The 71,236-nt window shown below is 48.8% G+C and overlaps 1 protein-coding gene across 1 annotated transcript; it reads left to right on the forward strand.

The window, feature by feature from the left end:
* Positions 1-2,949: 2,949 nt before the first annotated feature.
* On the forward strand, positions 2,950-48,440 carry NSG2 (neuronal vesicle trafficking associated 2). The gene is made up of 5 exons (XM_081035960.1): positions 2,950-3,212; positions 4,103-4,256; positions 17,503-17,586; positions 44,451-44,561; positions 46,721-48,440. The coding sequence occupies exons 2-5, from the start codon at positions 4,125-4,127 to the stop codon at positions 46,910-46,912; spliced, it is 519 nt and encodes a 172-aa protein (XP_080892086.1). The 5' UTR covers positions 2,950-3,212; positions 4,103-4,124; the 3' UTR covers positions 46,913-48,440.
* Positions 48,441-71,236: the final 22,796 nt, after the last annotated feature.

Raw genomic sequence — 71,236 nt, forward strand, 5'->3', positions numbered from 1 at the left:
CAAAACACTTAATGCTAAGATATAATGAAACCAATCACAAAAGCATCACAGAATCTTTGAAACTTAAGTATGTAAAATAATTATTTTCAGATAAAGCATCATTTGAGCCTTTGGAAAAAGACATTGTATTCACTTTTCTCCCACTTCCAGTTCTGACAAGTGTCTCAGGAAATGGAAATAAAATGGGAGAATGTGCATCAGTGAAAATAAAGACTAAGGTTTAACATCTGATAAAATGGGGAAAATGAGAAGCAGGAAGAGGAAGAGAAAGAAATGTGTGCCAATTATCTCATTTTACATTGGAGGAAAACAACAGTATTTGTTTTATTCTGGAAGCTGAGAGATGAATGTCGAGTCATATATATTTCTGATGTATTAATAAATAACCAAAGACAAAATTTTAAAACATATGTGTCCCTTCTAATAACTGGAGAAAAAAAGTTTATGTAGAAAAAACAATGAAGGAAATAACAAGGAACCATGAAAATTATGACAAGTATAAGACAATACAGGTCATTATAAGAGTTGATTGTAAAGAGTTAAATTCCCATATTAAAAAGGTTACTTAAAATGACCGAGAAATCAAATCCAATTATAAAAGGCAGGGAATAGAAACCATAGAAAGAAGGATTTCCAATTGTATTTTAGATCTAGAATTCAAATCACAAAACACTAAATGGGACTAATAGATCATTTTACATCCTAAAAGGAAAAGTCACGAGAAGATGTGACATCACGTGCCAAATAACTATGTGCCACACAACATAGCTTTAATCAAGGAGAAATATCACAACACCACTCTCTAATTTCTTGACAGATCAAGCAAGTAAAAAATAATGAAGGTGTAGAAGACTTAAATGACTTGAGTAACACACTTGATTTAATAGTTACGGGTAAAAATCTATATAGAATGTGACTTCTTTCTTTGTGCTCTGAGAATTTTAACAGAAATAATTCATATCTTGGGTCACAAAGAAAATGTAATACATTCCCCAACGCAGGAAATATACAGAAAAGGCCCTTGGACTACATGCAATAAAATTAGAAACTAGTTATAATATAACTAGTTAGATATAAATTAGCAACAATGAAAACCAGACATTTAGAAATTAAAATGAAACAAAACTATTTTAACAATCACTCTCGAGTCAGAGAAGCAAACCTTCAGTTACAGTGGTACCTCGGTTTTCAAACGTAATCCGTTCCGGAAGACCGTTCGAGTTTTGAAACGTTTGAAAACAGCCTACAGCTAGGCCTCAGGATCTTGCACTCAGCAGAAGCCCTGTGACATGTTCGACTTCCGAGACGTGTTCGAAAACTGAAGCATTTACTTCCCGGTTTATGGCATTCGTAAACCGACATGGTCATCAACAGAGATGTTCGAAAACCGAGGTACTACTGTATTAAATATTAAAATAGGTACTACATATTAAAATATGTAAGGAATGATAATGAAAAGGCAGCAGTATTTTAGAGGTCAGTTAAAGTAATAGCATTAATTTCTTTCATTATCAGACAGGGAGAAGGCAAATCAAGAAACTAGATATTTGTCCCAGGAAGTTCAAAAGAGAAAAATGAGAGAAACTTAAGGAAATGAGGAAGAAGAAAATGTTTAAAAAAGTATACATTAATAAATTAGAAAACTGAAAAATGTCATCAATGCATGAGCTGGTTTTAAAAACTGCTTATCTAATAGTCGAATAAGAAGAGTAGATACTTGTTTTGCATTTGTAGCACTTTACGTCTATTAACTAACATAATCCTTAAGCTGCGGTAGGTCTACTTTCCAATTACTAGAAGTAAGCATACAAGAGATATAATTAGTTATGACACCAGGACAGGCATACATGTCATAATCCTTATAACAATCCCGTGCAGTATTTGTACTACCCTCAAGTTCAACGAGGAAACTGAGGCACAGAGAGGCAAAGTAACTTACCCAAGATCATAAAGCTAGCAAGTGGCAGAGCTGGGATGTGACTCCAGATAGTCAGGCTCCAAAGGCTGTGCTTAATTCCCACGCTACACGCACTGTTTTTAAGGAAAATGGTTACAAACTCATAGAAAAAATAAAGAGCAATTCAATTTTTCTAGGTGAAAATGCGTAGGATATTATGCTAAAAACATGGATAAGTTTAAAATGTTCTTTATAAGTAATTTATAGTGAAAGCCACCTAGAATTATCAGAGGATGCTCAAAAGAACAAGTATTTATGTGTTTCATCCAGGTCAGTGCCAACCCGCGGCCTGAAGGGTGTTTTATTCAGCTGGGAGGAGGAGAGCTGGTGCACTGGCAGCAGTCGCGTGTGGGCCTGTGGTTTACAGATAGACACCTGGTGTTTGCAGCGCTCCACAGCACTCCTTTCCATTTTGGGAAATGATCCCTTCCTGTCTTCCAAGAAATGCTTTTGTCCACTTCAACCAGGTGGCGATGGCCCAGGGCTCAGATCCCACTTACTGGTGTTCTGCCAGCCCTGACCTTCTCTGACCTGTGTGATCCCAGTGGTGGTGTGAGAATCCTGGTCTGTGTTTACGTTGGGCTTGCTCTGGGCTAAATGCTTTGCCCATCTCCTTCACACCTCACACCCACCCCACCGTGAGTACTATTAGAAATCACATTTTGCAAATGAGGGAAATCGTCTGAAAGAGCCTGGAGGAGTGCCCACTGCCTGGGAGATTATCAAAAAATATTCGATCCCTTTTTCCCTTCCCACAGGGCAGAGCAGTCCAGGTCCTGAACCATTCCTTATTCCACAGTTTTGTTCTGGAAGATCTGAGGAAGTGGTGTCTTCTAATAAATGTGCTTTTCCAGTTTTTCTAAATGTGCAAGGATTGCTTACTTTATGGTGCATATTACATTTTACTGTTTTTTATTTTGTTTTGTGTTGTGGCCAGACTCCCTCCCACTTGCTTGAAACCATTTTGTCCCGTGCCGTGGTTGTGGCCCTGCAGAGACAGTAGGTGGTGCCAGATGACAGATGGTGTGGGAGCCCGTTCCCCGGTGGGAGGGGGCGCAAGCGAGCGAGCAGGCAGGCCGCTGCCAGGAGCTCTGCCCCGCTGCTCGCGCCTCGCTCTCAGAAGCTCCCAATCCAGACACACGCGAGGCGCTGTCCTTTCAGCACCACGAGCTCGGGCTCGGGAGGGAGGACTTCTGGCTGTCCTCCGCCTCTGCAAATTGGCTGGAATCTGCTGGGACCCCAAGAGCGCAGCATAGTAAGTACGCCTTTCAGATCGATTGTCTTTTTGCTATAACTACTCCCCAATAGCCTCCAACCCTCTCCCACCCCTTTCACCCCCCCGCCACAACCCTATTTTGTCTAATAATGTTCCATCAGCAGGATTGACATGAGAAATTCAGTTGTGCTGGTCTACTGGGGGTGGGGTGGGAGCAGCATTTATTCGACTTCCAACAGAGCTGGAGAGGGATAAATGTGATTTGTTTATTTAGTTGGCAATTTTGCCATACAGGGTTGTTAACTTTCCATGGAAGGAAAAAAAATGGCCCTTCACCGTTGAGGAAATGGAGGCATTCCATGGTGGAATAACAGGATTGAGTTTAAGCCAGTCCTTTTTTGTTTTAGGAAATTGTATCGCCTGTACAACCTACATGTTATGTAAAAGGGTATACTACACATAGGGACATTGAATGTATTTATTATGTTTTAGGGAGAGTGTTGCAGAAAAACCAGTATCATAAAACAGCGGCCAGGGTGGAAAGGTGAAATTTATCATACTGTAGGGTAATCTGAAATAGTAGGATTCGATTTTGTAGTAAGAATAAGCTTTTCACTGAGATTATATGCTTACGTTAGCTCTGGTGTCTTGGGTTTTTCTTTTTCAAGCTTGTATTTTTGTGTGTGTGAGTCTGGGATTTTTCTTGAGTTTCCCAAATTTGAGGGCTGTTGAGCCCTGTGGGCAGGTGGCATATTTTGATGATGAAAGTTTTCCTGGATCATGAGAAGCCTGTCAGGAAATGTAGGGGAAGATCAGTGACCCTGGTCTGTACACTGAAAACCGCCCAGGTGGAGCCGTTGAGGATCGCGTTGTTTTCTCTTTCCCGGCCTCACCTCCCACTGTAACGAGGATCGCCCTGCTTGCCTTAGGTCTGGGAAGAAAAGCCTAAGGATGGTGGTGAAGCTGAACAGTAACCCCGGCGAGAAAGGAACCAAACCGCCTTCCATTGAGGATGGCTTCCAGACTGTTCCTCTCATCACTCCCTTGGAGGTTAATCACTTGCAGCTGCCTGCTCCAGAAAAGGTAAAGCAGGTGCTCCTCTCATCACCCCCGTCCCCCTCCCCCCATCTCAGGAAATAAAGCAGCAAAAACGCCCATCCCCAAACCCTTCATTTCCTCATCAGCCTAATATGAACCCTTTCTTGTAAACTGGTTGTTGCTTCCAGGGACGTGCCATTTCTTGTGTGATTTCAGATTGGTGGTAAGTGTTTATTCATCTTCTTTTGGTTCACGTATACATACATGAGCACGAAAAGTAACCTTTCCTTTTTAAAGTTTGATCGTAGCAGATGAACACTAATAAGCTTCTAAATGGTGACAGAGAAAATGGGCTGGATTATTTGGGGGCGGTGTTTCCGAAACCAGCCGGTGTGGATTTGAGGACCGGGAATTAGATGCAGCCCAACAAGCATTTAGTTTGTACCGGCTAAAGCCTTGTGCCTGTGCTGGAGGTGGGTTATAAAAAGATGGATTACAAACCCCCATCCAGTCCAACACTTAATATATGCACCGTGGTAAACGTGCTTCCTGACCAAGCATGACAAAGATCGTGAAAGTACAGGGGTGGGAACAGCTAAATTCTCTTGTGGGGGGAGGGGCCTGGGAGGACAGGTGAGGTAAGCTGCAGAGAACATTTGAATTTGGCTAGTAAAGGTGAGTAAAACCCTTCCAGGTAGACCCCTGGAGCAGAGGTATTTAAGGCAAAGGGCACTCGTGTGCAAAGCATGGAGAGCTTTGGGGAAATAGCATGAGTGGAGCCGAGTGTCTTTGGTGGGAGGCGTGGCTGGAAATGAGTGACTGGCTGATGGCACATCTCCTGACGTGGGAGTAGTCCATGAAGAATGGAGGTGGGCATTTATACAAAGGTGTGTGTGTGTGTATGTGTGTGTGTGTGTGTGTGTGTGTGTGTGTGCGTGTGTATGGGGGGTTATCCCATGGACACGGGAGAGAAACATTATTGTTTAAGATCCATCAGCGAATACCTGGGGTTTTATAGTGTGAGCTCTTGCACACTGTAAGAGATAGCTGTAGAGGCAAGGGAGGGAGTTCCCTGGCTGAAGAGTGAACAGTGGATCATTCCATCTGTTTGATTTTCTCATTGGCGTCTCCGGGCTTTGTGTGTCTTAACCAATTGGCTCTACCCAATGAACAGAAGGGGAGCCAAAGCTAGATAATAGGGCCCTGGCGATTGGCTGGGGGTTGAGTCATCTGTTTTGAAAGTGCAGAGGTGGTCAATATGAGAACGTGCGTGAGGGTGTCAGAAATAAAGAAGCCTTGAGCCATCCTGAGAAACAGATCCGATCTTTAAACACAAAATTTGAACAGGCCGTTAGCACTAGAGGAATGTAAAGGGACAATGTTAATTGGGTATCTGCTGCGGGGATAGCAGAAGTTCTCAGGTTTTGACTGCATGTTAGGATCACCTGGGGAGCTTTTGGAACTCCTGGAATCTAGGCCACAGCCCAGAACAATTGTATCAGAATCTCTGGGGTGAGAGCCGGGCGTCAGTATTAATTAAATCTCTCCAGGTGACTCCTGTGTGCAGCCAACGTTGAGAACCACTGTGCTGGATGCATATTACCATGGGAGTCGGGCTTTTGCACTCATTTATGGGTGAAAAGAGGGCGGAGCAGAGAAATGTAGTTAGTTATAGTTATCTGAGCTCACAGAAGTAGTGCTGGAATTTGAGCCTAGATATAACGGAAATTGGGGAGGAGAAAGGGAGATATTCTCTTGAGGTTTTGTGAAGCTTCAGGAAAAATCTTTACTCTCGTAAAGATTTTGTCCCTGAGCTGTGTGCAAGGAGAGGGATTGCGGTGAGGTCACCTCCCCCTCGACCCCTTACATGCAGCCACAGGTCATCCAGAGATACGTGGTCTCTGTCGCCCCATATTCTCCCACCCGGCTCCATCCTCCTGCCTCCGGGGGCTTCCTTGTCTCCTTGAGAGAGGAAACAGCCTCTGAGTGCTCAGTCCAGATGGAGCACGCAGCTGTCCCAAAGCCTAAAGGAGAAAGGAACACTGTGGACCTGCAGAGAAAGGGAAGGCAGTGCACCCTGGAAGGTTCAGATCCCGCAGGGACACATCCCGGCAGGGGCACGTCACAGGCTCCTCTGATGTTCATGACGAAGTCTTCCCACCTGACGGGCCTCAGTTTCCTCCTCTGTGGAGTGGGGAGGATCCTATCTCCTTCACAGCGGTCAGAACACAGTTAGACGTGGCCTCCTATGGAAAGTGCCTGGCATGAAACTAACTATAAGAGAGTAGTAATGACCATTTGCAAGTGCTTCCTAAATGCTAGATGCTGTTTCAAGTCACATAGATACACACACACACACACAATTTACCTTTTCAGTAGTTAATAGGACCCAATAAGGAAGTTGCTACTTTAATTCAGTTTTCAAAGATGATGACACTCAGGCACCGAGTGGGAAAATCACTGCCCAAAGCACATGGTTGGCAAGCATCCTGGCCATGTCTGGAGGACCTAGGACCCAGGCAGTGCTGCTCCAGAAGCTTCCACCTCTGCAGGAACAAGGAGCCAGCTGGCCCAGGCGACTTGGGCTCGCGCTTGCGCTCACTTGCCAACCCACAGTGCGACGCATGTGCCGTCTCTCTCCTCACTCGGGCCTCTGTCTTCTCTTCTCTGAGGGGGAAATGGCATTAGCAGCCTCCTGTGCTGCTATTTGGCTTTTATAATCTTTACAAGAGCAAACAAGCTTTCCCCCTGACATGAGAACAGATGTATTAAAAGTGAATTCCACTCAAAAAGCCAGATGGGTCCTCCACATGCTCAATTACCAGCGTAGACTGCAGCGGCCTCCGTAGGTGGGTTTCCATGGGTTTCCGTGCCGGCTCACCACTTCCTAGCCTCGCTTGGCTGCTGGCAGGAAGCAGGTTCCTCCAACGGCCTCAGCCTTGGCTTCCTTGTGTGGACAGTGGAATGACAGTGTCGGGACCCAACCTAGGGAAGGCGAAGTGAGTCCTGACATGGTGGTCAGCTCTTTGATTCGTTTCCAGTCAGACGGTGCGTGTTGGAAGCTAAAATGAAGTCAGAAGGAAGTCTCTTTAACCCCAGTGTTCAACCACAGGTTTTCTTTTTGAAAATGTAAACTACAGAGTGTGCTTGGTGTGGAATCCTGACAAGCCCTGGCTGAGATGGGTGGGTGAGGGGAGCAGGGGGCAGATGTCAACGGAGCTGAGGTTCAGAAACCCTGCCTAGAGCTTGCCACACTCTCCAGGGTGCTGCATGCTCCCTCCTCCTCGCACAGGTCATTCCTTCTGCCCTCAATGCCCTTCTCACCCCTGTGCCTGTTCTATAAGCCAGTACTCGTCTCCCTAAACCCAGCTCCGATGGCAGCTCTCCTGGAGAGGGAATACCTTCCCTGACCCCATAATTGTAGCTGTGGTTATACGTTCCCCACTGGAAGGTATTCATTCACTCACGCATTCGTCCAGCACGTCTTGTCGGGCGCCCTGTATGGGACAGGCCTGTGCTGGGTGATGCTTATACAGCCAGGGAAAGCCAGACATGGCCCCTGCCTTCATGGGGCTTCCAGTCCAATGGGGAGGAGGGACTTCACACAAGCCGTCGCCCAGCTGCCAGCCCAGAGACGTGGGTGTGAGAAGGGCTTTTATGGAAAGAATACGGTGCTGTAATGTAAGAGAGGATAAGACTTCAGGGGACCTCACTGTGATGGACGACGGACGGTCAGGGGACGTCCTGAAGAAGAAGGCCTGGCTGAGATGGGGCGGTTAGGGATATAGGGGGCAAAGAGATGGGCACTGCGGGAGTTGAAGGGACAGGCAGGAGGCCAGGTTGGCCAGGCACACCGAGTGAGGGGAGGGATTTGGAAGGTGAGCTGAGGTGGGTGCCAGCTTATGTGGGCCTGCTGTGTTGTTTTGGGAGGGTTTTAAAACGGAAGAGTAACAGGATTAGATTTGTATTTTAGGAAGAATCCTCTGGCTGCTGTGGGCCACCCTAGAGACAGGGGACGCAGGCTTAGTCTCTAGCCTCTTCCTCTTGCCTCCCAATCCGTCCTCCTTGAAGCACTAGAGTTGTTTCCCCAAAACAGAGGGGACTGGGTTTCCTGCAGCACCCCAGCAGGAGTGGTAGAAGAGGAGAGAGAAGAGAGTGTATGGCAGGAGACCAGCCAGAAGGCCATTGCCACGTTCGTGAAGGCGATGGTGGGGGTGAGCCCTAGGGCGGTGGCATTGGAAAGGGGGAGGTGGGTGGATTTGTATTGACTGAGTGCTGGGTTGGCACTAGGCGGTTCGCTCGCCAGGCCTGAATGCCCTGACTCTGTCTCTCCTGGAGCCGTAGTCCTGCATAGAGTGGGCAGCGGGATGTGCTGGCGGAGTGAGGCTCCCGTCCCTTGTCTCGCTAAAGCTGGACTTAATCTCAGCGCTTGGCAGGTGCGGGAATAGACTTGAATCTGAGCAGTTGCGTGGCCTTCTCCAGGCCACGGGGGCAAGCTCCTGAGAAGCTGAAACATCAGTCTGCAGACACCAAATTTCGGGACATGCCTTTGGGGCCTCTCTGCCTTTGGTTTATCTAAGGGACCCCCCCAAACCCTCTGTGAGGTCACTATCATTATCCCCATTTTACAGATGTAGAAACAGGCTCAGCGAGAAACGCTGCCCTAGGACGCACCAAAAGAAACAGTGCAGCCGAGGCAGGTCTTGCTGGGAGCCACCAGCAGCAGCAAGTGGATGGTGGTTGTGCAGAAAGCAAGCCACAGACGGGCACGGCCCCGCCTTGGAGAAGCCCCAGGTGAATCTTGCATTTGGCAAGCAGCTGCCAGGCTCTGGGCAAACGTTCCTTTCCTTTCTACTGATTACTCTTTACACATCCTGGCTCACCTGCTTGGGGGAGGAAAGGACTGCAGACATTTAGAGGTCAGTTATTGATGCAGGGCATACTTCCTATTTTGTGTGGCAGACCACATGTGCTTTGAAGTCCTAGAGACTTGGGTTCCAATTCCAGCTAAGCTATTCACTTAGCTTAGGCTTTAGGCTGGTCACTTAGCATCTCTGGCTTTGGGTCTTTTCCCAGCTGTAAAGTGAGCAGAGTATCTACCTAACAGGGGTACTGTGAGGGAAAAACATGAAAGTTGTCTAAAGGCGCTCATTGATATAGTTTCTTTCCTTCCCTAGACATCAAGAAAATATCTCCTAAAGTTGACAGTTTGGGAAGCCAGTTGTAAAAGTGAAAGGTGCTGAGAAGGATGGGGCTTCAGGCGCGGGGACCTAGAGGCTGGTCGGGGTGGCCCTGGAGGGGTGCTGGGCAAAGGAGTTGCCGCTCTTATACGTAGCTGAGTCCTGTGTCCCTTCTCGGCCCTTCCCATGGCTTCACAGGAGGATTTCTTTTTCTCCCTGGGACACAGGATCAGAGGACATCAGCCTTTCCCCAGGGAGCAACAGAAATACTCCTCTCTGCAGGTTCCCGGCTCATAGAGCCCTCTTGTTCTGCTTTTCAGAGACCCTCAAGAGATGGATTATAAATCACCCTGAACTGGGGAAAAGGCTCTGACTAGACGATTCCAGTAAATAGATATAAAATGACCATTAAGCACATGGAAAATTTGTTATAATTTAAAAACATAATTTAAAAATATAGCTTTCTACCTATCAGATTGGCAAAACAAAAAACTCCCAAGCCCCCAAACCAACTGGTAACGCTTAGTGTTGCTAACACTAGCAGGTAGCAGCTCTCCTCAGTGTACTCTTTTTGGTTATATAATTGGGTGCAGTGTTTTCCAGAGGATGTTTTCCCATTGTTTATAAAATTTAAACTATGCCATTTACCGGTATGCTTTCTACTGGTAGGAAGTTATCCTATGGGCACAGTTTCTCAAGTATGCAAAGGCTTAAATATAAAAAAAGAAACTGGGAACAACTGGAATGTTCCATGAGAAGGATGGCTAAATACACTGGTTCATGGGTACCGAGTCCTAAGTGACTGTTAGAATGAAGCAGACTTGCTTGTACTAATGCAGTCCCTTTAAAACTAAAGAGCGTGGTGTGGAGTGATCCCACTTGTGGAAACGTGTGTATGTTTTATGCTTACAATTCGTAAAACAGTTTCAGAAAAACACACGAGAAAGCATTAAACATCTAAAGTGTAGGGATGGGGGTGGGTGGGGCCCTTTGAAGAATTTTATTCTATAATTTTTAATGTGTTTTTTACCATGAGCATGTGTCAAATTTTCTATTTAAAAAACATCCCGCCAGTTTCACAGATGGTGAGATAGTCTCGGAGAGCTTAGTGACTTGCTCACGTTCACACACGACAGGCCACTGTGGGGTGAGCCGGTGTCCGTGCAGAGGGAAGCATACGGCAGTGCCATCTGAATTCAAACCTCGACTCCACCACCTACTGGCTACGTGACCCTAGGGAGGTTTATTACCCACTCTGACCTCCCAGTGTTAAAATGGGAACAATAGTATCGTCCTCTGAGACTTGTTCAAAGGATGAAAAGAGCAGACACATGTCGAATGTTTCTCACAGGGTCTGGCGCAGCAGAAATGCTTGACGCGAGGTCGTTGCGATTATTGCTGCTGCTGCTGCTGTAGCTGTCATCGTCCTCGTCAGCTCAGGCCCAGGATCTTTGTTCTTGGAGAACACAGGGCTGGCCCCAGGCCACAGGGAGAGTTGAGCAGGGAAGTGGCCGGGCCTCCTGACCGTAGATGGTGGAGTCCATCACTGTGGACTTCCGCTGTGGTGGTTCCAGCCCAGGGAGTGAGCCTTTGCCCAGAGCAGAAGGAGCTGGAAGGCCTACGGACACCCGCTCGTCTTGCCCCATAGTTGGAGAGTCATAGTCTCAGGGATTCAGTCGTCCATTTGAGGCCATTTGAGGCCATACTGGCCAACCTTCCATTCTACCTCTGGAAAAGCAAAGGCCGGGCAAGGCAAAGAGACCTGATCCCACAGAAGGAACCTGGATTGGGAGTCAGCTTCTGGCCCAGTCTTGCTGTGCGGCTGTAGCCAATCCCTTCCCCCTCTGGGCTCCCAGCTCCCCATCTGTGAATTGATGGGACTGGACAACACCTCACTAACGTCCTTTTGCACTGACACTTTACCCTGTGTCCTGGGCCCAATACCAAGCTTGAAGGACCCAGGGAAAGACTCAGACCCAAAGAGACAGAGTCGGGGGTGAGGAGTGAGGGCTGCAAATGGGAGAAGGTTCCCACCGAAGTCCTCAGGCCCCATCTGGCAACTTCACCTTGTTTCTTTAGAGATAGGACTCGGTCCTTTGTTCCTTCATTCAGCGGTGTTTATGGAGCCCCTGCTGTGTGCCAGGTGCCACTGGGTCAGAGTGTGAGTGTAGTGATTCTTGAGTGGTGACCTTCCTACTGGGTGGCATTCGGATCTGAGCCAGCAGCCCAGGTTCAAGCCTCGGCTCTGCCTCTTGGTGGCTGTGTGAGGTTGTGAAGTCATTTCTGTCCTTCATCTGTAGAAAGGGGGGTAATCCCTCCACCTTCAAAGTGACTGATTGGGAGGATTTGCTGTGATACAGGAGGAAGGCTTTTGGCGCAGTGCCACGCACGTAGTGGTGTCTCCCCTTTTAAAAAACGTGATAGAGAGGAAGGAGCCTGGTAATCCTGAGTGTGAATATCTGATCAACCACTTACCAGTCATTTGATCATAGGCAAGTGCCTGAACCCTCTCTGGCTAAATTTCCTCCTCTGAAAAATGGGAATAATAATGATTTTAAAGCAGAGATGCGAGGGTTAGAGAGAATGGTGTGAGGCGAGTTATGGAGATGAGATGAGTGCACATCGATAGGGCTCCTAGCACAGTGCGTGGCACCAGTCGGTCCTCAGCCACCAGCCATTCACTGTCCTTCTCTGAGCTTCTCTTTCAGCTGCAGGGATAAGCCAAAGGCTGCAGCTTCCATCTATTTTTGGCCTTTGCAAGTCCAGCTCGTAAAAACACAATCTTGCTCCTTGTCAGCCCTTCCACACTTTTATTTATTGTTCCTGCCAATCCTTGGGCCTCTCCATGTGGGAACCTCTTCATTACTGATAATCCTGGAAAATAGTATTTTAAATTTTCATAATCTGTACTTTGCGCCATGTGAATCACCTTGTAGTATCTGGCCTTGCCAGCGAAGGGCTATAGATCCAGATGAGGGGTCCTTTCAGGATGAATAATTTATCCCATTTTCACAATGCCAATTATGTTAAATGGTGTTCTTCATATCAGTTGCCAACAGGACAATGGGGCTCATATATAAATATGAAAAGAAAACAAATTTACTTCTTTGCCCAAATCCACAATGATATTTGAAAATCTGGAAGTTCATTTTTTCAAATATTTGTAAACCCCACTCTGAATAATAAAAAGAGCAGAAAGAATGTTTCCTCTGCTGTCTCCATTTCACCCCACCCCTCACCCCATTTCTTTTATTCTTGAAGGAGCTCAGGGCTCTGTTGTGCTCCTTTTTTTTTTTTCCCAACTGCTGAGCATAGAGACTTTCTTTGCAAATTTGTTTGCTCTTCTCTTTCTTTGCTTATGCAAGTTGATTCCTCCAAGGTCCAATTAATAATGATTGCTTAACATTTCTTATGCTTTCCCCTTCATAGTACAGAAAAAAAGTGGCTGTTACTATGTCTCCTTTTAAGAAGGAGATGTTTCTGGGTCCACTCCCTCCCTGGGAACAGAACACCCACCTCCTGCCATGCCTAACAGCTGGTTGACTCCAGTAACTGTAGGGCTGGATTTTCCTGTTTTCTCCATCTCCACGGTGATCTCCACTATGGCAGATCCAGTACCTGTACCTGGAAAGCCGTTCTCTGGTTATAACCCTTCTTCCGCTCCTCGCTGCCCTCCAGTTAATGTTCAAGATGATGGGTGTAGCATTCAGAGCCTCAGACAGACCCTCACATCACCTGCCCTGTCCTCTGGACACTCAAAACCACTTCTGTAGTTTGCTCAGGTGCCAGCCTCCTGCCGTCTTCTGAATGTCTGCTGGTAGACGCTGCTCTCTCAGTCTTCAAAGCGTTTTCCTGAGTTTGGGGAGGGCAAGAATGGAAACCAGGAAGCTGGCCAGAGCAAACCTTCGTGGCGAGGTGATGATGCTCTGGGCTAGGTGGCAGCCGTGTGTCTGATCAAATGGGTCAACTCGAGCGACATTGTTGAGAAAGCAGGAGCTGGTGATGGAATGGATTTGGGGACTGAAGGGAAGGGAGGGACCATGGGAGATTCTTATGTAGGATTTGACATAAACGGTGGTGGATACTGTTGCTATTTTCTGAGCTGGGGATGACATGGGGAAGCAAATGCCGAGGGGCAGGTGAGTCGGGAAACCGAAGAGCTTTGCCGTGGATTCGGTAGGGTTAGGATACTGACCCAAAGGCAGAGGTCCAGTGGGGTCATCTGTGTGCTGGGTGAGGTCCCAACTGGAGATGGAAATGTGACGTATGAGGATAAAGAGGGACTTGGAAGTGACGGCGTGGGGACACTCTGCGGGAGGTGGGGGGGTCTTGTAGAAGGAGGGAGGAGTGCTCGTGACCTAGCCCTGACATTGAGAGGTCTGACACTGAGAGGTCAAGCGGAAGGGGGATGGGAGCCTGAAGAGGACACTGAGGCGGGCTGGTCAGCAAGTAGGGAGAGAAGCAAGGAGAGACTGCCAGGGACCCCAGGGAGGAGGGCGTTTCACGGAGGAGCGAGTGAATAAGCCTGTCAGAGGCCACTGAGAGGTCAAAGAGGATGAGGCCAGAGAACCAACCGTCCATTTGTTCCAGACAGCTGGGCAAAGACCTGCTTTTGACGTGGAGGTGGGGTTCTGACAAGCTAGCACTTTCATAGGGTAGAGGTAAAGTACTGTGTCAGAACCTGGGCTAATTTGGAGAAAACGTGGGACAGATGCCTGAGGACCAACACGGGGTGAGGTGCCCACCTGTCCCTTGGCCTGTGTGTGAACTTGGTGGTTTGAGGAAGGAGGCTGTGAGGCCAAAGGAACAGTTTTCATCAGAAAGTCACTCGGGACGTAAACAACAGCTTAGGGGGTGCAGGGCATGGGTTTGAAGGGGGCTAGGACCCCCAACTCTGCCTAGACTCTGCACCCCACCCCATTACTGTGAATGGCAAATGGGATACTTTTAAAAGAAATATCCTATGTCGATAAATATCACATATATTCTTTATATTTATAAACATATAAACAAATAATATATAAATATATTTTTTGAACTTGACATAAATGAAATTATACAGTATATAAGAAAAACCTTTTGTGTCAGATTTCTTTTGTTCAATGTGAAGTCTGTGAGATTGACCCGTGTGTGTGTGTGTGTGTGTGTGTGTGTGTGTGTGTGTGTGTGCAGTGTTGCTGGGTCACATTCCATTTTTATCAATAAACCACAGTTATCCGTCTTCCTGTTAATGGATGCCTGGGTTGTTCTCATTTTGGAACTATCATGAGAAAAGTGTCTGCATCCATTTTTGTGTATATCTTTAGGTGGACTCGTTGCATTTTGAGGTGACTTTTTTTCTGGAGCTAAGGACATTTATTGATTTTGTTATACTTATTTAGTACTTGGCCGTCGTAATGAATTCTAATAGCTTTTCAGTTCATTTTTCTTGGGACATATTTGTACCAGATATAAAGTGTTTACCTCAAGTAACAGAAAACCTAACCCAAACTGGATCAAGGAGCAAACAGTGTATATTTACCCCCATGATTGCGGAGTCCAGTTGGACCTGCCTTCAGGCAAGGTGTGACCCAGAGGGCAGGACGTCCTCCGGGCCCGTGTCCATTTCCTCTGTCCCTCTTGCCTCTGACCTCCTTTGTGAGCTGCCTCTGTCCTCATCCTGACTCCTCCGCATAGTGCAATGATTACTTCAGCAATTCCAGAGCTCAAGTCCTTACAACAGCCAGAGGGAGAGTATGCTCTTTGTGGAACACCTTTAAAGAGCAAGGAGGCTTCTTTCCCCAAGTCTCTAGTCAGCACTGCCTTGTATCTCATTGGTCCAAATTGGGTAACATGCCCACCTCTGAGCCTATCAAAATTTTGTAATCAATAGGATAGCATGCTCTGATTGGCTTAACCTAATTAGGGACCATCCCAGTCATCAAGGGAGGGCGGGATCCCACATAACCACATGGCTGCCACACAGTGGGGCAGGGGGGAGTTCCTAAAAAGAATAGGGGGGGAAGGCTTTTGATTGATGATGGAGATGGATGCTGGAGGAACAACCACACAATGTTTATTATGACAATTAGAATGATATTGCTTATAATGATTATTCATTGCCTCATTCTGACAGTCCTATATTTTTAGTTCTGTCTCCTGTCTCAACATGTCAGCTACAGCATAGGGCCTTTTACACTTACATGGAATGATGAAAATGGTTTTGAGCATTATGAGAAGCTTTGGGAAAGATATTTATAGAAGTAGAGGGGCAGAGAGAAGAACTAGGAAGCAAATGCTTTGCAACATTAGCTGTGTGGTATGTAGACGCTCAAGACCAGGGTGATGGTTAAGAATCGTGGAACAAAGAGCCCAAGCCAAGAGATGGATGATGCGGACTGGCAATGTGGGAAGCTCTGGTCGTTTTCTATTGCTGTGTAACAAATTACCAAAATTTAGTGTCTCAAAACAACACAAATGTATTATCTGACAGTTTTTGTAGGTCAGACGTCCAGGCGCAGATGCTGGGTTCTCTGCTTGGGGTCTCACAGGCCTGAAATTGAGGTGCTGGCTGGGCTGCATTCTCCTCTGGCGGTTGGGGTCCTCTCCAAGCTTATTCAGGTTGTTGACAGAATTCAGTGACTTGGTTACTTGTGGTTGTAGAATTGAAGTCCCATTTCCTTGAGTGACCCGTTGTTGGCTGAGGTCGCTTTCAGCTTCTAGAGGCTGCCCTAAGGTACTAGTTGCACGGCCCTCTCAGTATCTCAGCGGGAGACTCTCTCCAGTCTGCTCTGATGGAGTTTTACGTAGTGTAACGTAATCATGGGCGTGGCTGGGCCATCACATTCGCAGGGATGACATGAGACAGGACAGGCACACGGGGTGGGGGCTGGGGGCGGAAAGCTGGAGGGCCGGCGTAGAACGCTGCCTGCTGGACAAGGCAGAGGCGCTCATTGCCCCAAGGCCATGGCTCACAGGGCGCACAGCCTTGGTGAGTGGGGGCTGTATTATGATCATTCTCCATGTTTTGTAGGTGAGGCCCTGGGGCTCCCCCAGCTGCTGTGTTCCCCAGGACACTGTGGCACTCGGCACTAGTAGTCACGGATCACCTGTCAGTCTCCATTTGTCTCCCCGTTTTCCTACACAGTGGGAGGGAGTTCAATAAATGTCTTGGCAGGTTGGCAGCGTTTCTTGATAAAGTATTAATCACCTCTGAAAAATAGTCAGACTTGAGAAAACTAAGGTGATACAACAAATTCGATAAACCTTTATGTTGTCCTTTGTGGAAGTCCCTAAATCAAATCGGGAATAAGTATATGTGCAAAGGTTCAGCTAGGACGTTCCCCACAACTTGGTTATATAACCCGAACTCTGGAAACAACGGAACAATTCAACAGGAGAGGCTAATGAGGTTAGCTGGAGTATACGCGTGCTCTGAACATTATGCTGCGTCAAAAGGCAAAGTACAGGGGCCGGCCCGGTGGCTCAGGCGGAGCTCCGTGCTCCTAACTCCGAAGGCTGCCGGTTCGATTCCCACATGGGCCAGTGGGCTCTCAACCACAAGGCTGCCAGTTCGATTCCTCGACTCCCGCAAGGGATGGTGGGCTGCGCCCCCTGCAACTAGCAATGGCAACTGGACCTGGAGCTGAGCTGCGCCCTCCACAACTAAGACTGAAAGGACAACAATTTGACTTGGAAAAAAGTCCTGGAAGTACACACTGTTCCCCAATAAAGTCCTGTTCCCCTTCCCCAATAAAATCTTAAAAAATAAAAAAAGGCAAAATACAATCGTATATTTGTCTACGTGGAAAAAATGTTGGTATAATGCTGTGTGATAAAGGCAGGATATAATTTATAAAGTATAAACCCATCATAAAAAGAAAATACAGATTCTTATAAGTGGCAAATATAAAAACATCTAGAAATGTGTGACCCAAATGGTCACCTATGGTTGTCTCTGTTGGAATGGGGAGGTATTATGGGTAATTTGAATTTTCTTGTGTGTGTGTGAGAGGGAGGTTCTTTACTTCCTGATCTTTATGCACTGTGTGATGAATTTGAGTTAATAGCAGTGGAAAAGGGAAAGAAAGGGTTTCAGCTCCATGCATGCTAACACTGGTTGACTGTTTCAGGTGATTGTGAAGACAAGAACAGAGTATCAGCCCGAACAGAAGAACAAAGGGACGTTCCGGGTGCCGAAAATCGCTGAATTTACGGTCAGTTTCTCGATGGTATAACAGGAAGAGTAAAGGTAAGGCTGGCTTCAGCCAGCTCAGACACCTGGTGCTTTGGCGCAGGTGCCCTTGGACTGCAAACCGACGTGGGCTATTTCGGGAGGAGACCCTGAGGCCACTCTGTCTGGGGCACTGCATCTAATCCAATAACAAGAGCTCTGCCTCTTGAGGGTGACTCTCCCTCCTGCTCTGGCATGTTCAGATAATTTGATAAGCGATAAATGTGTCTCATTTCCTCTTCCTCCTGCCTCCATCTCTCTGCCTTTCCATCACAATCGCCAGGAAATGTGATGCAAATATGTAAAGAAACTCAGGTTTTAGTCGCTGGAGGGTTGCAACAAAATATGGTAAAAACAAAGGGAAAGAAAAGCTGACTTCTTAATGGTAAAGACCAGCCGTGTGACTTTCTGTTTCTTGGTGGAGGAGTCACCAGGACAGACAGCTATGTCCCTGGGATGAGTTGCTGGAGGAGCTGGGAAGCATGCATGTGAGGAAGTACGAGGAACCTCGGCGAAGGCCCTTAGGACTTAGTGGCTGAGGAGAGCATAGCTTGTGCAAAGGCCCTGAGGCTGGAGGGAGGCTGGTCCAACACTGAACAGGACTAGGGGAGGGGAGGCTGGGCTGTAGGAGGGGTGTGGGGAGGAGGCAGAGATGAGGCAGGAGAAGCAGGCAGAGGGCAGACAATTCCAGGCCTTGTAGAGTGGGGGAGTGTGGGTTTTATGTTAGAAGCATAAAGGGAGCCCCTGAAAGACTTTACAAAGGGGAGAGACACGATTGAATTCGGGTTTTGACCAAAGCACTGGCTTTTGTGTGGCTGATGGACTGTAGCAGGTAAGAGGGAGTGTGGGAAGACTATCAGCTGATTGGAGTCATGTAAGTGAAAAAGCAGTAGCGGCTCGGATAGGCTGGTGAGCAGATAGAGAGATGCGGGCCGACCTAACAGATATTTAGGAGGCAAAGTCAGCCCTGGGGACAGCAGAACTGTGGCTCTGTGGACGGATACTGGCGCCGCCTGGCAGGGTTTGAGCCCTGCTCCCACCTATGGCTGCCATGAGGCCACAGCAGGGCAGTACACCTCATTATCACATGGAGGTCATAGGAGGATTGCTGGGAGAGTAACATGCAGAATACATGCAAAGCACTTGTCTCTGTACATGGTAAGCACACTACTAATAGCAGCTATTTTGTGTCCACTGCGATTGGGGGCTTTGAAAGGGGAGCAGCCCTTGGTTGGTTATCTGGGAATTGGCACGTGTACGTGGACAAGCACACTGGTCTGTTTCTGTCCCTCACTTTGTCCTTGCTAAAGCAGTGAGCCTGAGAGAATGTGGCAGCTCTGTGGGCACCCCCCGAATGTGGGACTCCCCTGGACGCTGGTCCCCTCTTGGAGGGCAGGGGTGGCTCTTATTTTGGGCTTTAGTGTCTGGAACACAGGTGTGGGCCCAGTGAAGGTGGACTTGGCCTGGAGTGGCCGCAGGCACCTGCAAGGACCAGCAGGTAGCTGTGTGGGGAGGGCGGGGGTGTACCCTGGTGCATCACGTCCTGCATCACAAACCTGTCCCGGCAGCAGAGACCTTCAGAAACACGCCCAGGGTCACGCACAGGATTGTTTATTGCAGTATTATTTATAAAATCAAAGTATTGGCAACAACGCCAGACTTTCAACTCTCATGGTTCTGTAAATAAGACCACAGCAATAGGATGGACTATTTTTAACACTTTCCTAAGAAACTGTTGTTGTTGTTTTGTTTTGTTTTTCCAGAGAGTATTTAGTTTACTCTGAATTAGGGGCTTATGAGAGTTTTCCATCTTCTTTTTATTTTCCTGTGCTTTCCACAATTCATACGAGCATGTATTGTTTCAATAATCGGGGAAAAAAGAATTATTTTAAAAAGTTGCTCTTTTTACCAAATAAAGTATTACAAGTCTATGATGAAATTATTCCATATTTAGTAGTCATTTAAAATGATGGTTATGAAGACGTGATAATTCAGGCAAATACTTCACAGAGAAGGTAGAATGAAAAAAGCAGAGATTAAAATTGTATGTTTTCTGGGATAAAAAAAATCAGAAGTATAAAGAAGAAAAAGGACATGGAAGGAAACGTATCACTATGCCATTTGTTGCTATCTCATCAGCAGTGGGGTTGGACCATGGTTTTGTTTGTTTGTTTTCTCTTTGCTAACTTTTGGTCATGTGGTTCTTTTGTCATATTTAGTGGTCGTGAGCCTCTGAGAAACTGGTGTAAAGTGGGAACTATGGCTCAGGCCAGTGATCTGGCAAATGGCAGAGTCAGCGCTCAGAAGCAGGCCTGGGCGGCCCTTCTGCTCAGCCACGCTGCCTGCAGCTGGTAACTGCCAGTCAGAACAGAAGTGCGTCAGCTTGGAGGACCGGAGGGGCTGGCTCAGGGTCCAGTGCCTGCGGAAGGAAGTCCCCACGCAGCTCGACTCAGTTAGTCCTGGGGGCCAGAAGGGAAGGGCGTTGGGTTTGGGGGCAGCCCTTTGTCAGCACTGACTGTCAGGTGTGGGCGGACGGCCCTGCCACTTGGAACAAAATGAGAGGAATGGAGCAATTCCTTTGCTTATATAAAGCTGTGAGCTCTTCTGTGTTCTTAAGGAGAGCGCCCTCTGGGCCCTATGGAGGAGGCATCTGCTGGGGTGAGGGTAGACATTAGGGAGGAGACTGGTGGCAAGTAAGCAGAGCCCGGATTCTGAGCCATCAGCTGCAGTGGGGCTCGGTCCAGGTGGGCTGTTACGGAGGTGGGATTGACAGGACGTATTGGAGACGGGGGAGTCAGGGGGCTGCTCGGTGTGGGGCTTGGCTGACTGGGCCAGCAGGATGCCATCCACTGAAGTGGGAGCTGGGGGGCCTGGGCTGGGGGAGACGCATTGGGTGGGAGGAGCCTGGGGCCGTGGGGGCAGTGGTGGTCCACCCGGCCTTGGACATAACTCGTCTGGAGGCAGGATGGAGATTTGAGCTGGAGACCCAGGGCTGGAAGTCAGAGGTTCCAGTTGGTCTTAAAGAGCGTGGTGCTGGGCCCCCCTCCAGCCTATTGCTCACGGCAGAGGTAACCATGGGAGCAGCCAGGCTGCTGCGTCCCACATCTTAGTACCTTCACAGAGGAGGGACAGCTCGTGACTGCACATTGCAAAACCGACCTGGAGAGAGCAGCTCACAGCAATTATGCTGAGAGAGAATGAGAGGAGAGAACAGGGTGGGGAGGGGTGAACTGAGAAAGACTGGCTGAAGGAACCACCTGGAATTGTTGTCTTTTCTAAAACCAAGAGGGCTCTTGCAGTCATTGCAGAGGGCCACAGATGTGACAGATTGTCCATGCGCTGATCTGAGAAGAGGGGCGCATGCAGAGAGAAGCGCCTCCTTTCCGACTCCCAGGGCTGGGGTTCTTCTAATGCTGACTTCTCTGTGGAGGGTGCTGGTGGCATGGGGGGGGGGACTGGCGCATCTGGCCACGCTCAGACCTGGTTGTCCCCAGGCTGGTGTGGGAAGGAAGTGAGTGTTACATTTGGAGGCTGTTTGTGTTCAGCTGATGAGAGGTGTTCTGGGGGCACTCGTGGGCTCTGGGGCTGCACTCCCCTGGGCAGCTGACTATGTCCCTGTTCCCACTTAGCGTCACGATCTTAGGCAAGTCCCGTCACCTCTCTGAGCGCCTGGCTCCTCATCTGTAAGCCAGGACACAATCTTGACATAACAAATAGTGTAAGTCCTTGGACAACCATTTTATTACCTTCCTGTTCGGATCCCTGTCTTCCTCCTGGGTTCTTAGCTTCTTGACTAATTAGCCATATTTTGTCTGTTGGTTGAGACAGACCTCGGCCTCTCTTTCCTGGCTTTCCCCCAGGAACGTGGCTGGGAAAACCTGGAATTGTTCAAAGGGCAGCCAGTTCACTGTCGGGCCTCTGGCTCTCAACAGAGACCTCTGAAGCCGTTTCTTTGATTCCTGGGGAGTAGGCAGTAATTTTTGGTAGGTTATTTCTCAGCTGTAATACGTATAATCTAGAATCTGTTAAAAATCTTTTATATCGACGTGGTATCTTAGTACTATCCCCACTTTATAGGTAATGAAACTGATGCTCAGAGAAGTGACGTGGCTCCCAAAGCCACTGAGCCAGGACCTGTCAGAACAAAACAAGAACTCAGCTCTGTGCTCCCACCTCCCAGTCTCTTCGCCACACCTCAGTGCCATCCGGCCGTGTCCTCGCCACACTGTGGCCTGCCTGCCTGTTTGCCTCCCCTTTCTTCCTTGTCTGTCCTGCTCCTTGGGGTTCCCACACCTGCTCCCCGGTCCTCCATACCAGCACCGCGGTCACAGTGTCGGCATAGCTGAGTTACCTGCGGTGTCTCCCCCTGATCTGAGGCCAGGTTAGTGTCTTCTTCATCTTTGTCCCCCCAAGAGCCTCGCCAGTACCTGGCCACCAAAAGGTGTGTGTAATAACTGAGCAGAGGGGTGACTGAGCACACAGAAATGCCCCCAACTGACCGAGCAACTCCGCGGTCATAAACACCAGTGCTGTGGCTCCTCGTTTCAGTATCTCTGTTTAAAATTGGGACCCTCGCTTTGCTTCTCCGCCTCTAGAAGATGACACATCCTCATGAGCACCTTCTTCCCGATGCCTCTTTCCTAGGGAGGTGAGACCCTCATTTGTAGCTTTGCCCTTTGCTTCTGCCCGCCTTCCATCGGTGGGATTCTCGTATTTGCCCACGGCAGCACATGGAGATCAGAGATTTGATTTTACTATGTCTTTTCGTGGTTTTATTGCTCTCCTATTTTTTTAAAAAATTGAGGAACGTTTTTGGTAAGTTATTGAAAATAGTGCCCGCTGGGTTAGGAGCGGAGTCGTTGCGTAGTGCAGAAAGGATTTGCACGTGAGTAGCTGGCCCAGAAAGGCCGCTGTGGTGTTTGGTGTTCATTGTTGACGTGTGGCCAGGGTTTTCCTGAAAGTCAGAATAAAGATGCTGCCTGTGAACGTGGCTGGGTGCTTTCTCCTGGCCCGATGGAATTACACTGTTAGAGCGACTTTCCAGAATGTATATTGTGATTCATGGATCATCGAAAAGCAAATGGGGCTTAATTTTTTTTTTTTTTTTTAACGAAACCATTCATGGTGCTGTGTCAGGAGGGACGTGCTGGGCTTTGGACGAGGGGCTGGGTAATCCAGTGACCGCTCTACGGCCAAATGACGAGGCTGCTTCTATTGCCAGCTTCTTGTTCTCATGGAATCATTGGGAAGTAAATGCCGCAGTAAAGACAGTTACTTGGTAATGACTTTAGTTGGAGCCTTGTAGAGTTTAGGGAATGTTCGTGGTTCCTAGGGTCTCCGCAGGGGTGGGCTACAGCTGGTGCACACCCGCTCCCCAGAGCCAACGACTAAAAGTTTGTAAGCCAGTTGTTGAACTCTTGGAAGCTTGTAACCACCCGGTGGGAGTATTTACACGGTGGGAGTATTTACACCGTGGAAATGGGCAAACCCTACAAATCATGCTTTCCACCCCACGCCCGCCCCCGCGAGCTGGTTGCCCAGCGCACAACTGTGTGGCAGGCAGTACGGAGGGAGGGAGATGCTGTGTTGGGGTTTAGTACTGCAGGTCTGTGAGAACGAAGGCAAGTCCCCTCACTCTCTGAAGCGGTGTTTCCCAGTCTGTAAAATGGGGTGGTGACAGCTGCGTCGTAGGCCTGGTGTGAGGACCAAGTGAGGTAACAAATCAACACTGTTCCATGGTAGCTCCTTCGGCGAGAGCTTCCTCTTGTCATTACATGGCAGTTTCATTTCTGGGGAGCGGGTCATCTGACTGGACGGGAGGCTTCCACCCAGGCCGGGTCTCCAGAGGAGAGCTGTGCCTGGCTCTGTCTCCGTGGGCTGTCTGTCTCAACTGACGCTGCCCCGGCCTAGCTGTTCCTCCTGGCTCAGCCTTAACACGGTGCCAGCTTCTGACCCTTCGTCTCCATCCCACCCCCTGCCCTCCATCATGCTCCAAATCAGATGGGACCGTGAGATCTTGCCTGAGAAATCTTTGCTGCCCCCCCTTCCTCCAGCCCCAGTGTGAGGCCCCGACACTACGGGCTCTTGCAAAGAGGGTCCTTGTTGCCAGTGCCACGGCCTCTGCCACTGACTTCCTGTGCTGGCAATGCTCCTGCCTCTCGTGCTTCTGCCCAGCGGCCAGGCCTGGTCACACCTCCCAGTCCTTGTTTCCGCAGTTTCCTCCGCCTCTGTGGCCGTCCTGTGTTTCTGCCTTGTGACCCAGCCCAGAACTCACCTCCTCCAGCAACTGGTCCTCGATTGCCCGAGTCAGTTTCCCGTCTGGGAGTCCCACAGCCCAGTCTGTGTCTTGGCTCCTGCACCTGTCACTGCTCTGAGAGGGCCACTCACTTCCTGAGAGTTCTCCTGGTACCTGGCTGGAGGGCCGAAGGTAGTTCTGAAGGTAGAGCCTCATAAAGTTTTCTCAAATCCCACGTGGGGTCATAAAAGGAAGATGTTGATGGCAAGTAAAGCCATATTTTAGAAATTATTATTTGAAATTAATAACAATAACCTGCATTTTATTGAGCTCCTATTGTGTGCCAGGTAGTTAGCTAGTCATTTTCCATTTTTTCTTTACTATAACTCATGGAGGAGGCATTATTTTTGATGTACAGATGGGAAAAGCGAGGATCAGCCAGGTTAGTTAAGGTACTCGGGAACACACAGCCAATAAGGCAGTCAGGCTTTTCTGACCCAGAGGGTGTGTGTGTGTTGTGTGTATGTTCTTCTGTCTGTACCATCTTCCACATCGGGAAACCCTGCTCATTTGGGGAACAGGCTAAATTAAACTGAGAAGTGGTCACTAGAATACTAAAATTTTGCTGTCTATCCCTGCTATTTGCCAAGTACTTGGCTAATTTTGCTTTGGCTTTCCTTTCTTCTTTCTTCTCTTTGAATACACTTTTGGCCAAGTCCTGAAAGGCATCGATCCAAAAGATAAACAGAAGCCAACGTTTCCCAAGGGAGAAATGCCATTTCTTCACGGCTTGTCACGTGGCCAGCCTCACCGGTTCCATCACGCGGCAGGAGGTTTCATCTCCTGACTTTCTCATTCTCTGGGCTTCCGTGGCTGCAGTGTGTGATTATGTTAAATGTGGGGTTTTTATTTATTTATTTTTTTTTAACTTATGATGTTTAAGCGCCAGGAACTGTCAGAGGAAGACAGGTCCTAACAAAGTGACTGTATGTGCAGCTTGTCGTGTCACCGAAGTGTTCTATAATTATAAGAAAACTAGTTGTCATAGCAACTGCCATGTCGCTGTAGCCTCCTCCTGGAGATGCTGACAAGCTTCTCAGCTCTGTGATCTGAGCAGTTCGGAGGGAACTGGGTTCTCTGAGCAGGTTCCGCGCTCGCCGGGGTAATCGCCATGAACTCATCCTGATTCTCCACCACCCAAACGCAGCCGTGAGCCAATAGACCTGGGTTCGAATGCTGGTTCTTTGGCTGTGTGATCTCGGACAAGTTACCTCACCTCTGTGAGCCTCAGTTTCCTCTTTTGTAAAGTGGGGATGCCAGTGATCCCTTCAGAGGGCTTTTGTAACAACCATGTTTGTGAGGGGCCTCACAGAGGGCCGGGGACAGGACAGCCCCTATGTCAGACGTCTTCCCTGGAGATCTTCTCTATGAACGAAGGAAAAATGAAAAACGCTGAATCAGACTGGGCGAATGTGTCCATCATCTTTTTATGTTATTATTATTAATTTTGACAGCGTTTGTGGCTAGAAAACCAAGTTAGAAAATAGAAATTCTAAGATGAACCGTGCAGATCAGAGAGAGAGAGAATAAATGAATATTCGTCTAGATGAAACTAACTTGAATTAAAATCCCTCCAAGTTTTTTTTTCTTTTCTTGCATTTCTCTGAGGCTAAGAAAAGGATTTCTAATCTCTAAAAACAAATGTCTAAACGGTGTAAGGAAACCTGGTTTCTTGTCTCAGTCTCTGGGCCTGTTTTCCTACATGTGAAATGAGGAAACTGGGTGGGCTGGTCCTCAAGCCTCTTCTGTCTTTGAGGTTCGAAGATAGTGGTTCTCCACCAGGGATGATTTTGCTTCCCAGGGGACATTTGGCAATGTCTGGAGACATTTCTGGTTGTCAGAAATGGCGTGTGTGTGTGTGTGTGTGTGTGTGTGTGTGTGTGTTGTGTGTTGTGTGTTGCTCACTACTAGCGTTTAATGGGAAGAGACCAGAAATGCTGTTAAGCTTTGTAAGGGACCAGATGTCCCCACAACAAAGAACGATTCTGCCCCAAATGTCAATCGTGCGGAGGCTAAGAAACCTTGCTCTAGGATTTACCACAATGTTTATTGACGTAAGAAGAGAAATCATGCCACAGTCAACCTACGGAGACATATATGATTTGTTGGGTATTCAGTTTCTTATCCTACCCATCTCCTGGAGATTTGAAGCCCTAGAAGAATTAGTAACGGTAAAGACACATGACTTCTTCAACTCCTAGGGGGCTTACTAAAAAATGAGATGGCTGTGGAAGGTGGGAATAATACATTCCTTTGCATTTTCTTTCCTCTTGGTGCTGCATAACTCTAAACAGACCAAATGTGATTGTTTCGTGGACAAAGTAAAATGTATAGAATGCAATTTTGGATCCATAAATAGCTTTACTGTGATTTTTCCATAGAGGATAAAAATAAGTTTTGTATATATTTCAACTGCACCCTCGTTTCCAGCTTCAGTTTTTGATTTTGACATTCCAAGTCACAGCCAATGAGGGTCTTGTCTCAAAGCGTGATCACTTCTTCTGCTTAAAACCATTCTGGGGCTTGCCCTGGTCTTCAGGGAGGACTCTGAGCCCCTTAGTCCATAGTACCTGGTCCTCAGAGCCTATCTCTTGTTCATCTCTCAACCCGCTCTCCTACCCGCCTCCACATCTTCCTGCCAACCTAAGTTACTCTTGGAATCCTGGACATACTGCCCTCTCTTGCCCCCACCCCTCAGTTGAGCTCTTCCCCTGCTCTGAATGCATTTCTCTCCCTAATGTCTGGTGCACACCTATTCTTCTCATAGGCCTGGCGCAAACATCACCTGTCCAAACAGCTCCTCTCTCTCCCCCATTGTGGGATGTGGAAATGACTGGTTCCTCTTCTGGGACCTTCCTCCCTGGCGAGAGTTTGTCAACTTGACCTGCTTCGTGCACATATTTCCGTATCTGCGTTTTTCCATGGCCCCTATGAAAGCCTGGATTCAATTCTACATCCCCTCTGATTATGGACCCTGGGACCTTGAAAACAATAGGAGGAACTTTTCTTTCTAATAATAGCAGGAACTTTTCTTTCTAAATAAGAGTGACACATGTACAGCCGCAAAATTGCAACAGTATAGAAAGAAATAGTCTCTGTTTCTCTCCCTTCATAATCCTTCTCGCTGAAAATACCTATGTCTGTGCTGTCCACATGTGGCTACATACATGTAAAGTAATCAAAATGAAATAAAATTCAAAATTTCATTCCTCAGTCGCACAAGCCACGTTTCAGTCTGAGCCTAGCGGCTACCATATTGGACAGTTCAGATTTATAGGGCATTTCCATCATTGCAGAAAGCTCTATTGGACAGCCCAGCAATCATTTCTTACCTTCTCATCCAGAGGTATTTTCTGCATGTCTGTGTGCGTGTTTGTGTGTGTGTATGTGAGTGTGTGTGTGTCTGTATACATGTATTATATATATATCTCCCCATATATATGCATGTATACATTTGATATCCTTTTTTTATACATTTGATCTCCAATGGGAAAATGGGTCCATTTTGTACACATTCTTCTGTACCTGGCGTTTTTCCTTTAATAACACATCTCAGGTCATCCTGCATCAGCATACTGAGATCCCGTTTACTCTTGTTCATCGCTGCACAGTGAGGAGACTCAATCCTTCTCAATCAGTTTCCTGTTGTTCTAGCTTCCAGTCTTTTGCTTCAGTGAACTTCCTAGCTTCCTATTGTGTGTCTACACACACACACACACACACACACACACACACACTCACTCGTGCACGCGTGCGCACTTGTGCACACCTTTCATATGTTTCACAGGTGTACTTGGAGGGTACGAGAATCCTTATCTTAGAAGCCTGGCCAGAGAGATGTGAGTCTTCCATTTTAATAGATTTTGCCAGATTATCTTCCCCAAGGTTCCCGTCAATCTATACGTCCTCCACCGTGCCTACGAATGTGTTCTGCCCACACTGAGAGCTGTACCAATCTTTAAAAGTTTCACCAATGTGATAGATAGAAAATGACACCTCCGATTTGTGTAAATTTGTGTGTTTTTCGTTAGTGGTGAGATGGAGCCTCTTTCTCTGGACTAATTGACTGTTGCCCTTTGCTTCTTTCCTGGGAAACATCCTACGTGGTTGGATGCTGATTTGCACGGCCTCCTCCCAAAGCTAGAAACATATTCATCCTCACTTATTTGGTACTTTCTCAGTTGTGTTTTCTTTGCCTTTTGGTTTTGTTTATGGTGTGCCTTCTTTTTCAAGCCTGAGGGATTCCTTACTTTTGCTTTAACTCAAATTCATCACAAACTCCAGAAGTCATAAAGGAAAATATTGATATACTCGACTCTACCAAAATGAAGGCTTTCTCTCACCCTAAATTCATGTTTTGTTCTGGTACTTTCATGATTTTGTTTTTTATGTTAAAATTTGGATCAGTCTGGAATTTGTAGAGTCTGATGGGGGAATCCAAGTTTATTTCCTTGTGATTGGCCAGTTGCCAGTTAATTGGTCTACGCTCATTAGTTAATCCTTCCTCTCTGACTTGACAGTTCACCTTCTTTAGATACCGTATTCCCATATGTATTCGAGTTTACTTCTGTGTTCCCTTTTCTTCCATTGATCTTACAATTATTTGGTACTGAAAATTGAGGCAATACCAAATTGTCTCGATTACATAGTTTTATAATACATCTTAAAACTTGTGTAAACTGTCCTTCCCTCATTCCTTTTACTTTTCAGAAACTCTTTACCCATTCTTGCATGTTTGTTTCTTCAGAAAAATATTAATGTATTGTTTAGGTTCCAAAAAACTCATGCTAGTTTTTAATTTGGGTTCTGTGAATTTATAGATTAATTTGAGGAGAAGTTACATCCCTTAAAATATTGAGTCTATCTAGAGACAAGATTTAACTGCATCTATTGAAGTCTTCTTTCAAGGTTCTCAACTGAGTTTTAAAATCACTTTTACAGTTCTTGTTAAACTTATTTCAAAGTATTTTATCTATTTGTTGTTGACATTGTAAAGGGGACCTTTTCTTCCATTGTATTTTTTAACTGGTTATATTTATATTTAATAGAAATGCTTTGAATCTTGTACATTTGCCACCAGGCAGGTACTAACTTTTCTTATTGTTTCGAAAAATGTGTTTAATAATTCAATTCTTTGGATTTTCTACATATAAAATTGTATCATCTGTCCATAATGCTAATATTGCTTCCCTTTCTGGTGTTTAGTGTTCTTATGTTATTTTTTTCTTTCAACTTTCAGACTCTTAATATCATTTTCTTGTCTGATTGCATTGGTCAGAATTCTCAGATCTGTTTCTAGAGTTTTACCATTTACATTTTGATGGCTCTTGCCTCCGCCCCAGTGCCCTTTCTGCATTTGTGGACATGATCAGACTGTTTGGCTTCTTTAACCTAGTACTATGGTACATTATGCCAATAGATTTTTAAATATTAAGCCATTCTTACATGTCCTCATTTGGTCATGGTGTATAGAATTCTGTTTGCTAATATATCATTTAAAATTTTTGCGTTATTAATATTGTGAGGTTGTGTTGAGTTTTCTTTTTTGTGCTGTCTTTGTCAGGTATGGTATTAGTATTTTCCTGCCTTTGTAAAGAGAATGTACTTGCCTTTTCCTTTTTCCATGCTCTAGAAAATTTGAAAGAGAAATAATCTGTTTCTCTAGGTTTTCTTGTTTTGTTTTTTAAATAAATAAATAAAACAGAATTCGTAAAATCATCTGGCTTAGTGATATTTGGAAGAACGTGGGTAGTTTTCAGTAAATATGTGAAGAATTCATAAACAAATAAATTTCATTTGTATCCCGCTACCCCTCTAAAGCTTTGAAAGATGACGTTTTGAAGCGAAGCCATTGTCTTTCTCTTAATTCTAACTCCCTTCAGATATCTTTCTCAAGGTGGCCCCATTCAGTCAATAAGTATTTGCAGAGTAGTCACCGTGTCCCAGGCCTTGGGGTAGGTAGTGGGGGTGATTCCTGGAAGTACCAGGCATGGCCCACAATCCGATGTTCCCAGAATGCTGCCATGTAGCTGAAACCTAGTGAATTTGATTTTCAGCAGTGTCATTTATCATGGAATATTACTAGAGCTTGGGGCTCTGTATTTACAGTTACCCTTTAGGCTTCTGTCGGTCCTTCTTGGATCTAGAGCAAAACATCTCACTGCAGACAGTCCATACTGATGCAACACATCGTCTTTCCTTTTTATGCTGGAGCCTGCTGCTGTTTCCGACCCTGGTGTGCAGAGCAGGTCCCCGTGGGTCTGCAGGAGGTGGACCCGCCTACTCACTAGCTCCCTCTGGGACTCATTTCTCTTTACCTCGCTGAGCTTTAGGGTTTTCATCTAAATAGGGGATACTAATTTTGTTTTGTGATGCTTAGATGAGATAACACATATGAAGAAAGCACCGGAACACAGTTGGCACCCAGTAAACCTGTTTCTCTCCTCGGTTTGGTATCTCCCCAGATACCTAGCTCAGTACTGGGCTAGGAAGAAGACGATCATGGAATATTTGTTCAGGTCCAATTATTTTTCGAGCCCCTGATTACCTCATAGTTTCACCCCCTTCAATAGAATTTCCATCCAAACTGCCAAAGTAATTTTTGAAACTCAAATGCAGCCACTTCAGTGAACGCCAAACGTCAAACATCTGTTAGCTCCCTAGGACTCCCAATAAATTGTTCAGTCTGACACCCATGCCCCTTCTTCAGCTTGCCCCTTTTACCTTACAAGCTTCCTCTTTCACCATCATGTACCACCCACACCTCCATACCTTCGCAGAGGCTACTGTCTCTGCCTGGGTCACCCTCTCCCCTCCCCTTCCTGGCTTAGGAGCCCCCTTGCCTGGCGCTGTCTTGATCACAGTGCTTCTCACCTTGCCTTCTGAAGGTCTGTGCTGAGGGCAGAGATGTCACATATGTCACCTGGGTCCCATGTGCCTGGCCCTGGGCCAGCTACGGACTAGATGTGCCTCTGTTGTCTGTGTCAGGTACACAATTAAGTCTTTGGGTTACATGGTAAAATATGAATGAGATTTTCTCCATTTCAGTTCTCAGAGGAGCCCTGGGGAAATGGTTCTTTAAAACACAAAAAATGAGGCCAGGAAAATCAATTGCATTTCTCAGCTGCAGGAGATGAAGGAAAAGCGTGACTTTCTGAAGCCTCCCGAGGTACCACGATATAATGGGGCGTTGGAGGCACTTTTCATGTGAATGTGGATTTCACGCGGGGCCCAAGCGGAGTCACCAAACCATTCAGGCTCCCGCTCGCTTGTGAAATTCAGAGCAGGTGCTTGACAAGCCCCGAGCCACGTTGCATGGCCTCTTTCTTCTTTTTAAGTAACAGTGAGCTGACTGGGCAGCCTTGCCAATGATTTTACAGTTAAACACCCACACGCCAAGAAGCCTCGTTCCGTAAGTGGAGGGGCAAAGGCCAGAAATAACAGAGGAGGGTGAATATCGATGGAACACTTCCTGGGGTCCCAGCCCTGTGCTTGCTGCAGTCAGCCTTTCCTCTGACCTGCATGACTGCCTGGTCATGGGGACAGTGCTGTCCCCACTCCCTTTGTACAGAAGAAAACTCCGAGGGTGAGACAGAAGCGACTCCCCCAAGGCCCCACACATCAGATAGGAGCCGTTCATGCATCTTCTGAGCAGTCTGTTTGTATCTCCTAGACTCTGTGCACGTTTTAATGGATCCCGTGCATGTTTCCTGTCTTGCTCAGGCTTATAACGTGGGCACTGCTGTAAGTCCTGTCTCCAGTTCATGCCCATCCTTGATCCGTCCACTTACTTCGCTGCTATTTTCCTCATCTGTAGAATGGAGGTACAATAAAAATCCCTACCGCAGAGGATTGCTGTGGGGACACAGTGGGGACCCCGTGTCACGTGCTCAGGGCAGCACTCGGCACAGTGTGAGCACGCCGTGAGTGTCAGTGATTACTAAATCGTGGAGCCTGCAAGATGCCTTAAATCACTTCTGGGAGGAGAGAGAGGGTGTAATAAAAAGAAGATGAATGAAACCAGTTGGGTGGCATTGATTGACTTAGCACAGATTTAGAGAGCACCTTCCACAGCCAAGCCCCGGCCGACGCTCGGGCTAAGAGGCTTCCTCCAGGCGGGGCCCCAAGGAACAAAGAGGTCAGTCAGAACTCAGGACTTGCCCAGGCCAGTGCCAAATGGCCTTTCTCATCCGGCCTGTTGTGGTTTCCCTCCCTGGATCCCAGAGCTCAGAACATTCCATGCTCTCTGCTGTACGTTCCGTGTGAGGGAAGCAGCCCTGACCTGAACCCCCTGCTCTACACCCCTTACCCCCACGCCATGGTTTTCTGCAACCCTGCAAAGAGTAGCTGACTCTTTACTCTGGGTCCCAATGCCCAGCACGTCCTGCTAGGGCTGCTGGGAGGGAACGGCCGCAGGTCCCAGTTAAATAAGCACACAAACCGGGGCCCAGAGTGCAGGCGCTGTGGGAACTTGGTGGAGGGGAGGTGATTTCATTAGGTTCCAAGCCCTTGCCTTAGTGCTCTGTGGACAGGTTTCTGTGGCCTCACAGGCTGGCTGTGTGTGCAGCCCTGTGTCTGCTGGGTGATTTGCTTGTCTTTGTAGAGTCAGAACTGTTTATAAGGGACAGGCACTCCCATTGTTTGGAGCCGAGGAGAGTGGATGAAAGGTGAGGGTGGGATTCCTGCTCCAGGAAAGCCAGGGGAAAGTCCATCAAGGCTATGACTCAACAGATCATTTTGATGAAATTAAGAGGTCCTGCTGGGCATTCTGCTATTTTAGTGACAGGAAGTCAACAGTTGGCTCTCTAGGCAACTGCTTACAGAATGCGTTTCAATGACAATGACAGTAACGAGATCCTGTGTTGCTGGGAGCTTACATGCAGTGTCTCTGCGTCCTCCAGTGAGCTTGCTAGGTGGGTGTTATGAGTAATCCCATTTTTGCAGATAAGGCGACCGGGGCTCAGAGAGGTGGTGCCACTTACTTAAGGTCACACAGCCAGTAAAAGGTAAAGCAGACTGGATCCCAGGCCAGTCTGGTGCGAGAGCCCGGCTCCTTCTTCCACATTACACTGCTTCCATTTTAAACCCCTGCATCCCAGAATAGCCAAAAGTGAACTGCCACACCCCCTGTACCCCCAACCCTTGGAATTCTTTTATTTTCTTAGTAATAAGTTAATATCATAGCCAAGGCAGCAATAAATAAACTTCATGACCTCTTTGCTCAAAGTCTGCGTGTTGGGGCAGATTCGTGCCTCCAGTCACTCCCTGTGGACACAGCAAGGCTTGTGTCACATCTGAACTTCCCAGGTTTCACTTTGTGCAAAATCCTTGGTGAGATTTGTGAGGGCCTTCCTGTCTGGACCGTTTTTTACAAAATGCTGGTGATTGACAAGCTTGCAGTGGAAGCTCCAAGGCGTCTCCTTGCCCAGCAGCTCAGACAGGAGGAAGGCCCAGGTGTGCTGAGCAAACGTTAGAAAATAGAGGCTCAACCTGGCCGGGCTGTGTGACCCTGGGAAGTCCTTGCAGTAAGACAGGAAAAGCACATGTTCACCAGACGTGTGTGTGGGTTCAGCAAGGCAGTGCCTGGGAAGCCCAGTGCCTGGCGTGTAGCAGAAGCTCAGTCAACCCCTCCTCCTCCGGGGAGGCCGCCCGGCCTCTTCGGCGCTGTTTCATGCACACCTGCCCCTGACCCCTATAATCCCGACACTGCCCTGTACCGTAATCGGTCACGGGTGCTCATGATGCCACCTGGGAGCTGTCTGCCCAGCCCTAGACCAGTCACACGCCCTGATGTACCCTGGACCTTGTCACCTCCCTTCTACCAGACAGGGGACAGGTCCTGCTTTCAGCCTTTGCTGCTCTCTCATCTTGAGCCACCTGCTTTGTGGAACCTTATTTCCTATAAAACAGGATTGAACGGCTCATCTTTACAGGGTTGTTGAAAGGTTTAAAATAGAAGCATAGTTTGGTATCTGCTGCTCCCATTTAAAAATCGGAAAGTTTCACTTATATTTTAGGATCTCCGTCTCTTCTTGAAAAAGCACATCAGCCATGTTGGGGCCTCATTCCCATTCTTGACCACAATCATCTGGGGCTCAGCGGCTGTTGCCCCTGTAGACGGGCGTGCTCCCTCCAGTCCCCAGTGCACCCCACTTATCACACCTGGCCTCTTCCCTGGCTTCTGCTGCCTGTCTGCTCTGTGTACGCACACCCTCGGTGACCCGGAAAGGTTGGTGCCTTCCCGCCTGACAGCTTGTTCAGATGTCACTGCACGTTCAGGTCTCCGCTTTGCTTTCGCCTTTGATACATCTGCTTATAAAGACATCACCTTGTGAAGTAAGGCCTCGGCTTCTCCATCCTGTAAGAGGTTCACTGTCAAAGGTCTTAATATCCTCTGGTTCATGTTGACCGATGGTTTGAACTTTCCAAATGAAAAATACTTCAGAAGGCCAGCAATTTGTCTCCTTCAGAAGCCAGGCCCCCCCCGACCCTCATCTCTTCTTTCTAATGCTTATGCCAATAGCAAATTAAACCGGGCAATGACTTATTGCTTTGAAATGTTTCAGTTCAAATTGTGCTTTCTCTTTCAAGGGTTCCACACATATTAATGCATCGCAGACTTGGGCTGGAGTCACACGTACTTCTTACTGCTCCTCCTTCCTGTGGGGAGTTTCCCCTCTGGATTCTGAAAGACACGCTTACATTATTGCTCATAGAAAGTCTGAGGCCACAGATGTTTCTTTTTCCATTTCCTTTCAAAAGGCAATTTACTTAGCAGGCCCCAGAGAATGGGTTTCTTTAATGGGTTTTTAGGGGCTTCCACGGGGAGCTGACCCAACAGCGTGATAATGCAATCTTTCTGGTTTGGGGACGGAGGGCATCTCTGTATTCCAAACAGCCGCTCCAGGGGCGGCCATTCCAGAGGAAGTAGAATGAGGAGAAAGTGCACACAGCCTTTGGGATCACACCTGAGTTCAAATCCTGCTTCTCCATTCTGCCTTATTTGAGTTTCCTCAGGCAAGTGACTCAATGTCTTTGGGTCTTAGGTTCTTCATTTATAAAATGGGGAAAATGATACCTTATGGGGCTGGTTTTAAAAAGGATTAGTGAGAAATAGTGTTAAAATAACCACACCATGCTTGCTAATCCCTAATGTCCATTGTAAACCTTTCCCAGGAGGTCATCTTGGATGTGGGAACGTGGCCCACAAGCCAAGCTAACTTCCTCTCCGGGGAATGACCCCACCTGAGGAATTAAACAGTGCGTGGCAGTGAACACAATAGGTGTTCACTCTCCAGACCTACCCTGCCATTTCAGGGTCGGCTTTTCTACCCAAGAGATAAGACCGTGGCAGAAATTGTTCTGGTACATTCCCTCACCAGACATGCTTCAGACCAAAGCCAGGCAGGTGGTCTGTGTGTTCTCGCATCACCTTTTAGTGCTTCTGGGAGCCAGGAGTCATTGTAATTCCCAGGTGATAGATGAAGAAACCAAAGCTTGGAGGTGTCACAGAGCTTGTCCAAAGTCAGCAGAAAGTGGGGGGAGGAACTTAAAATGGAGAGCTGTCTGTACTCTCTGGAGCTCTGGCCAGTAGTAATGGCCACTTCAGCCTCGTCCCAAGATTTCACAAGACCCCAAGGAAACTATTTCTTTTCTTCTGAGTAGGCCAAACAGACCAACAAAAGCCTCCCGGGTCCTTGTTTTGGTCCCTCTGGTTAACTCCCATGCGTAGGTGTATGGGGGTCCCACGGCTCCCATGAGTCTGCAGAATCCAAAATAAGAGAATGAATTTCTTAGTATTTAATGGATAAAATTATTCCAAACATGGAGCCGTGGGACATGCAGAGGGAGTATGATTTTAAATCCTGTGGCGTGTTTGCTCTTCCCAAGTGCTTGGTAAGAATGAAGAATAGGTGACCATCTCGGCACCAGCTGTGTGCCAGGCGCTGTGCTCTGTGTCGCCACACAGTGACCCCATTTCCAGATGAGAAAGCTGAGGCCCAGAAAACGGTCTAAGCGACCCAAGAGGTGGGGGGCTGGAATCCAAACAAGGCTCTCTGGTTCTTACCCTGTTTTACTCCCTTTATTGGGACAGAACAGACTGACAGAAAGTGTTCCACCCGAGTCCACACTGAAACATACATGTGTAGCAGACCCGAGACCACTGCCGCTTGGTGGCCAAACTCGGCTTCTAGGTGTTACTTAGAGGTGAAAAGCACCTTCACTGGACCCAGTGGCTGTGGAATCAGGCCACTCACCCACGCCTGTGGGTTGACCAGGGCTTGGAAAGGTGTGGGCTGCCAGAATCCTCCTGCGGCCCCCTGCCACGGAGGTCTGTACGTAAGGACAGATCCCACCTAGCAGACAAAGCACTGGCAAGCATCCATACGAGCCACCTTCTCCCAGGAGCAAAGCTGGGCACGAGGCTCGGGATGGGAGGCCTAAGTGGGTGTCCAGCTTCTCGTCCTGGTTTGCCCACCCTCACTCCGGGGAGGGGTCTTCTACTGCAGGCCAAGCAATGAGCAGTCCAATGAGCACTCATCATCAGCGGAGGGCGAAACGTGTGGCAGAAAGTGGGAGAGTTTGTTCTCAGTGCCTCCCTCAGGCCCCCCCAGCAATAACATCGGGGTCACGATGCCTCTGGGGCACAGAGGGATGGACCAGAAAAGAGATGGCCCATGCTCCTCCTGTGCGGGGACAGTGACATCCCTACCCTCGTTCCGACCCAAGAGGCAAGAAGACAATGAAGAGCTGTTCATGGGTCCTGGGCTCTGGGCGGCCAGAAGGGAGAAGTTAAAGGGTGGAAGCCGGTGCCAGGGCCTGGGTGAGAGTGAAGAAGGCGTGGCACTGCATGCCAGGCTCTGTAAAATAAGATCCGCAATGCCTGCCGTTTAGGGGAATCAAGAAGGGGAACAGCAAGGGGAGCGGTGTCGGATGGCGCCCAGGTGGACTCTCGGACTCAGCAGATAGCTGTACTCAGGGCTGTGACTTATTACAGCAGAAGGACAGCAGGTACAGTCAGCAAAGGGAGGAGTGTGAGGTGAAGTCCAGAGGGAGCCAGGCCCAAGCTTCCCGTCCTCTCCCAGTGCAGTCACACAGCACACGTTTAACTACCCCTGTGATGAGTTGTGACAACACGTGTGAAATATCCACCAGGGAACCAGGAGAGCCTCAGGGCCCTGGGCTTTTGCTGGGGGCTGGTCATGTAGGCACGCCCGCCCGGTGCCCGACTTTGTACCCAAGTGCCAGACTCCGAGAAGGAGGGCAGCTGCCCGGCACAAGTGAGCACAGCGAGCTGCTCTTACTCTTCTGGGAATGGTGGGGACACCCCTGGGAGCCCAGCTCCAGACGGCCGCCAGGGGCCACGCTGGCAGCAGATCTTTGCACACCTGGCAGCGTCAGACCTGCTCCTTTTTCTCTGTTCTGTGAAAATGCCTCCAAGACTCCTCCCAGGTGGGGAGTGTGTGTGTGTGTCTGTGTGTGTCTGTGTGTGAGTGTCTGTTTCTGTGTGTGTGTCTGTATGTGTCTGTGTGACTGTGTGTGTGTGTGTGTGTGTGTAGGGTCGGAGCGGTAAGGAGGTAGCCGACTGTTGGAGGACAAGGTCCCCTCCTCCTGGACAAAGGGAGACATTGGCAGAGGGGCGCATATTCTGCCTCCCCCAGCATGGCTGTCTGTGCAGAGGGCCGCGCTGCGGGTGCTGTCGTGGTGCTGACAGGCGCTATTTCTCAGCCTTGCATGAATTACGGGAAAGCGTGGAGCAGCTTCTCTGGCTCAGAAACCCCCACTGGCATGCCCAGCAGTGTCACACATTAGAACTGGGAGAAGATGATTTCTAATTTTCCAAACCAATTTTGCTGACCTGATTTTTTTTTTTTATCAGCTGTTCTGCCAAGAAAGGGGATTGAGGAATGAAAGTAGCTTAATGGGATGGGCTATTTGGGCTGCAGGGCTGGCGTCTCCATGGAGATGGAGATGCAGGCTACATGTAGACATGGGTGGGCTGGGATTCAGGGAGACGGCTGTGAGCCTGTGACTGAGGCCGGGACGTGTATGGACAGCCCTGCTCTGCGGCCTGGCTCTGGGCTTGGGGAAGCGATGGATGTGAATCCGCCAGAGCTCACGCACATGCTCTTTGTGGCAGAGGTGGGCAGGAGGTCAGCAGGCCCCATCCCTGCCCTCGGGAAGTGAAGTCTGGTGGGGCGGGTCCGTGGGTGAAGAAGTCATGATAACAGAGTGACACGTGACCGTGACCAGGACAATTGCTTGGGAGCCACAGAGAGGCCTTGCTCGTGAGGCAAAAGTCTGGGAAGGCTTCCTGGTGTGTGTGTGTGTGTGTGTGTGTGTGTGTGTGTGTGTGTGTTCCTAGGGCAGTGGCAATTGGTGACATGGGACAGATAAGCAGAGGCCACATGGTGAAGTCAGTGTAGTACCAAGGAAAAACGTGTTTTGGACCCAGACAGACCTGGCTTCTAGGTTGTGCTCCACTACTGATGGGCTAGAAAATCCCACCACTTTCCTCTGCAGTCCTCAGGTTCCTCATTGGAAAAGTAGGACTATCAGCAGTCTCCACTGTGTGGGTAGGTCCTGGGTAGGGCTGAGGAGATCATGTGTGTGCAGCCCTGATAGCCAAGGGATGTGAGTGTCTTGCCCTCCTCTCTCCAGAAGCCAGACAAAGGATTGAGACCTTTGTCTTGCTCTAACTGCAGGCTCCAGGTCATGTGCATGCAAATTTCCTGGACTTGTGTGGAAATGCTGTTTCTGGCTGTGGTGGCCGACGAGGGGGTCAGAATCTCTGGGTGTGGTGCCCGGGACTGCATCTGCTCTGTCTCCTGAGATGCTCCGAGGCTCAGTGAAGTCGTAGACCCACTGTGTCAGGGCAGGAAGTCAGCCCACCTTGAAATGGTCAGAGAAGTAATTTTGGAAGATCCCTTCAGGAGCAGCAGGGACGATGGATTGGGAGGGGAGGCAGGGCAGACCAGGGAAGAGACAGCCCATGTCAGAGGTGCTTTTCTGCGCCATCAACACAAATCACCAGCAAAACCTTTAAATAGTAGGACCCGCAGGCCCTCGGAAGCCCAGAAACAGAGCACAGCCTGTGTGTGTGTGGGGGGGGGGTTGGCTGTCGGTCGGGGAGGACAGGTCACAGCTGGTGGCAGCACAGTGTAACATCCAGTGGTTCTCTGCGGAGGTAACACCTGAACCAAATTCAGCTCTCAGGGTGCACAATGGTAACGGTCCCGTGGGGCCGCAGGAAGCAGGAGTTTGTCACTTTGGCATTTACACAGCACTGCTGTTTGCATTGTTCGTCTTGGCTGTAGCTCGTGACAGAGTTAGCGTAATGATGTAGAGGCACTTTGCAGATGGAGAAGCTGGGGTGGTCCGGCCAGGTGTGTGAGAGTGCTCTGTGTGATCCACAGGGGGCGGGCCACATGGGTAAAATGGGAAGGAGCAGGAAGGGATGGAGCTTTCCGCAGGGACGCACGTGGGCAGGAACCAACAGCAAACGCGTGAAAGTGGACTTGAGGTGATGGCAAGATCGTAGTGGGTGTTTTTCCTCTTAGATTTCCAATATTGTTCTTCTAACAAGGGTGCAATGCATTTTTAATAAAATAATGACCTCTAACGTAGTTTTAGATTCATCAGCGGTGTAAGATAGGGTTAGGCACCTGGAATGCAGACCTCAGTCCAAATCCTCGCTCCGCCCTCAGATGCATAAAGTCTCTCCGTCAGCCTCTGAAAGACCGTCTGTAAAATGGGCACATTGATAGTACCTCCGCGCAGTGTTTTGAGGACGTGTGTCTGTGCTGCATGGATGCTAACTGAGGTCGTTATGAATGCGAGGCCTATCCTGGGCTCCACATTCTGCCTTACAACAGTCAGTGTGAGGCAGCCATCCGTGTCACCCCCATTCTAGACAGAAGCAAGTGGAGGATTCCCAAGGGCAAGCAACTAGCCCAGGGTCACATACAAGTAAGTGCAAAACTGGGCTTTCAGTCTAGACAGCCTGGCTCCGAAGTCTCTCCTCCATTCAGTGGTGGGTGCCAGGCAGAGGGCCAGGAAACCAGGGTGTCACTGGGGCAGAATTTATGGAGGCTGTGATCCTCTCACATCCTCCACTCAGACCCCCTTATCAGGATCTTTGAGGCTGAGCCAGGAGCAAGGCGCTGGGTGGCCTGATTCTGTCTCTGGGGGTTCCTGTTGTCACAGACACAAGATGAATGTCTGTGGGGCAGCTCGGTTTTTATCTCCCCACACAGTTTAATTTCCCTGAAGTGAGTAGTTCTATTGCGTTGAGGTTTTCAGGGTTTGCATTCTTCATAAAAGAAGGGGGCGCTTTCGGGTATTGTGGTGCCACTGTGTTGCGGGACGTGAAAGGCAGTGAAGCCCCCATCTCCTGCCGCCGGGGCGGGCCTGGATCTGCATCCTGGCCTGGCCGACAGCGGGACGGTTTGGTTTCGCTCCTCTCCCTTCCTAACTCCTGGAACTTCCACATCTGTGGTGCCATATCCTCCAAGAAGAAGTGTGCAGTACACCGTGTCTTGCTTCATTGCACGAATGCGGCAAATGCAGCTGTGGACCCAGGAGATATGGATCAAAAGGACGGTTAGAAGGGGTTAGGACCGAGGGCCTCGGAATCAGACATTCCGGAATCCCAGTCAGGCCTGCTGCTTCAGGCCTCAGACAAGGGCCTCCGCACCTCTCTTTGCACAGCCGTAAAATACGGGTAACACTTGGCTATAGAGGACCTGAGCTCCGGGATCGTGGCATACGCTGCACGAGTGGTTCTGAGGCTGTGCAGCCAGCTGGAGGACCACTCTTACATAGTGAGAGGGGGTCCTCACCGCTGGCTGCATGTTGTACCCACCCAGAAAGCTTACAAAGAGATGCGCGCCCTGGACCCAAGAGTGCTGGGCCTCTGGGCATCAGCGTTGACCCCTTTGGGCTCCTCCCTCCCTCCATCCATCCTTCCCTGTCTTTTTCCAAGACCATCTGCAGTACTCCCTGGTGGAGCTCTGGGAGAACTGTGGTGATCAGACCCTGCCCCTCCCAAGTGGCGCTTTTATCAATGAAAGACGGAGTAAGGGAACCTGTCCCATCGCCAGGCCTGCTGGGCCCTGCTCCATCTCCCAGCCAGCTGCTGACCGGGCAGAGGGGAGTGTCCAGCCCGGCCTGGGGATGCCGTGCTGGGAGGTCTTGTCCTGCTCCTGAGTCTGCCAAGAGTCGGGGCCTCTGCTCAGTCAGCGGTTGCCCTTGCACATGGCCATTAGGTTGGGAGGCTTTCTGGGGTTACCCCAGCCCAGCATCAGGCTGGTGGCAGGCGGTGGCAGGTGGGAGGCTGCTGTCCCTCGCTCCGGTGCACGTGCGGGGTCTGCGCCTGCACCTTTGCCCAGTAGGCACGTCTGTGTCCCAGCCTGGGGGCAGCTCTGGTGAGGTGATGCTAGCAGGAGTTCAAGGTCCCTTTGACAGAAAGAACCTACCTGGGCTCTGAGCATTTCTTTTTTTTAATTGAGGTAAAACTCGCATCACACAAATTTACTTTAGAGTGAACAATTAGGTGGCATTTAGCACATTCACCGTGTTGTGAAACCATCACCTCCATGTGGTTCCCCAACATTTCCATGCCCCCAGATGGAAACTATTCACATACGCAGTGCCACCCCCACCGCACCCTCCAGCCCCCAGCAACCACCGGTCTGCATTCTGTTCCTGGGGGATTTCGTGTAAGTGCAGCCTTCTGTGTCTGGCTTCTGCCACGGAGCATGATGTTTTCGAGGTCTGTCCACATTTGTAACATCTCCCAGTCCTTCACTCCTTTGTGTGGCCGAGCCACATTCTGTCACCTGACAAGATCACAATGTACTTATCTGATTCGTCAGTTGATGGACATTTGGGCTGTTTCCACCTCTTGACCATTGGGAAGTCTGGGCATTGAAAATTCTTTACATCTGTACTCCAAACATCTCTTTCTCGGTCCTCAGCATTGCGTACTAGTCTTGGGAGTCCCCCTTCCCTGTGCTAATCAAATCCTATCTTCAGGGCTCTCCGGGGGTACAGGTTCCAGCCTCACTGACCTCTCTGTCTCTCTCTCAATCTCTCTCCACATCGTGTGGGTGACTCCAGCCTGATCTCTGTACCACGTCAACTCACACTGTGACCACCCCACGCCCGAGCAGGAGGCTGATGAGATTGCAACAGGCTGCGTCTGAGGGTTCACGGTACAAACGGAGGGGTGGACAATGCACAGTGTCAACAGTAGCTTAGAACTGGACTTGACACGTCACCATCTAAAAGGAAAAAAGCACTTTTTCTCTATACTCTCACAACACTTCTGACCCCACACATGGGGGGGTGGGGTTTCCACACTACGCAATTGTCTACTTCTCGGTGGACGTTGACTGGAAGTCCTACAATTTAACTCAGCTCTGACCCTAACTGCCCGGAGTTCGCACAGACCCACAGGAGAAGAGCTCAGTCCCACGAGGCTGTCCCTACTTCCGGTGTGAGTCAAATCCCAGGCTGTCAGTCTGTGCTTCTGACTGGCTATAAACCTCTTCTCAGGTTCAGTGATTTGCTAGAATGGCTACCAGGGCTCAGGAAAGTGCTTCACTTCTTGCAAAGGCTATTACAGGACAGACAGATGAGGAGATGCACGGGGAGGTCTGGAAGGGTCCCGAGCACAGGAGCTGCTGTCCCGGCTGGGGCTATACCACCCTCTAGTGCACGCTCTCGTACCTCTTCAGCCAGCGAGTCTGGCAGCTTCATTACACAGGCGTGATTGATTAAACCATCGGCCACTGAACTCAGTCTCCCTGAGGTCGGGGGCGCGAGGCTGATGTCCAACCCTCTCAACACATGGTTGGTTCCCTGGCAACCTGCCCCCCTCCTTCAGGACTTTCTGAAAATCACCTCATTAACATAAACTCAGCTGCGGTTGAATAATAAAATACACTCTTTTCACCTGTAGGGATCTGAGCTATTTCAGGAACTGGGGTCAAAAACCAAATACTATAACAAGAAATATTCCTGGTGCTCTTACCACTTAAGACGCTACAGGGTTTTAGGAGCTCTGTGCCGGGAAGTGGGAACAAGGACCAAATGTATACATTTCTTATTAGATCACAACAGCACACTGTCCTAAGGTCTCATGCTCACAGACAGTGCCTGCCTGGGGATTTGGACAGACGCCTTCCCCGCATCCTTCTCCCTCTTTTCCTTTTTAGAATTCCCCCATCCCATATTTAAAGCTGGCAACAAACCACTCTGTGTGTTTGGACCAACATAGCCTCCCATACCTTTCTGTCTGTAATACCGCACCCTGGGTGGGGAGGAGCTAGGGTGGGGACCCCCAAAGTTGGGTTTTGTTTTGTTTTCTGAATCAAAAGAAACCTTGTCTCCATAAGAGGAATTCTGCCATATTTCTAGGCCAATGGACTCAAAAGGCACCAGCTTTCTAAAATAACATGAAAAAAACCACAATACTGGTTATATAACAATAGATATACAATGTCGTGGGAGTTAGTTCCCTACCACTTTGTACACAGGCGATGGATGGGCCAGAGCAAGCCACGGGGTACCGACGGAGTCAGCCATTTACTCCTTTCTGACAAATCCTCATGGTTGCCCCAGGTTTGTTTGGTGCTGTATTATTATTATTATTATTATTATTATTATTATTATTTGAAAGCTTGTGTGTAGGTCATGGTTAGGAGCTGGGTTTTCACTGAGCAATTTGAAGACCATTCGATGCTTTGGAGCAGAGGTGTGCCGTGCCTTGACTTAGGTTTTGAAAGGACGTCTCTGGCCGCTGTGTGTGAGTACACCGTAGGGGTCAGGCAGGCCGCAGTTGGAAGGCTGCTGCGAAAGTGCAGGTGAGGTGATGATTGCCAGGGTGGGGGTGACTGAGGTGGGAAGAATCGGTCAGAGCGTGAATGTATCTGAAGGCAGAGATGACAGCTGCTGCGGGTCGATTAGATGTAGGATGTCAGAGAAAGAGAGAGTCAAGGACGAGATCTGGGCCTGCGTGACTGCAAAGGCGGGATTGACATTTCCTGAGATGTGGATCAGTGCAGGGGGATGAGGGCTCGGGGGAGGAGAGCGGTTTGGGTTGGGAATGTGTCTAAGGTGCCAGTGGGACGGCCAAATGGAGGGAAAATGAGCAGTTGATATCTGAGATTGGAATTCGGTGCTGGCATCGGGTGGTGGTGATGGAAGGCAGGAGTTCCGGAAGTGCCGTTCTGATGGGCTTACTGATCACCTCCCCTCCTGACCCCCCCACCACACACACACAGTTAACAGGAAAAGTAAACGAGGGGAAAATCACACTTTGGGCCAAAAAGGCGCCTCAGAAAGTATCTGGCCAAAAGAATACAGGTGGTTTGCTCCAGGTCACAGTGCACGTGATGACAGAGCTGAGACAGGTCAGTTTTTGGGCCCCCGGTACCCCCACTCTCTCTGACACACCAGACTGCCTGCTGGCTCCGGATTCGAGGCTGCGCGTGTGGACCGAGGCAGGAAGCTGAGTCCGGGTGACTCTCAGTTCTGTTTTCCTCCAGGTCACCATCCTCGTCAGCCTGGCCCTTGCTTTCCTCGCCTGCATCGTGTTCCTGGTGGTTTACAAAGCCTTCACCTACGACCACAGCTGCCCAGAGGGCTTTGTTTATAAGGTAAGGGCCTTCTGGCCGGTGAGTGGCCCCAGGTAACTGTCACCATCAATTAGAGAGTTTATCAATGTCTTCTTCTCATTGGCGTCCAAATTCTGGGTATGGCAGCCTCGCTGCAGACTGTTTAATATGTAATATGTGCCTGGCCCGGGCTTTTCAAGATTTCATGAAGGAGTCAGTCTCCAGGGTGGCACTCACCAGAGGGACTGCACGTCCGCAGTGAGGGACAGTCACCCTCTTTCGAGACATGCTGCTCCATCTTCAGAAAGCTCTGCCCTGCATGGTGGGGAAGACAGGGAACAGATGCTTCTGAGCTGGTCTCCCCCAGTCCTGACTCTCCCTCTGACTGCTCCATCCTTTGAAGAACTGAAATGTCTGCATGTCTCTCCCCTCCAAGCCTCAGTTTTCTCACCTGCAGAATGAGTGCTGAGAATGTGCACCCCACAGGTTTTTGTGGGACCTTACGGAGAGAATTTAAGTAGAATCAGTCAGCAAAGGACCTTTTAGAGAATGGTCTCTCAGCAGATGTTAGAATTTGCTTCAGAGCTAAAGCGGGTGACATTAATATGTATAAATCACCCTTTACTGAGAACCTTTCAGATGCCATAACCCTTTGTAAGACATTTTCATAGCCATTGCCTCAAGGGAGCTGCATGCCCATTCTGAAAACTCCATTTCCTTTCTCCCACTTTACAGCTGAGGCAATGGAGATGGAAAGTGTTTGGTTAAGACATCAAGTAACCTTCCAAAGGGAGGGTATCAAATGTAGAATACCCCCATTGAAAACACATGACCTTCCGGTCTGCTATGTGACTTCCTAAGATGCTGTTCTTAGTATGACTCTGAGGTTCTGGAAGGTTGCTGACAACTACCGTAGAGGACAGTTGAATAAACAGTGACGTATCCACACACTGGACTCCATGCAACTGTGAAAATAAGGGATGAAGGTGTCCAGACACGGACGTGCAATATCTACTGTCAGGATAAAACCGAGGGAAACAGGCACTGCCTGTGTGTGAGGACGAGGGGTGAGGGGTACAGCACAGTCAATTATATTTTCAGAAAGAAGTTCCGGAAGGAACAATTAAACAGTGAAGAGAAGTGGTTCCTGGGGTGGGGGGAAGGGAGGGAGCAGAGTCAAGGGGACAGCTGAGGAACTGGGCTCCCCAGCATGTCTTGTTGTATATATTTGTCCTTGACCTTTGTAAACATTTGATACACCTTAAATAAGGCAAAGTAATTCCTGAACATTAAAAACAAATGAACCAAAGAACCTAGCCCTATATCAAGCTGGGGGACATAAACTTACAAAGAATTAAATGTTTCAAACCACTGCAGAACAGGACCTTGACAGTACGCCCTCAGCAGAACGTATTCGAAGGCCACAGAAAGCTGTGCAGAGAATTTCAAGTTCACTAGTTAGCTAGTTAGTCCATCAGTTATGATATTGGTGTTATTTTGTGACCCTTGTATATGTATATAGTGTAGGATAGAGCAATATGCAGTTATGTCAATATTGTGAGGGACCAAGGCTTTTTTGTTGTTGTCGTTATATGTATTTTTCTTTTTTTTTAAATTAGTTTCAGGTGCACAAGACAAAGTAATACTTAGACGTTTACCATTTATATCCCTCACACTGTATGAACCCCCTCCCCCATCCACTACCCCTCTGACATCGCACACAGCCATTTCATTTCCACTGTCTCTATTCCTAATGCTGTACTCCGCTTCTTGTAAGTATATGCATACATATATATGTATATATAGGTAAAATTATAGTTGGCATTCATAAAATCAAGGCAATAAGATAAACCGTTTCTGGCTGTCGACCATGGCCCAGGGAAGCAGTGGGGGGGGGGGGTCAACCAGGTGAGGAGCAGCCTGTGGGCCACCAACAGTGTCCAGTGTGGCCACACAGACAGGAAGCGCTGGTGGTTGCCCTTGAATGACTGTCGCGTCAGGTTTATTTCTCCGGCGAGTCTCGTGGACCTGTCAGCCTTGGTGACGGTGACAGTGGTGATGCTTGAGAGCCCTCCTGAGTGCCAGGCCCAGGCCAGGCTGTCACTTGCCTTCTGGCCGTGGCCCCTGATGGGGTGGCCGTGTCCCAGGGCAGGGTGGAAGCAGTCTGTGAGCCACCCCTGACTTGTGCCTCTCTTCCCCAGCACAAACGCTGTATCCCGGCCTCCCTGGATGCTTACTACTCGTCCCAGGACCCCAGCTCCAGGAGCCGCTTCTACACGGTCATCAGCCACTACAGTGTGGCCAAGCAGAGCACGGCCCGGGCCATCGGGCCCTGGCTGTCGGCGGCCGCCGTCATCCATGAGCCCAAGCCGCCCAAGAGCCAGGGCCACTAGAGGCACACCCACCGCCAGAGGAGGGGGGAGAGGGGGGCCCGTTGGCTAAGCCGAGCTCCAGTGACAGACAACGCTGTGCTCCTGGGTGTGGGCGCGGGGCGGGCGGGCGGGTGGGCGGGGGTCTCACCTAAACTGTTGTGCACTGGAGTTGTCTGAATCGGTATTTCTTTTTGTCTTTGATATTGTTGATTCGTCCCCGAGTCAGGCTCATGTACAAAGGCATGTTTCGTGTTGACTGTTCCCATGTAAAATATTTTCAAAGCCGCTGCTTATTATTTGTTAGGAAAAGTTAAGAACAGAAAAGGAAAGAAACAGAGAATACCAACAACAACAACAACAACAAAAAGGATTAAACTGGCTGCATCTGGAAGACACTGAAGGGCAGTGAAGACCCTCTGGGCTTCTTAGATGAGAAACTACCTTCAGCAAGGGCTTCCGAAGGTACAGGATACCTGACGATGTGGGGCTGGGGGCGGGGCTGGGGTGGGGGTGCTGTTTAGTTGGAGAGGAACACGGGGAGGTCAGAGGGCCGAGGTGGAGAGAAGGACTGATTGTGACAGTGCAAGCCCACGAAGCAGACAAGCCAAGTGTGTTTTTGCACGGGTGGCTCACGTTTGTATGGACGGCCTCCCAGCTGACCCACGTGGCCTGCGGATATGAGTGGTGTAAGCCAGCACTGAGAAGTGGGCAGGCTTTTTTGTCTTTTTTGTGTTTCCAGGTGTACACCTGGATACTGCCCATGTGTGTGAGAGGGCAGGGGTGGGAGGGAAGAGATGGACAGGACAGGCGTGCGACCTTGGGCCAAGCTCTAAGCACAGGCACCCAAGTTTTACATTTTTGTTCGGTTGTTTGTTTTCCCCAAGTGCTAATAACACTGAGCAGAACAATAAAGGTCATTACCAGGAACCTCAGGTGACAGGCAGGGAAGCTGAGATGGGGCTGCAACAAAGCCAGAGCATTTCTGGAGGAGGCTTTTGCCCGCTCCGATGAGTTGACAGGGGACATCTACCCAAACTGTCTGGTCTGGTTCTGGAAGCTGCTGACAGGGAGGCAGCATCCGGCACTCCAGCCCTGGGGTCACATCAGGGCCTCCCGGGTCTACTCTGGGGGTGTCGGCTCCAGGCCCAACAGGGCCAGGACTGGCTGGCAGAGTTGGTTATTTGAGATGTGCTCCTGTTTCCCACGAAGCTCTGACGGGCCATTTAAAGGGCATTGTGTGTGTGTGTGTGGCTTGCTGTGTTTCCGAACTCGTCAGACACTATGGCTGGGTGATAAGACTAGCACAGCTCGAACTATCCTGCCAACACTGTCACCTGACTTTTCCTCCCCCCAACCTTCCCATCACCCCAAGTCACCTGTAAATTCATTTGTTATCCGAAGCAGAATAACAAATTGTCCCTGGCCAACCCGCTGAGCGCTTTATAATTTTGTGGTGTATTTTGTCAGTAGATAGCAGAGGCTGAAGTATTTTTGGTGTAATTTTTGAATTTTTCTGACAGGAAACAAATAAAGATAGATGTGTCTGAGAGTCGTGACCGTCCTTTTATGACTTTCTTTATCTTCTGCTCAGTGAGCCCGTCGGGAGGAGGCTGGGGGCAGAGTATCCTGTTAAGCTGGGGCTGGCAGTGGGCTGTGAGGGAGCCTCCGTCCATCCTCAGGTAGCGGCACCGGAAATGGTGCTGAGGTGAGAAGCAAGGACCCAGAAACGCCCCTGGGTGCTCGTCCCGCAGCCTAACGTCCTGCAGTGAGCACCGGCTGAGGCCCGGGCGGTGCTGAGCACGGGCATTCAGCAACGAGTGCTGCACATGCACTGTCCTGAAGTCCAGAGGGGAGTCCAGCGGAAACAGACATGCAAAAGGGCAGCCAGGGTGCCGCTGCCACAATACGATCGGCCATTAGCCACCAGCCGGAGGAGGAAGATGATGGGCAGTGAGTGGGGCCCTTTTCATGATCAGCTCATTTAAGGTCTCTTATCACCTTGGAGGGTAGGGATTATTCACCCCCATGTGACAGCTGAAGAAACACACATGCACGGAGGAAGATGTGGCCCAGGGCTGTAGCAGATGACCTGGGGTTCGAACCCAGCTGTGTGTGGCTCCTTTGCCCCGCAGACTGCTTCTGTAAAACCCCGAGCAATGCTCTCGAGGTTGTAGTTCATTTCCCAGAAACTCAAGTGACAGTTATCACGAAAGCCACGTAGCTTATTCTCAGCTGGGACTCAATACCCGCGGTTCATAGCCAACCCGTAAATGCCCCTTGCCCGTGCCACGTGCTAAGTGCTGTGTGTGTCTTAGTTCAGATGCCTTCCGGGAGGCAGGTACCCCCGTCGTCACTGTCACTGTCATCGTGTCCTCACCATCGCCGAGGTTTGAAGAGGAAGGAATGGACACCACGCCGAGCAGCCGCTGGAGACCACTCCCGTGTCTGGGAAGCAGCCGAGCTGGGACTCCAACCCACAGGTTTTGGTAGCAGCGTCTCCACCACAGTGCCATTCAGCACTAACTGCTCATCTCTGCAGCCTGCTTGGTAGCTGACAGTTTGTGTTCACAGCTCTTCTCAGACCCAGATGGCAGGCCCTTCAAGGGAGAGACCAGGGCTGGCGTGGCTGAGGCTCCAAGCTCACTGCTGCTCAGGGTTGTGACTGGACGCGCATGGCGGGCAGGAAGGAGAAGGAAGAGAGCATGGCTCCTGCCCTTTGGGCGGAGCAGGGGCCTGAGCCAGCTGTCCCACGCCCATAACGCACTGCCTCTCTCTTCAGGGCCCGGGCAGGGGTCTGCCTGGCATTCCACTCGCAGAGGAGGCTGATCGCTGTGGCCAGCGTGTAAACACCACTATTTTTTTCAATTATACAAAGTCAACTAAAGACTTAATGAGCTCATGTTCAGACATTCTGTCACAGATGGATTTGCCGCTCCATTGCCTCAAAACATAAACCCAAACCTATATTTTCTCTGGAATGAACAGGTCCTGGGTGTGTGACCAAGAGGAAGAGAGAATGTCAGGGATAGGAGAAGGACTGTTTTAAGTGGGACCCTGGGCCCATGTGCTATTCCTAGCAGAGTCAGAACTATCTCCTCTCAAAGAAGGAGGCCACCTAACCTTTGCCATGAATACCCCAGGAGTGGGAGATAAGTTCTAGAAGAGTTTAAGCAGAGGCGGTTTGGTCAGGGAAAGCTCTGGTTTTGGAGGATGGAGTTACACAGAGCATCGCTGGCTGACCGAGGGTCGGGAGAAGCAGGACAGCGTGGAGAACACAGCTCCTTGGTTCACAGAGCAAGCTCTGTTTGTAGCATTTGCGCTTTTTAATCTACTCGCCCACACTGGGAACCTCATGCGAGGTGTGCAGGGGACGTGGTGGGGCAGGAGTTCTGAGGAGGGTGGGGTGTGTCGTGGGTGTCAGCCAGGGGTCCCTGGAGGGCTGGCCTTGGACCTGTGCGGGAGGACTTCAGGAGGGTGGAGAGAAGACGGACAGCACCATCGACGTGGGCGTCAGACAGCCCAGGGCTGCTCCTCACAAATGCTCCTGTGATGCCTGCTGTGTGCCTTGCTGGGCACAAAGATTAAACAGGCACAGGAAGGGGCTACACTCCCCGGGCGCTCACGGTCAAGGCTGGGCGGGAGAAGGAGGGACACGAGTAACCAGACAATTGGGAAGAAGCAGCCATGGCACCAAGGGTAATCCCAGCACTGATCAGGTCGGAAGATATTTAGGAAGACATACATTTTTCTGGAAAATTGAAAGACCGCCTGTCAGAACTGCAATCAATCAATTTATCCCTGCCCCCACCTCTGTGACGTGCTCTAATCTGATTGGGAAGTCACGTAAAAGAAGAAGAAACAAATCCCCAATAATTTTTTCCAAGAAGCACACACCACCATCTCTTACAAAAAGAAAAACAGTATTCGGGAACAGTTGAGGGAAAAGGGCTGGTTTCCATGGCAACATTCCCTGCAAATAAATCAGTCTCAGACTGGCACAGCAGGGTTTGTATCTGCCTCTGCCCTTTTCTCAGAAATGATCTGTTTTTGAGCACCCAGGCCCAGAGGTAAATAGTTGAAGTTGCCCCAAAGATGGCCACCCCTCTCGGGACGCCCTCTGCCTCTCTCCTGCCTCAGTCTCTCTTGATCTGTCTTCGTCTTTGTCTCTGCCATTCTGTCTCCTATCAAGGGGATGGTGACTAGAGGCTGTGGGCTGACTCGACGTAATTTCTCTTTCAGCTTGAGGTCCCTGATGGGCACTGCGCTGTGTGTGTGTGTGTGGGGGGGGTTAGCACGGGTGGGGGAGCACTAATAATTGTACCTATGTTGTTTTGCAAGAATTCAGTGAAATAATATTTAAAGACTTCCCTGTCGCAACAAATTGTAGCTACTGTATCTTGAATAAGTCTCTTACTCTGCCTCAGTTTTCTCATTTATAAGTTGGAATTATTTAACCACTGCCCCTCCTGGGGTTGCTATAGCTTAAAATAAGGCCGTGGCCATGAAGTCCCCAGAACATGGAACCACCCACCTTGCCCTGCTCTGAGGAAGCTCATGGCAGCGCCCCTTCCCTTCCAGAGCTCTCGTGTCATCTCCACGGAGCCCCTAACACAAAGCCACATGCACTCCGTTTTCCTCAGACCTACCCTCGGGTTTTGATTGCTATATGTAGTTACACAAATGTACCATTTTTAATGATAACATTAAACTATTGCTTTGAGGTCTCTGGCACATTTCCTGAAATAATTTTTAATGCATCAAACGACATGCATTAAAAAAATAATAACCTACAGACTTTATTCAGATTTCCCCGGCTTTCCACTATAAGTCCTTTTACTGTCCCAGGGTCCCACATTACATTTAGTTGTCTCCTTAGTCTCCTCCGATTTGTGACAGTTTTTCAGTCTTTCCGTGTCTTCCTCGTTCTTGACACTTTTGCAGAGCGCCAGCCAGGTGTGGTGGAGACTGTCCCTCCGTTTGTGTATGTCTGATGTTTTCCTTCAGTCACACTGAGGATGTTGGTTCTGGGGAAGGTGGCACAGAGGCAACATACCCTTCTCAGAGCATCACAGCAGGGCTGCAGGATATTGACTTGTGTTATTCTGGGGGTATTCACCTGGACGTTACTGTTTTTCCCCTTTGTAATTAGTACACATTTGGGGGCAGGTACTTAGAGCATATGCAAATCCCTGTTTCTCCTTAAACTCACACACACTAACTTCAGCGTTTCTCAGTGGGTCTCGCCTGCAGCATTTCTACTGCAGTGTTCCAACAGTCATTTTCTATTTCCCCCATTTTTTTCTACATTTATTCACTGGAATTCTTTTGTAAGGAAGCATTGTCCCTTTTCCCTATTTATTTCCTTATTGAATCATTTCTTTATAGTAGTATGGACTCATGGATATTTACTTATTCTTGGGTTATAGTCAAATACTATTATTATTTCGTTGCTCAAATAGTTGCATCTTTTGTCATTGGGGGCACTTTCAAGTTAGCTCCTGTGTTCTTTTGACACTTTCTACCTTTTATTCTTTTACTTTTGGGGGAGGGGGGTACTGCCTACTTTGTAGTAGCACAAGATGCTCCAGGCTCATTTTGCACTTTCCCTTTCCCAGTCCTAGAAACAACCAAACCACATCTCCACGGAGCCCTGGTTCTTTTTATTGAGGAGTGAGTGGTTTTTAGAAACCAAGACCTGGGTGCTAGGTGTGCTCTTTGCTACCAGACTGTCCTTGTTTCCAGGCCTCTCAGGGAGCAAAGCTAGAAAATGGTGGATGTAAGCTAGACCACGATACACCTCCCTCTCTCCTATCATCTGTCATCTATCTGTTATCCATCTACCTAATCTATCTATCAAAATCAAACACAAGGTAGGGTTCATTCCAGCATTCCCTCTTTGCTTGCTTGTAACTTCTGTTTCTGACAATGGAAAATATGAGTCTCTTTACCATATGTGTATTTATTCATTCATTTCTTATTCGTTCATAGGCATGTACAGTCATTCAGATAACAGGCATATGACTTGGTTTGTAGTTGTTTATACACTCAGTAGAATATGTGGTAGGTATCATCATTTTGATTTCTGTTTATAGATGATGAAATGGAGACTCAGAGAGGAAAAATGCTGGGGTTCCAACCGGCCTTGCTGCTCCAGTGTCCAGGCAGGGAGGGGCCCCTGGAGTCCGTTTGGGCCCACCCTCATGCTCTTCCATCCTCCTCGCAGCCCCCCCCCCCAGCCATCTGGCTTCGAGGCCCCCAGCCCCCTCTCCTGCAAGACCATAGCGTCTCCACTGGGCTGGCTTTCCCCCTGCAGCTTTAAACAAACACATTTGATTAAGAGGATGTGCCTCTTAAGTTGGCAATTTATTCCCTTCTATCCCAATTGTCCAACTAATTAGAAAAGGGGAGACAAAAACCACGATTCCGATCAGTGAGCTCGTGAAAGAGAACATGAAAGAGCTGTCAGCAGGTCAGTGCTGTCCAAAGAGTCCCGGGCTTGGAGCTGGACAGACGTGGGTCTGAATCCCAACCCTGCCTGTGGGACTCCAGGCAGCTCACACCACCTCTCAAAGCCTCCCTTTTCTCATCTGTCAAGAGAAGACGCTAATCCCTGCCTCACAGGGCTGCTGGGAAGGCCATCTGAGAAAGCATCCAGGTCTGTTAGATTCTGTTGTGATTGAAACATGTCCCCTAAGAAAAGTTGGGCTGAAGTAGAAACCCCACTACCTCAGCATGTGACCTTATTAGGAAATAGGGTCTTTACAGAGGTGATCAAGTTAAAACGAGGTCATTACAGTGCACCCCAATCCAGTGTGACTAGTGTCCTAAAAAGGACAAACAGAGATACAAGGTGAAGACAGAAGTTCTGCGTGCTGCATCTAGAAACCAAAGCATGCAAAGACTGCCAGAAAACCACCAGAAGCTGGAGAGAGTCCCGGAACAGAGTCCCCTCCCAGCCATCAGGAGGCACCAGCCCCCCAACGCCGTGCTCTCTGACTCCTAGCCCCCACAGTTATGGGACAGTACACTTCTACGTTAAGCCACTCAGTTTGTTGTGCTTTTTATGACAGAGCTAAGAGACTGACAGACCTCTGTGCAGTTATTATTATAAATAGGTGCCAGGTGGAGTGAATCCACCCAAGTCAGGCTTCACGGGCCAGACCTCTGCTTGGAACTGGGGAGCCAGTGAGGATGACAGTGCCGACCCCACCTTCCAGGCAATAGTGACAGATGTCAAACACGTACAGCTGGTAAGTGTTGCTTTACATTCTTTGAAATGTCCCACACCGAGTCTTCCTGGATCAGGGGCTGGAGACTGACAGAGGGGAGGACCTGGCCCGACCCTTCCAGAGCTCCCTCCTGACCCTTAGGAGACAGGAGTCACAGGGGCTGTGGGAAGGAAGTGTGCCAAGGCCTCTGGGGCCAGGGCCTTCACAGTGTGGTGACAGGGAGCACCGTCCCCAGATAATAACCACCGGTGTCCTCCCAACGGTGACACCCACAACACAGCACAACCCTGAGCTGGGCGGGAGAAACAAGTAGGACAGAGTTTTCATTTGGACTAGATGAGCTGGAAAAGCAACTCTCTCCCCCACACATTTGCTGTTGGCTTTCCAGTGCCCTTGTAATCATGAGTTAGATAAAATAGCATCAGCCATTTGGGCTTGAAATCAGCAAAGGTAGTTGGCATCTAATTGCATTTGGAAAGAAAACAGGAAAATCTTCTCAAGTCATTATCGTTTTTTCTCCAGCATGAGAAGTATTGTTTTAATTAGTTGTTCCTTAGCCCTTTGCTCAGTAACACAGATGAAACCTGGCTGAGCTGGTCTCAGGCCAGCCCCGCAGCCAGTCCACTCTCTCGCCATGCGCCCTAAGCACGTGGGTGGGGTGGCTGCTGATGTGGACGTCCCCACATAGGATGGAGTGCCACCCTCGAATGAAGGTGGCGAAGGGGCTGCAGACTCAGCGTTGCTGCAAAATACCCAGCACAGCATTGGGCTGGGGCATCAGTGTGCCACCCCTTCTCGCAGCTCTGGGAAGAAAGCCTCTTTCAACGAGGCCTGGGAAATGTGGGTGAAAAGAGATGGTGTTCCTTTCTGATACATCTCTCTTTCATCCAGGCCCATCAGACAGCTTTATTGTGGCAGATCGAATCCTTTGCCAATAAATTTCCTTTCCCCAAAGCAAAAGGACAGCTTTATTATTCTGGGCCCTTCATGCAATGACATGGGCAGAATTCAATTCACCAGGTTTCCCCCTTCACCAGAAGAAGCACTTTGAGAAGCTAAGTTTGGATGAAGTGCGGTGTCCAAAAGCAGGGGTCTTTCAACATTTTTACTCAAAGTCCCCCTAACACAACACTAATTTATTTTAAAAGCTTTGTTTTCCCTTGCACATTTTTAGGTTGGTACATTGATTCTTTTAAATCATAAGGTTAAACAGTTGTAAAAGATGGAACTTATTGTTTCTTGTATGTTAAGTATTTGCTTGAAACTTACCTTTTTGAAACCTTGAAGCTGCACATTTAGCGCTTTCAGTTTTGAAAACTGCCCCCTGCCTAAATGGCAAGGCCATTCATTTAAACCATCAGCCATATCAAACTGTCAGAAAATACCCAATTTCATGATTTAGTTCAAGAAAACTTGACCTTGAGACAACTATCCCACTTCTGAGTTCTAATTCTAAGATGGACAGATGGATGGATGGATAGATAGATAATAGATAATTAATAGATATAGATAGATAGATGATTGATAGATAGATAATAGATAATTAATAGAGATAGATAGATAGATAGATAGATGATAGATAGATAGATGATAGATAGATAGATAGATAGATAGATAGATAGATAGATAGATAGAGTCTTGGCTCCACTGATCACCACCATGTGATCCAGAGAAGTCACTTCAATAGGTTGTTGAAAAAATAAACGCAATAATTTAGGTAAAGTTTCTGGCATATGCAGGCACTCCACATATAACCAACTACTAATTATCGTTATCATTGCATCCTCTGGCCTACCTCTTATCACAGTGCGCTGTCCCAATCTGTCTTCGTGTCTGGACTCTGACCTCCATGAGGCAGGAGCCTAGGTCTCCTTTTCTGTGTCCGGGTACCCAGAGCAGGGCTGGGCAAACTCCAGCCTGCCCCACTTCTGTAAATAAAGTTTTTCTGGGGCACAGCCACCCTAAACAACAGCGTTGAGCAGGAGCGACAGAAACCATATGGCCCACAAAGCTTTCAATATTCACTCTGTTGCCACGAATGGAAAAAAGTTTGCTGACCTCTGGCCTATAACAATGTCTAACTCTTCACAGATTGATGCTCATAAATACTTGTTTGAAGAATGAATGAATGGGTGTACTATACCAGCTCTTACAGACGGAGCACCGTGGGCTGTGGTAATGGGTCAGCTCAACTGGCATTTTCCTCTTGGTAGGTGTTGTTCAGGTTGTTTTGGTGTATTGTTTTTTGGCAAGTAGGTTCTCTCCCTTGAACTAACTGGCATTTAAAGCTGACAGCCTGATTATTAACTTCTTCAGAATGTGGCTGGCTGTGTGGGTGGTGAAACGCTGGAGAGAGGAAATGAGAGGAGGAGCCACAGAGCTGCTCCCTTACCTTCTGGGCTGCCGTGCCCTTGGTCAGGCTCCCATTAAATCACGCCCGGACTGGTGCAGTAGCCCGGCCCTCAGCCTGGCACGTGGGAAGCAGATTTTTGTGGAATGAATGAAATGGCTCAATGTGAAGCATTAGAAAGAGAGCAGGAGTGGAACTCAGAGGCTGACTTTCCATTCCAGCTTTATCCAGCCGAGTGCCTCAGAGAGCTCAGTTTACCTCTGTGCTCCAGCGAGAACAAGGACCCCTCCCCCTGCCTCCCTCTTGGGAGTGCAAAGAGCAACGGATGGCGTAATGGGCACCATAGGAAGAACAGTTATTTGTGGAGCAGAAACTGTGTGCTGGGCACCGAGGAAGACGTTTCATACACTATCGTCAATATTCACAACAAACCAGTGAGGTAGAAATGACAGATGGGAAACGGAGGCCTGGGAGCCGAAGCTGATAGTCTCTTCATGTCTCTGAGCTTTATGATCCGGGCTTCTCCCAGGAAGGAAGAGGGAAGGGAGAGTGACTTCCTCAGGTCTAAGTGGTGAACTTCTTACCTGGACAATGAGCAAGAACATACAGACAATTCCCTAAGAGCACGCACCATCTATCATCTTAATTCAATGAAATAATGTCAAGCTATCAAATAGAAATAATGCCCATGAGTACTGATTTTATGGCAGGCTCTCTGGGACATGCTTGGACAGGCATGATTTTGCTAACCCCCATTCTACAGATGAAGAAACTGAGGCTCTGAAGCGTTAAGTGACTTGCCCAAGTTCACATAGCTAGTCAGGGCAGGACTAGGATTGGAACTCTCCCGTGGGTGAGACCACTGAGCAAACTGTCTCTCATTATGCTACTTACTCGTCGTTAAGAAAGGGTTTGCTTTGTTTTCCTTCCACAGAAAGGTCCCCACTTAGTGCTTCCAGGGTGACAGAATTGGCGCTGACAATTATAATATTGTGCAAGTAGAATTTTCAGTGCTAAGTCCAACACCACCACAAGCAGCCCTATTCTTTTGAAAGAGCTGTTAATTAGGGTTTTGTAATGACATACCCTGTTTTTGTGGAGATAAAAGGCAAAAAAACAAAACAAAACAAAACAAAAACGCTTCTTACGTTGGGTTCTTTACTGTCAGAAAGCACTGTTTTAACTGAACCCGGGAAAATGCAAACTGTGGAAACACGCCTTTGGGGTCTGCAGCCTGTGGAGCGTATGACAGTGACTGCATCTAGAAGGTTTTTACTTTGATTGACTCCATCACGGAAGCACTCGGGCTTAGGCAGGGCTTTATTTGGGGTTGGAATACAGCCGGTACTCAAAGCCAGTGTTTGATTGTATTGGCTGCAGTGCACTGGGCTGTGGGCTGTGAGCTACTAGACGTGTATTCCCCCTTCTTGTTTGGGCAATCGACAGGTCTTCGTGTGGGGCTCACGCCTCCCTCAAGCTCAGTTTTGGGGCATAAAGAGTGGAAGCTGTCAGCCTGGGGGCCCTTGTGTCGCTCCACGTGATGTGGTCCAGTGAACTGATGTCTGGAAGCCTCAGTTTCTCAATCTGTACAATGGGCGTAGAGGTCTCACCTGTACAATAGACACTGTGAGGCTTAGAGAACATGAGCTGTCAGTGCCTGGCACGCAGTAAATGCTCAGATATGTGTGCTACCATCATGATTGCTACTGCTTGTCATGGTGTATGCAACTATAGTTACATTCCTTAAACTGTCAAGTTAAACACAAGCAAATTATTAAAAATCCCTCTGAGGGTTTCACCATCGGTGTCTCCTTGCCTGGGTGCTGGGCACATGCCTCGGTTTGTTCTGTCCTCTAGTCTTGTCACCTGACCTTATTCTGAGCAGTTATTTTCTCGTAGGCCAGAGGACCAATAGCCCTTCCAGCATCTGCTCTCTTGGTGACAGTCCTATGATGGGGACTCACCGATTTGGGACACGACATCTGTGCAACCCAGCCAGCAAGGAGGGGTTGACAAGATGTCCTTACAAGCAAATGCCCAATATTGAGCTTCTGCTTTGAGAATAGCTCAGGGTCTGCAAAACGTTCTCCTTGGTGCTTAGCTCTCCTTCCTGGGACCCCGCCAGCACTACTCTCATTGCTCCTGCACTGTCCTCTTAGCTGGGCCCAGCTTCTCCCTGTGCTACAGTTGTTTCAATGACACTTTTAGGGTGACCAACCATCTGGCTTACCTGGGGTGGAGGCATCTCTGGGGCTCATGGAACCTCATTTCTATTCTCCCTCTTCCTGGTATGACAGTGTTGCCCCTTCTGAACCCCTTCACATGGCATGTTGTCCTTCGCTGTTACTTCCTTTGTCCCCAACTCTCTTCCCTGCCCCCACCAACCCCTGGAAACTCCATCCCAAAAGAATGGCATGACCGGGGACTCTCCTGATATTAGCTCATGTCTCATGTCTACCGATCATGGTCCCTTCAGGTGTGTCCTACACCATTTCATCCTGATGTCACCCTGTAAGGAGGGCATTGTCATTATTGCCACCTTATAGATGTGGGAAGATATTGAGATCTAGGAGGCCAGCCACCCAGCCGTGGTCACATAGCAGGTGACTTGTGAAACCAGGCTTGGAACCCAAATATGCCCCGCTTCCCACACACATCCGTCTGCTTGCCAGTGCACCATTTCCCCTGGCTGGGAGGGAATTGGGGGACAGGAAAGCCTGCTGAGAGCCAAGGTCCACCAAGACCAGCAGTTGCAATTCCTCAGCATTTTTCATTTGCTTCCACCCTATGTCAGCTGTGTCACACTTAATTATTGCGATTGTTTGGCATAAAATTACAAAAGCATGCCTGGCACAGTATTAAATATTTGACCTACATCGTTTTGTTTACATTTTTAAAACATCCTCACAATCACTCCAGAAAGTGGATGTTAAAAAGTGTGCTCTCCGGGTACAGAAGTGAGTCGTGCAAGGCTAAGCAGTGGCTTGTGTGGCACGGCTGGCAGCGGCCAGCACTGGACTCTGTCCCCAGGGCTTCGGAGTAAAAGCTGCCTTGACTGGGCATCCATCCCAGGCAAATGTCCCTTTAAGTCCTTACGAAATGGCGAGCACTCCCAAGGCAGCGGACATCACTTAGGCTTCTTTCTCATCTCCCAAGCCACTGTGCCCCCTGATCTGTGCAAAGTCCCTGCTCAAAACGAGCCTTTGGGTGGACACTTTCCCACCATTACCAGAGAAACTGCGTACAGGCTCGTTTCCTTAGCAGGGGGATTAGTCCCGGCTTCTAAGGCACAGAGGGAGAGGAAGTGGTTCTTGGGTACCTGGTCTCAGGTACCAGCCCCGGAAGTGCAAGAGCAGGGCTGGCTTATGGCCACCGCGTGTGAGAGGGGACTGAGGCCAGGGAAGTGAGCGCTCCTTGCCACAGGTTTCACGGGTCTGCTGGTCATCTGTTCTCCCTCCAGGGCCTTTCTGCTTTCCACGCTGCGGGCCGCCTTGCCCAGAGCTCAGGCCTCCACGCAGGGGGAGCCTGGTGACAAGCAGGTGCTTGTGAGGCCCGCCTGGGACAAAGTCCTCCTAAATGCCTGCTGGGACTCAGGTCACGGTGGCTGGGGCTGGCAGCAGGTCTTTTCATCAAGGCCTTTGGAAAGGCTGGAGCAACTGTGGCCTTTTCCTCAGGAAATGGATACGTTTTGGTGAAGCAAAACCCTGGGGAAAAACCTGCCAAGCACCAGGGGCTTGGGGTGAAATGAGAAATTCTCCTTGAGTTTGGTTGTGGAAAGCAGATACAGGAAATCTGTGGTCTGGCGAATCCTCGGCTGGGTGTGCAGCCCTGACTCGTCCTTGGCGTGGGGATTTGGGGATCACGTTATTCAGGAAACGGAAACGAAGGCCCAGAGGAGAAAAACGGCGAGACCCACAAGGTAGGTGGTTCCACGATTTTTGAAAATTTCTGGGGAGAGGAAATGAGACTTGCCTACCAGGAAGGGGAAGGGAAATCTGTGCCCCCCCTTAGAGGTCATAAACCAGAAGGGCGGGACCCCAACAGGGATCTTAACACACAGGCTCCACGCCCTCTGGGGGCACCGCTGCCCAGGCCTGAGCAGGGCAGAGGAAGCTGCTGGGTTTCTATTCGCTAAGCATCCACATCACCTGGAGACAATGAAATGGACCAGCTCGGGGACCTAAGGCAGCCCACGTGACCTCCTGAAGCCCTCCAGTGACTATTTACTGAGTGTCTACCTGGGCCAGGCACACTCCCCAGTGCTGGGGATCAGACAAACCGTGGGAAAATCAAATCCCTACTCTCCTTCATTCTAGTTGGGAAACAGGCAGCTTGATGAATGAAAACAATTCTGATACGAAAGGCCAGGGAGCAATGATGAAGGATGGACACTCAGAGGTGCCACGTGGCTGCTGGCTTGTCCTTGGGGTATGGAGATGGTTGCTCAGGCGCATGGGTGCGGGGCTTTGCCACATGCTTTGCATGCACTTAAGATGGGAGGCTCTGAATTCTCAGGCTGGGCTGGGACCAGCGTGGGTGTGGGAAATACAGCCAAGCAGCGTCAAAAGGATGGAGTTCAGGGGTGAAAGCCTTTCTAAATTATGATGAGGATTACATGGGATATGAAGTTTATGCAGAGACAATTGCCATCTTTACAGTCTGTCTTCCCTTCTGAGATTAGGGCATGGATCCTCATTATTCAGGATTTTTCATTGTTATTTGTTGTTAACATTCATTTCATAAGGTTTAATCATCTTCATGTAGGTTCTTATTAGGTTTATTCCTAGATACTGCATGTGTTTGTTTGTTTGTTTGTGTCATGAATGGGAGTTTTTCTTTTAATCTTTAAAATTTATTTTAAGTGTGCTTTTCCAGAATCCATCAGCTCCACGTCAAGTAGTTGTTTCAATCTAGTTGTGGAGGGTGCAGCTCACAGTGGCCCATGTGGGGAATCAAACCGGCATCATTGTTAAGAGCACCGGGCTCTAACCAACTGAGCTAACCAGCTGCCCCCAGGAATTTTAATTACATGTTAGAGTTGATTGTTATGTAGTAAAGGAATTACCATTTTTTTTAATGTGCGGATATCTATCCATTCCCCCTTTATTGATGTCTCTTACTAGTTATTTTGTTAGCTGGTTTTCTAGGGAGATAATACAATAATATTGCCTACAAATGACAGTTTTCTTTGAAATTTTAATCCTTTATTTTTTCTTGCCTTGTTGCATTGGCATTGAAGTAAATGTTGTATAGCCAGGTGATACAGAGAGCATCCTTACCTGTTCAAGTCCTAAGAGGGAATGGTTTTATATTTCACCAGTAAGCCTGATGTTTGTTAAACATCGACTATTAGGTTATGACTTTATTTTAGGAGAAACAAGTGGTTAATTTTAGCATGTGCTTTTGAAGTCCCTATTGAAACAATCATATTATTTTCTTCTCTTATTTGTTAAATTGGTGAAATTTATGAATGTATTCTGATATTGGGCAGTTCAACTATCTTGGCATTATTATTTTGATATACTATTGGATATGATTTGCTAACATTTTATTCAGCATGTTTATACTCGCGTCTACGTTTCTGAGGGAATATGGCCTACCATTTCCTTTTTCAGTGTTGATGTCAGGTTTATGCTCAGAGACTACGGAGAAATTATTTCTATCTTATTTTATGTGCTGGAACAGTTTATATATCATACACAATGTTTTTTGTTTTTTTTAAATTTGGTGGCACTTGCCATAAACCACTAGACTTTATTTTTTTTTTTAGAGTAGGTCTTTGGTCACCTTTTAAATTTCTTCTATGTTTATTGATCTGATTAGTTTTTCTACCACTTCTTAAATCACTTTTAATAATTTATATGTTCCTAAGACGTCATTAATTTCATTGAGATGCTTACACTCATCGACATTAAGTTGTACCTACATTCTTATATTTTTACTATCACTCTTATTTATAGTTCTTTGCCTTCTCTCATTTCCCAAGTTATTTTGTAATACTTTCTTTCTGATTTTCTTGATAAGGGTTGCCAGAAATTTGTCTGTTATATTGGTCTTTTCAAAGGACCATCTTTGGGTGCCTGGATCACATGTAGTGATTTTTGTTTTGTTTGTGTTCTATTTTATCAATTTCTGTTGCCATCTTTTTAAATTGCTTCTTTCCGTTTATCTTCTAGACAAGAAAGCGCTGCTCGTCCACGAGCACGCCAAGATACCCAGCCATTGGTCCAACATGAGTCAGACTTGTTTGTATCATGCAAATCATGTTCTAACAACGCCAAAGAGATTTGCAACTGGGAAAGAAGCTCGTCCCAGCGTCATCTATTGTTGGTTTAGCTTAAAACAATTTTCAGTCACGTTTACATGCTCTCTTCTTTCCATTGTCCGCTTGCGCTTGCGTATGTGTGTGTGTGTGTGTCCTAGTCAACCATTTAAAATGTTCTGAGCATCTAACTGCAATGCTCAAATCACAGTAATGAACCAGACATAGTCCTCACCCTCAAAGCATTCACAGCCTAGTGGGGGGGGGCACATATATAAATAAGTAGTACCAGTCAATGAAGTAAGTGCTGTGAGTCTGAATGTTTTAAGAACTGAGAGGAGGGAGGAACTTACATCTGCATGGAGGTGGAAAGGACAGAAATTCGGGATGATCTCACAGGGGAGACGGCCCAGGCTGAAGCTGAATGTCCAACCAGGTGTGTATGTGTCTCTTATGGACGTACACTGTTCCAGGCACAGGAATCGTCTGGAATAAAGGAAAAGGGGTGAGAAGGGACTGTTTGGTTAACCGTGCAGAACTCAGTCTAGCTGGAGCAATGGCTTCATTTCTGGGGGGTGACACTGGAGGGTCAATGGTGGACCCACCAGAAGGGACCCAGAGGCTGATGTTTGTACTACTTTGTGTGCTGTCCAGGCAGAGATGTGGCCTCAGTGAAGCGGGCGCTGGGATGGAGAGCTGGAAGTTAGGGAGACACCCATCTGGAAGATGGCATGACGGTGGATTCCAGGGACTCCTGGGGCCCTGCGCTAGTGCCCGGTTTGCATGAGCACACCTGAGGGTGGAGAGCGGAGAAGGCACCCAGTATCCCTTCCCTTCTCCCACAGGCACCTGGCTGCTAACGCAGGCCCTGATCACGTGATCACTGTTTCCCAGGAGAGCTGTGTTGCAGGCACCTCTGGTGCTGAGCAGGGCTCTGAGATGGGCTCACGTCCCTGCCCCTCTTCTTATTGGTTCGGTGACCTGCTCACCACTCTTAAAGTCAGTGTTCTCGTCTGCAGGACTGGTGGGTGGGAGGGTTCAGTGTGACGGGCATGTAAAGCCCTTATTATCGATTGCTGTTCTGGTTAAAACAGCAGCATTTATTTTTCAGTTCCCGCACTGGGCACTGAGGCACATTTTATTAGCTTTGATTTTCCCGTAGAAAAGAAAAGCCTCAGTGACGTAATGAAACGCTTTACTATTTTATTTAAGGAGAACGGGGACAAAACCTGCTACAAAAAGTGGTTCTGCCCCTCAGCGCTGCCCTCTTCGCAGCTGCCGCAGCCTGACAAGTCTTCTTTTGTTTGCCATCTCCCCCTCGCAGCCTAATGACATTCCTGAAGGTGGCACAGGAGAGCTTCGGGTTGCCATGGCAACCAGGCAGCGGCAAGAGTCTGAGAATTCCAGCCCTTAAAAGCGGTAGATTTATTTCCCATTGCTCAGGGAGCAGGCATGGCTGCAGAGATTAGGGCTGGGGGGGGTGGATATGCTGCTTTTAGTCTTGCCATGGCCCCCATGGGAGGCAAAGGAGGTCCTAGGAGGTTAGAGCTGTTGTCTGGGAGGACCCAGGACCCTCTCTGAAGCAGTCTCTGTTCCCTTTCCTCTGAATCACATCCAAACCCAAATATAACCTGGAGATGGGGGTGGGGGAGGAGCGAACGAACAAGGGAATTCTCTCTCCAGCCCCTGGCAGCCTGCGCCCACACCCAGCCAGAGTCCTTAGCAGACAGGGGCTATTCTGGGCTCCCAGTGCTGTGCAGGGACTTTGCAGGGGCTCGTCTGAGATGCCAACGTCCTCCACGATCTCCGATGATCCATCACCGCCCAAGCTTTTTCACAAATGACCAAGCCCTTCCAAATGCATAACTCATCAGCTTTTCTCAACAGCCTCTCAAAGGGAGACATGGCTCTTGTCTCCCTTTGACGGGCCATGCCTGGGAAAGCAGAGGTGACGCCTAGTCCTGAGGTCTGACATATCAGGGTCCATCAGTCTCCAGTTCCGCTAGAGAGAGGGGCCACAGGGGAGTGTGGGGAAAGCCGTGTGCGGTAGTACATGGTTCATGCGGAGCCTCCACAGGTGAGAGAAGTTTAGAAGGAGGCAAATTGCCTTAAGTATCAAATCAAGGGGTCCCAGCAGGAATGAGGTAAAGCCCAGAACTTGCCTCCACCTGAAATGGGCAGATACGATTTGCTTCCAGGATACCAGCCACGTGCCAGGAAGTCTCTACACCTTCAGAAGAGTCTCACTGAGCCAGCTTGGAAGGAAGGGGTTGCTACGCCCACTGCACAGTGTGGGAACTGAGGCCCAGAGAGAAGCAATGTCCTCTAGTTGCTGAGAGCAGCCCCAGCCACCAGCCAGCAAGAAAATGGGGACCTCGGTCCTAGAGTCACAAGGACACAAATTCTACTACCAGCCACAAGCCTCTCGTAAGACCCCAGCTGACACGGAGTTTAGCCTCATCAGACCCTGAGTAGAACATGCAGCCAGGCTGGGCCCAGGCTGCTACCCCACAAAACTGTAGGGCACCCAGCAATGGGTAGTGAGCCAGTGCTGGCAACGGCCTCCTGAGATGGTCATGAGGAGCAATCTGTATACGAAGAGCTCGGTGAAGAGCCTGGAACATTGTGAGTGACCAATAGAGGGCAATTGTCATTGTGAAAAAAAAGTTTACATACACATGCATGAGGCGAGTTTGTCTACAGGTTGGCAGTCAGTGCTGAGAAGGAAAATAGAGCAGGAAAGGAAGAAGGGTGGGGAGTTCTCGGGAGTGGCTGTGTGCCTGTGTGTGTGTGCGCGTGTGCGTGTATGTGTGCACGTGTGACTGTGCACGTGTGAGTGTGTGTGAAGGGAAGGCGATGTTCAGTTTTAAATAGGATGACCAAGGAAGGCTTTACTGAGAAGGGGCCCTGGAGTCAAGACCTGACGAGGAAAAGGAGAGGGACAGGGTAGAGCATATGGGCCTATGGTTTGGGACAGAGGGATCAGCCAGCTAAGAAAACAATAGGGCTCACCAGGTTTGTCAGATCAGACTGGAATTTTACCTCCCAGCCCATTGGCACTGTCTTGGAGCCGCCAGCGCTGTGGCAGGCCTCAGCTATTGTGGGTAATTTCCTTTCCAGGCTCCCTGGCTGCCTGGGCCCCAGATCCAGCCACGTGTGGGCCGCAGGCAGGGTCAGAGCAGGCCCAGCAATGCTGTGAGCTGGTGGGCGAGGATTGGGAGGGAGCAGGGGTGGACAGGCAAGGTAGGCGGGGACTAGAGTGACGCATGATGAGCCTGCTCCAGGCCTGGCCAGCACCACACCCACAGGTCCTGCACAGGCATCTCTCTGCAGACATTATGCTCAAGGGGTGTGTGCAGGGTTATTTTGACACCCTCCGCAGTTCCAAGGTCACTGTCACAGCTGACGTCCTCCCCACCCCCCAAGCCAAGGCAACGCAGGGACTTTTGCACAGTTATGATGTTAAGGAGACACAGTGGCTTTGAAAGCAATCTTGGCATTTCATCCTCTCCCTGTCTCAGGCTCACTCCTTGCTCCTTCCTCTGTCCAGGGCTTCCTTTGTCAAGAGTGGAGCGGTTGGGGTGGGCACCCCCTCTTTGGAGCATTCGAGTCACACCCCCTGAGCAAGCCCCATCAATGCTGCCTGAGGGATCGCTGGAACCCCGTAAACGCCGCAACCCACACCATGCCGAGCCCAGTTACAGGTGGGCTGTGTTTCGTTTCTGAGGGGGAAAGAAGGGACAGGAGAATTCCTGAGTCTGAAAGAAATTCAAGACTCGAATAGAATCACCGTTTTCCTCCGCCTTGGCTGGGTCTCTTCTGGAATTATGCCCAGCATGACTTAATTATGCCTGTGCCATTCGGCTGAGGCTGCAGTGGGGATGGGGGCCGCTTATTCAGCCAAGAGGAGGTGACAGGATTGTGAAGGGAGGAGGCCAGCATCACCTGTTCCAGGAGAACCAGACACCCAGCTCCCCGTGTTGAAATTTCCTGAATGAGAGCTTACCGCCTGCACCATAAAGTCAAACTCTTTGAAGGCATTCAAAACCCGTCGTGAAGACGTGCTCAATCCCCCTTTCTGGGTCTGCCCACTCTACCTGTGTTCCAGCAGCACTGGGCCTGCCTGATCCCATAGCGACACTGTGTACGTTATTCCCATCGCCTAGAGATCCGCCCAAGAATTCTTGCTCATTCCTGAAGAACCACCTTGAATGTCCTCCCTCTACCAGGCCTTCCCCGGCCTCATGTGAGCCCCAAGCTGTGTGTTTCTACTGGTGGGAGACTAATGATTCACACGTCTGGCATTTGCCAGGAACTTTTCAGTTGCAAGTTGCCCAACTCTGACTTGGTTTAACAAGAGAGGGCCACCTTCAGGCCTGGCTTGATCCAGGGACTAATGCAAGCTCAATGAGAAATTGCTTCCCCATTGTGTTGGGCTCAGTCTCACATAGCCACCAGTAATGTTAAACTTATATTTCACCAGCTAAGCCATGCCTTCAGGAAAAGAAAACGTTTTCCCTACAGGGTAATATGCTAAGTGAAATCAGCCAAACAGAGAAAGACAGGTACCATATGATTACACTTATAGGCAGAATCTAAGAAGCAAAACAAATGAACAAATGAAATGAAACAGAAACAGACTCATAGCGACCGAGAACAAACTGGGGTTGCCAGAGGGGAGGGGGTTGGGGGATGGACAAAAGATGAAAGGATTAAGAGGTGCAAACTTCCAGTTATAAAATAAATAAGTCATTGGGGATATAGTGTAAAGCACAGGGAATATAATCAATAATATTTTAATAACTTTGGATGGTGACAGGTGGGTACTAGATTTATTATGGTGATCACTTTGAAAGACATAAAATGTGGAATCGTTATGTTGTATACCTGAAACTAATATCATATCGTGTGTCAGCTATAGTTAGAAAACATATTGATTTGGTTTTTTAAGGTTGCAAGCACGGGCGGAATCCTTTCATGTAACTAATTCCCATGTTCATTAGGAATTCATTCACTCAGGTGTTGAGTGAGTGTTTTGTCTTCCTTGCACCAGATAGTGTCACAGGCACTGGGGACACAGAGGACAGTAAAAGGGGCTGGTGCCGGTGCCGGCCCTCAAGCACGCTGTCACCTGACTGGAAGACAAACAAGTAAATACTGGCACAAATGATGCTAAGTGCTATGTGAAGAAGAGAAAGGGGAACCTGAAACAGGCACACACACACACACACACACACACACACACACACACAGAACGAAGTGAATTCTATGGCGCAGCGGCTTTTTGTTCTGCTGAGCCAGTGATGGGTGTGGGTTTGCAGTTTAAGGAGTAGGACTGAGGGTGGATTACTGTCTAATGGAGGGAGAAAAGTCAGGAATCTGAGAATTTGGGTAGGCAGGAGGTCAGTTATTCAAGTGAAGTCCCCGACGGCTGTATTTCACACTTACTGTGTGCCAGGCAATTACATGTTAATAACTCCCATTTACTGAAAAGTTATAATTTTTTAAAAAATGATTACTTATTCTCTAGATGAAAAACGACAGTGAACGATTTTTCCATGATCCCACCTGGCAAGGTTAAGACAGGGATGAACCCAGACCACGGGGCTCCAGAAAGCAGACGCTAACCGTTGTGCTACTGACAGTCTCAAGCCTGGTTCCTTCAGTTTTCATGAAAGTGGTGGGAGGTAAGACGCTGGGAGAGGTTAACGGCTTCTAAGACAGGCCACAGGAAGCTGCAGAGCAAGACTTCACGCCCAGGTCCCCCTGTGTCCAGGCCCGCTCCTGACCCACCCTGCCGTGGCCTCAGCCTCTCATTTGCCGGCCGGTGGCGGTGGGTGTACCCATCAGCACTGGCGCACATCTGTTCTGTCTGTGAACAGCACTAACAGGTCACTTCCCCAAGACTGATCGCCGCTATCCAACATCTGGTGCTCAGCCAGCAACACATCTGTTTCCTTGAAGGGCTACACACGCTGACAGAGGTTACTGACTTTTCTGCAAATCTGGTTGTAGGGACACAGAGGCCCTGTCATAGCGGAGGAAGCTGATACCCAGGAAGGGAGCAGGCCAAGCAGGATTCCTTGAACCATCGCATATCTTAGTTTGCCTATTTATTGGCTGCCGACTCAGGAAAACCCAGTCTAGAGCCGAGCACGGCATATGCTAGCTGTGGAATATTTGAATAAATGAATGGATGGATGGATGAATGAATGAATGAATGAATAATGATCCCAACCTCCATGCATCAGACATTTATGGGACACCTACTCTGTGTTGGACGATGTGCAGAGTGTGGAGAGGACGGCAGCACCGGGCTTTCCATCCAGGACAGGTCAGGAGCTCACATTCCAGGCAAGACAGGCGAGTGGAACACTGGTCTCCCAGTGTAATAATAAGTACTGTGTCTCCCCGAACAGAAGACCTCGCCTGGCCATCTGCTCTAATGTGTCTTTTGGAGCAAAAATTAATATAAGACCTAGTATTATATGATTTATATTATATTATAGACCCGGTCTTATTATTATAGTAAAATAAGACCAGGTCTTATATTAATTTTTGCTCCAAAAGACGCATTAGAGCTGATGGTCTGGCTGGGTCTTACTTTTGGGGAAACACGGTAGTTGTGCCGGAAGTCAGCAATTGCTACAGTGAATTAACAAACAGTTGGAGGAACGGGCTGCACTCCTGGCCTGCTGGGAGGAAGGGAGATTAATGAATTGCTCAGACTGCTTGCCAATTAATGCTGACCTCTGCTTGATGTCTGACCCTCTCCCTTAAAATACTGCCCGTAAGTAATATATTCTGAGAAAGAAATAGCCCTCTTCCCAACTTCAGAGGGGGAAATTGAACACAGCCCCCAAATCTGTCTGTTCTTGCCTTGTTAACCCGGGCCCTTCACATCAACTTAAGCCGGAAATTCATTAGACCTCACTAACGGGGACGGTGTTTGGAGCTGGGTCACAGGCATATGCTGAACGCTGCAGAAACCTCCTCATCCCCCTGAGACCGGGCAGCTGCAGTCCAGAGAGATCTGCAGTGGGGCTTGAAGGAGAAAGACAGTCTCGCCATCTGCTTGTCCATGAAGCCCAGGCGGCACATTTGTTTTGTTGGGTAACCTTGACTCCAGACTGAGGGTCGACCTGGCAGTCCCTGCCTCCAGGGGAAGGGGGCTGCCCTCAGGAAGGGGGTGGACAAAGGTCTAGGAGACAGGGCTGAGCCTGTAGGGGCAGGGACACACCCGGTTGGGCCCAGTAGATACCTGCTTCCTCCAGAGTCATCAAAGCCCCTTGTTGCCATGGCAACGGAGACTTCTTCCAAACCCAGGCAGCTGTGTACGTATTTATGAGGCCTGGGAGTGGCACCTCTGGATTCAAATCCTGTCTCTTCTGCTCTCGGTTGAGGGTTCTTAGCCAAGTCCCTTTCCCCTCTAAGCCAAATTACTTACAACATGGAGGTATAATGGCACCTTTTTATAAGGCAAAAGGGCTGAAGCTGTCAAAAGTCGGTCAGGAATTCCACACGCCAAAAGCACAAAGGCACACACACATGCACACACACAGACGGTGTTCACTGCAGTGTTATTTTGCAATGTTGGGAGTGGAAACAATAATGTTCCAAATAGAGGGTGCTTAAAAATTTTGTTTCCACGTTATGGATTATTTTGCAGCTGTTAGAAAAAGCAAGGTCGTCTTACAGGTTCTGACAAGGAAACAGCTCTTAGCGGCTTATGAACTGGGAAAAGCAGGTCTCACATCAATAGATGTAATTTGACTTTGTGATGAAAACAAAACAAAAGCCCCAAACCCAACACATGAGGAAGTCCGATTGTAACAGTGCATGGAGGGGGACGGCCGACTGCTTCTATTCCGACCCAATACATCGGTGGAGGTTTTAGAATCCACCACAACCACCTCCCTGGGAGAGGTGTCATGAGGGTCCCAGGAGGTGGGGGTGTGATGGGCGGCCCACGGGAGTCAGAGAGCTACGGGCAATGGGTGCTCCTCAGTCTCGTCAACAGCTAAGCCAGCTTCTTGGGCCTGCCAACCAACAGCACCCACCCTGCGGACACTGGACTGTCCACCATGCAGAGACAGCCCCAGGTGAGTGCAGGTGAGGGTCCCCAAGCTGACCCAGCTTCTGCAGCGGCCCATGGGCTGGCTCCCTATCCCAGGCTCTTTCTGAACCTCTGCCCTTTGCTATCCCGGCTTGTTACCTTCAGCTCCCTTCCCCATGTCCCCACTGATGCAGAAACTTCACAACCCCCATCTCTGCACAACCCCCATCCACGACTCTCTCTCTCTGTCTGAGATAGTCAGGCTATAGTCCGTGCAGGGTTGCTTAGTAAGAGGCCCAGGGACACCCTCCCTGCTTTGGGACCTAGCACCCCACCCCACCCCAAGCAAATGACACTTTGTTTCCTGAGGTGCCAGACTTTTCCTAAAGTGATGAAATCCAACAGCCCCCAGGTGTCTGAGGTAACTCCTGTTGTTTGCACAGAGCAC

Source organism: Rhinolophus hipposideros (assembly GCF_964194185.1).
Source record: "Rhinolophus hipposideros genome assembly, chromosome: 23".
Classification (NCBI taxonomy): domain Eukaryota; kingdom Metazoa; phylum Chordata; class Mammalia; order Chiroptera; family Rhinolophidae; genus Rhinolophus; species Rhinolophus hipposideros.

Coding starts and splice junctions, on each gene's coding strand:
- NSG2 (XM_081035960.1), top strand. CDS start 4,125: ATGGTGGTGAAGCTGAACAGTAACCCCGGCGAGAAAGGAACCAAACCG. Junction 17,587..44,450: donor CGAAAATCGCTGAATTTACG/GTCAGTTTCTCG, acceptor GTTTTCCTCCAG/GTCACCATCCTCGTCAGCCT. Junction 44,562..46,720: donor CAGAGGGCTTTGTTTATAAG/GTAAGGGCCTTC, acceptor TCTCTTCCCCAG/CACAAACGCTGTATCCCGGC.